This window comes from Drosophila virilis, chromosome 2, assembly GCF_030788295.1.
Source record: "Drosophila virilis strain 15010-1051.87 chromosome 2, Dvir_AGI_RSII-ME, whole genome shotgun sequence".
NCBI classification, from domain to species: Eukaryota; Metazoa; Arthropoda; class Insecta; order Diptera; family Drosophilidae; genus Drosophila; species Drosophila virilis.
The window spans coordinates 28,772,678-28,844,766 of NC_091544.1; the positions used below are offsets into that span (position 1 = coordinate 28,772,678).

Consider the following 72,089-nt stretch of genomic DNA (forward strand, 5'->3'; position numbering starts at 1 on the left):
AACAATTTTTAGCTATATTTTATATGAGAGAATCAAAAAAAAAAAAAGATGGTGTTTCAGAACAATGTGAAATCGGAATAGATAAAAACGAAATATTCTAAACGATTACTTTTCTTATTTTTATACCCTGAACCCATTAAAATGGGTATAGGGGAATAATGTACTTGTGCAAAATCCAAATGTATGTAACAGGCAGAAGGAAGCATCTCCGACCCCACAAAGTATACATATTCTTGATCAGCACCAATAGCCGAGCCGATCTAGCTATGTCCGTCTATCTGTCTGACTGTCTGTCCGTTCGTCCGTATGAACGCAAGGATCTCAGAACCTATAAGAGCTAGAGACTTGATTTTAGATGTAGATGCTCCTAGTGCCTGTGCAGATCGAGTTTGTTTCCGATAATCGATAACTTACTCCGTTTCCAAGCAATCGATATCGATATCCTGTTTTTTGGTCAATTTTGGTAAATAATAAGAGTTAGAGTCACCAAACTTCTAAAATAGAATATATATATATATGCATTTGATGTTGGGAAAAGAGGGTTCAGGGTATCCCCTAGTCGGGAGCTCCCGATTAGAACCTCTTACTTGTTAAATTAAATGTTTTATATAAAACAAAAACAAATTTACATATGCTAATCGTTATTTGTTTTTCATAAATAGAGGAATAATCGGTTCTTAAACCCTTAACCCATTGAAAATGGGTAAAAAGTGTATATAGTAAAGTAGTTATATTCTTGGCCACATAAAGTATATATGTTCTTGGACAGCATCAATTGCCAAGACGTTTTAGCCATGCCCGTCTGTCTGACTGTTTGTCCGTTTGTATGTGTATGCATGGACCTGTCTCAGAACGTATACTAGGGAAAGTCTAGGTTCGAAGCAGCTCGGGTGGATTCCTATATACTCAATTACTTAAATATCCCTGATCATTTTCTATATTTCGAGTTAGTTAACAAATATTTACACTACTCGTAAGCCTTAAACACGCCGCATTAAACACGTTTTGCTGAAAAACATTCTTCATTTTTGATAAACAGGAAAACCGCAAAACTGTGATGGCCCATTACAATTGTATAAGCCGAGTCGCTGTTGTTGCACTGCCAGGTACCGAGGGCCTGCAGCTAAATCCGCATTCCGCATGCCGCATTCGTAACCAAATCCGCCATTGTCACTGCCAAAGCAAATGTCAATGGTGTTGGCCTTTGGGGTTGAGTGCGGGTTGTGAGGATCAGGATGAGGACAACAAATTGCATGTCAACAGCTCGCGCAGGGTATTATCCCCGACGAGCAGAGTGCAAGAGCGACCCCATCCATTCCAGGCGGGATTATGGATGACAAAAACAAGGTAAGTAAAAATGTTTATTATATACATATATATAGAGTGAAATATAGGATCTTTTGTGTTCCTATTTGAATTGTAAAATAATGCACTGGCATTGCGAATCAATCGAGCTTGTAATTCCGAGCGGCCCAGTCAGGTTTTTTTTTTATATTTTTATTTGTTTGATAGGTCGCCCACGCAGCTGTTTCCCAGGTCGTAACTCTGCTTGATTCTTTGTACTCTAGTTATTATTTTTATGGACCTCTCGAATTGCTTTTTACGAGCTGTCCAAAACGGCATTGTCAACAAGGGGCATTCATAAATTAGCTGCAGTTTTGGCGCTCAAAACTAATTGTTATCTAGCCAAAGGGCTTTATCGCCTTGCAGCTTGCTCTTGAAACTAATTAAGTTTCCACAGTTCGCCCAAAAAAATAACAAAAAATAGTCAGAGAAGCAGGAAACCCGTCACTGGCTTTACATTTTTACGTTTTTATGGCATTATTTACGACTTTGGCTTTGAGCGCATTGTGTGAATTTTGTTGAGTTTCTTTTTAATGCTTCTTAATTCTAATTACCACACGCTCGACTGTTCATCTCTTGCCCGCTAGCTGCCCACTACACGGATAGTTACTTACTTGAAATACCTAGTTATAAAAAATGTAATTCCCTGTTCTGTAAGAAGTCGGCATACGGAAATGCCACATCTGCGCCATTCGGCTTATGGATGGAATCTTTGTTGCATGCTTGCTTTTATGCTTGCAATAAGACCTAAATGTCATTTTTTTTTTTGTTGAACAGCTTAAACTAGTCTTGAATTTGAAACAGGGTATTTGTCAACTAAACATGCTCAACTAGAACAAACGTACTGTTACTGTTTTTCTGTTAAAGATACGCCCTACCAATTTGTTGTTTACGACTTTTTTCATTTTAATGGCGTTGAAGAGCTCCGTTAGTCGGTGCCCGGCAAGCGTTTAAGATTCTCAGCACCCATCGGTAAGAAATGCAATTTGAGCATCATTAAATGTAAACTTGCCTGCACTAATTTCGTTTCTTAATATTTTTTCAAACACCTGAAAAGCAAGGCTTAAAAAAAATATAAACGAACTGACAATGAGTAAAACGTTAAGATAATAACGAGCATCTCGTAGTTGGACTCTCCAATGGTACGCAGATACAATTTTATGCTTAATTTTCTTATTATACAATTTGTTTGTTGATGTTCTTCGAATGGAGCGTAGCCGTAACTAAACTGAAAAGCTATCTCAATTTAGACTAAACATGAAGAGGTTTGGTTAATTGAGCAACATGTCTGAGAACTTTATTAAAACCGATTTGCGGCATTTGTTGGGTTAGGAATCTAGTAGTTTTGGACTTCTAATGTTGTCTGTTGTGAGTTAATTAAGATATTCTATAATTCATTAACGATAATTGTTATCGATAATTTAAGTAAAATAGGTTATCGAAGTATTCTGATCACACCATTAAACTCTATTATTATATTCTAAAACATTTTGTGTAGAACCTTATCCATTTACATGTTTGTGTGTTTTAAAATATGAAAATGATCATTTTTGGAAGTACTCATATCCGAGCGACAATTGCAATAAGTTCCTGTAATCAACTCATTATTCAGTTTGAGAATATTCGGTGTGTAATTTGTGTCATGTGAACTGATAAATTGCTTAACGAATTCAACTTCTAACGTTGAAAAATATGTTTAGATATTTACGCTTTTTAACTTTTTTGGCATTCATTATTTGGCGGCGCTTTAAAATAGCTCTGTTTATTTGAGCTAATTAAGACGAATAGCCGCCGAGCATTGCCACAAAATGTATGCACATAATACAAATAAATGCAGCTAACTCTGCTAATGCAACAACAACTGTAAATTACAGAAACAATTTATCAACATTTATTGCTGACATAATTTGCATTTTATGAGCCAAAATGCCACAAGCGAGTTTACAGTGTGTGAGTGCCAAAACTGTGCTAGGGGGACGACAAAAAAGGAGCCAAGGGAAAAGAGGCTAAGCTCATGTAGTTGCCATGTAGCTATGTATATGTGTAAGCATGTGTGTGTGTGTATCTGTGTGTGTGTGTCATTGTCATTTAGCTTAGAGCTGCCCTAATTGCTGGGCTGCCTTGACTAAAAGGATGCAACAGTTGTTGCTGAACGATGCATGCCGCATGCTTCCTGTTAGTTGCAGCTAGGGGGGCAAATGATTTGAGGCGGAAAATTGTGCAAACAACGTGAAGAGCTGCGTAAATAAATAAAAGCATATTTAGAATAACATTAAAAGCTAAACGCTGCACAGCATATGCAGATTCTTCGCCACTTGACACCCGGCGCAACGGGGAGTCCCAGCCAAAAAGTCAAAGCCAGTGACATGAATCAACTAGCCACAGGGTGTGCGCATCCCATTTATGCTATCTACTCGCATACATATAAATACATTTATATATATATGCATAATATATATAGAAATTTGTGCCGAGATGCGTTGCAAAATCTAGTGCAGTTTGTTTTTTTTTTTGATAAAAAAATAATGCAAAAAACTAAATTGCATTAGTGGCTCTGTTGATAAAGTGTCATAAATCAGTTCAAGTGTTGGAAAATGTGCGCACTAAGTGTTGACTAATGCCGAGTCACGAGTGAGAATTAGTCGAGTGCTACACAGCGCCATAAATATTTGCCCAAAGCTCTCGGATTAGCCGCACGCAGTTGCCACACAAAGTTCTGTGGCAACTAATTGCCTGTAATATGTAGGTTTTTCGGGTTAACCACAATTTCGAACGACTGCAAAGCTTTAAATCTAATTTAACACATTTTGCATGTGAACATGGTCAGGGATTATTCGCAGTGGTATATACATGTATATGTAGTAGAAATATAAGTTGGTAAATGATGTTGCACTACGATTACTTTCATTTATATTTAAGTGGCTCAGAGCTCTTGAAGGTCATTAGGTAAATTTAAATTTGATATGGAATGTTCTGTTTGTTTGACTTTTATACTATTAAAAGGCTTAGCTGCTGAAAGTAAAATTTTTCTAAATTTAATTATTTATGAAACTGATTGTAAGGTCGCTGTTGCCCTTTGCGTCATTTGTGCAGCGTTTGTTACATAACATTACATTTTATACTAAACAATATAATCAAACGAGAAACTAAAGATATATTCGGTATGCCGAAGATTACCCTTTTGTAGATATGTGAAAATTGTGAAGCTAGTAAAAAATATATTGGAAAACAGATCTTTTTTCCACATAAGAACCTACTTGGATGGATCGTGGGAGTCTTATTGGTAAACAAAAATGTTTTTCATACAAGAACCTACTTTTTAATCAGGTATATGATAAAGTGATATTTTTATTGTCTGCAACAGAAAAACGGATCCATGGAAAGTTTCAAGACTATAGGTTTAAAACTTAAAACTAATGGTGATATAGAGAATATATATTTGATGTGATCAAAGGTGTCTCCTTCTGGTCGAAAACAATGTCATACAGAAAAAGGGCTCCTTTTTGAAGTTTCGCAGTACTTTTGGCCTTTTCGTTTCCCTTAATTTGGAAGACTTAAGTTTATCTATGAAACTAGTTATATTTTATTAGAAGTTCAGCTTGTCTCTGTTTAACATAATCGAATAGACATATTTACATTCATCAGCAACATAATTCGCCAATAAATTTCAGTTTCTGGTGTCTGATTTTAGTATGTTCGATTTATCCTGACTGTGGATCACGCGCACAAATTATACAATTATTTTATTAATAGGGGCTTTCAAAAAGGAAATATGATTTTTATTATTTTTCTTATCCAGTTCCTTTTAAGAATTATGATACTTTTTTTAGCAACAAGCTGGCCATGCTGCATTTAGTTTTTATCGCCCAAGAACATATTTTTTTGCCCTCCAGTTTTTGGCAAAACCCTCTTCCTCCGGACAGATGGCAAGATAAGATTTAGAGTGCAGACCAAAAATTAAAATTGACTTTGGTCAAACGATTGAGGGTTTCTGCCTATCGCAGGCATCTCAGCACATGCCACCCCGCCCCTCACACCCGCGTACTGCATTTCAGATCAAGTCACATGTCGTGTCATTTGTAAGTTCCAATCGTGATTTTTACGCCCGGATCGCCTTGGAGTGCACATTAAAAATGTGCCTGTCGCTGATGTGTTTGCAATCGCACAGAAACACACCCACACACACACACCCACACCCACGCACACACACCCATCTGTATATTCGCACACACATCTCGCAGCAGCAAGGAGCAAACAAACAAACAAATATCCTGTCGCTGCACGCACTTATCCTGCATCTGACACTTAACACTTGAGCGCCTGTCCTGGCTGCCATTAATGTACCCGGGCTGGGAAAGCGTGAGAGATGTGGCGACAGAGTGAGAGAGGAATACAGAAGGGGGGTACTGTGGTGGTTATTTCTGTGTGAGATATGCTTATCGCCCCGACAACAACAACAATTATTGTTTATTATTGCTTGGGAAATGCATTTCCCAAACCCCTCCCATGCTCGTGTCCTTTCCATCCTAGAACTTCAATTTTTTTTTGATAGCTGCTTTGATTTGTGATTTTGTGCATTCGATTTCATTTGAGTGGACAATCGAATTATAACGCCTGACATTTTTGTGTTCGTGTACCCGGTTTTACGGGGTTTTCCTTTTGCCTTTGGAGCGCCGCTTTTTATGGACCGTCGCTGCTCATTTGTTGCGGACACGTTTTCAGCGCCGTGTGGGAAATCGTGAAAAGTCTTTCAAGTGTAAATTAAAGTGCGATTCCCGATGCACGCGCACACAGCACGTTCGTGGCAACAGGAGGCAAAGGGCAGCCGCAACGGCGAATAAAACTGCGGTAATTCAAATATATTAAAGAAAAGTATATATATGCATGCAGGAATAGAAGAAAAGAGGAGAAGTCGAGGCTGAAATACCCTTACATATTTATAAAACGATATATAAATACATCTTTCAGATTGATCAGTACGTACATATAATATTAGATAATAATACTATTTTATCGACTACAACATTCACCATTTGACCGAACCAATTTGATATATAATAATGATAAAAGAAGGTGAGAAAATTTGTTAAGTTGGGCAAATCTCAACTAAACGCTGGACTGATGGGGTTAAGTTATAAGAAGTATATCTGCGAGTAAGATATAATACCACGCTAAAAATTTGAAATCGCATCAACGCAAACAAAATGTTAAACTTAGTTAGTATACATTTAAAAAAAAAAGTTTAGCTAACCCTATATTATTTTTGAGAAAATTCAAATATTTTTATTTTATTAGATATTTGTCCAATAAATTAAAATTGGTTTTAAACGATCCACTGTATCTATGCTTACTATAGATATAACTATATATTTAGATTTGGTGTGTATTAATATATAAAAGACAAAAAGTAGAAAATAGCATGTTGCAGTAAGTTCTTTGTGGAAATTATGCCTTTTCCCAAGAGCTTTTTATCTAAACAATTATTTTAATTTTTTTAGTCATTTATGTGCAATTTTATGTATTCCAAAACTTATATCTACAAAGTAACATGGATTGGGCTCAAAACTAACAGACTGATGCATGCCATTAGTAAATCACAATACCTTCGGTAAGAGTATACCTAATATACATACAAAATACACAGGCCCTGGAATATTCGCTGTTGTATGTGCAAGGATAATCCAGTGACAACATATTTCTGCCTCTGACGCCGTTGAGTGGTAACTTCCTCAGAGTTTTTATTTGTGGCACATCGCCGTCGCCTTCTGTCTCATCATCTTTATCATCGTCAACGGCGTTGCCTGTCCTCGGCGCGTGTGCCCGTGGTATATTATTTTGATATTTCCTGTGATATTTCTATGCCCATTTCCACTTTTACGCCTTAAGGCAGTCGGAGAGTATGCAGTGAAAAGAGTTCATCACGGGTGAGAGTTTTTTTTATTGTGAGCGCAATAACTTGAATTTAATAGAGTCAAAGAAATCAACTGTTGGCATTCGCTGGTCGCTTATTGGGACTATAGAGGAAAATAATATATTAGGGTTTGAGAATAGAAACTGAACGGAAATGGGTGCTACAATGGAAGCTGAATTTTTTCCTTTGAATAGGAATTTTAATGGTAAATATTTTGAAGAATTTCTTTACTTATTCGTTTGAAATTTTAATATACCTTTTTATAAAAATCGATCAAATAATTCGACACTCTTATTTCAGAATTCAATTCAAACATTTGAATTCATTTAGCACTGATATTTATATTAAATCATTTTAGAAAGCAGAGCAGTAAGCATGAATGAGACATAAAAGAAGAATATTAATACATTCAAAATATTGGCTAATTTCTATTCGAATACAGATAATTAGATATTATATTGTAACCAAGGATTTCTGAATAATAGCTAACATTATAAATAAAACTATAAATAAAAATATAAATAAAAATAAAATTAAATTAAATTCATATAAAACCATACTGAACGGAAATTCTTGAAATTATATATTCCTATGCCATAGAGAAAAATTGGATAGCCAGTTGAATCGACACTTGCAGAACATAAATTAAAATTCTTAAGCTTATATTATAAAGATGGAAAAATTTAATATCGGACTTTTTCAGTTCGCTTGTGAGATGAGGTGAGCTAAGCGTAAGAATCCCGTGCATAAGGTCCAGAGTTCGATCCCCAGTGAAGTAATAACAAAATAATTTTTTAATACAGTTTTTCGAATCAGATAGCTAAAAATCTAAAAATTGAAAATACTTCTCTATTCATCTCATTTGAGTAACTACAATAAATATGAATTTCTTAACAAAATCTCTTAAACATATTTAGTTTACATAGTTTACAATAAAATGAACCCAAGCTAGATTTATCGTTGTCTTGTGGAGTTTACATCCTTTGACTTTTTAGCTGTTCTATATTCTAACTCCTGGCCTAGGTCAGTTTCTCTTATGGGTTCATCCGTCCAATATGCTCACATGTCATCGTTGTCGTTTCCCGGACATGTTGCCAGGCATTTAATGCTAATTTCTTGGACAATCCTAAGTCTCGGGACGTCGGCTTAGTGACGATTACACAATGACCTGACAATTCCCTACTTTGTCGGACCATTCAACTATTTACATGTGACTGTTGTTTGAACGAGTGTATGGCCCTTGGAATTTCTCAAATTCTACGTATGATTCTTGTTTGCAGAGCGTCGCGCGTCGCTTGGTTTTTTCTGTTTTTTTTTTTTTTTTTTTGTGTTTTCGAGAAAAGGTGCAACAGATTTGTGAATTTCGAGTTTTATTCTTCGGGGTTGTTTATTTGCTGGCAGCAGGTCATGCGGCGCATGCACCATACCAGCGATGAGTTCCCATTACAATCTTCAGAAAAGGAAACTAAAATAAACGAAATGAGGCAGCATCCAAGCTGAGGCTGTGTTTTGAGGCAGGGAGCGGCTGTCTTATGTGTGCTCAGTTCCTGGCTGGGTTTTTATCCGTTTGCTGTAATCAAACAAACAAATGATCATAAAAATCACTGCCTGGGCTGCTGTTGTTGTTGTTGTTGTTGTTGTTTTTATGCCTCAAGCGCGCCGCACTTCAAAGTCGAATCGCCGATCCTTTGGACTGACCAAGCAGCTCGTTAGTTTTTGGTTTTGGTTACGTTGCGATTCGTTTTGTTTTTCTGTTTTCTCAAGACTTCACTTCAGATTGTTACATTTTCTTGTTAACGCAGCGCCGTTCATTGCATTTAATGAACTAACATACACACAGGCACACACACAACTGAAGGGGTGTATAGTATTTGCCCTATTTCACATAATAAATCAATAAATAAATATTATCGACCCGCGGCCAACGTGTGAAAATCCTTTGGCTATGTCAACAACAAAATATTTTGCCTATTTCCCAATAAACGTTGGCACAAACAACAATCAACACAAACACAGAGCTCTTGTTGATTGTTGTTCAACTAGTTCCAGTTCGAAATTCGCTACGATTTTCTATTGTCTCCGTCTCTGGCTTAATGTGCTCATTAATGCGCAAGTCTCTGGCCAAACGTTGATTGCATTTTCATGACAGCATTTCCCCCATTGCACCCACCCCCACCTCCGGGCTGCTGCATTTTCCATTTACCATCTCCCATTTCTCATTTGGCAATTCGGAAATTTGCGATTTTGAATTTTGATTAGAGATTAAATTGTCTCTGGCGATTAGCATCAACGCAGCCTCCGTGGCATTGTGCAAACAAGCGTATGTTTGCATTAGTCACGAAAGTGCAACAACCATCCATCCACCCCCCATCCACCGAACGCCAGCCCCTGTTTCATGGGACAGATCCGTTGACCCACCACCAACATCGCCAATTGCCCTGCACAATGGCTGCTTCGAGCAGCCAACGGCGCACTTCATGCATCGTTTTATTTGCTTTCTGCTCATTAATTTTGCGGTTTACATTTTTTCCTACGCGCTGCGCTACTTTCTATGAGGAGTTTGTGGTTACTGCTTGAATGTATTCCGGTTCAGAAACCTTTAAAAATTTTTTCTTTTATGTAAATATAGTAAAAAAAATCTTTTCCATGAATTTCTTTAATATTATTAGAGTACCTTTCTACTACTTATTTATTGTAAATATATCATTTAAATGAATTTTATTACATTAATTTTTATGATATATCATATTTAGGTGGACATATATTTAACTAGGTTTTTTTTTTTGATAAAGTCAGCTTTCCGCATAAATTATATTCCCTATCCCCTCTCCCACTTTATCATTTATATTTTGTTACAATTCATCTATAGTTTTTTTTTCTGGTTATTCTTAACATTTTTTCAATTCTCGTACACTCTATGGTTAATCCAATTATTTTCCTTCTGCTACATTCTCTCTACATCTCTCTGATTCTTTCTCGAATTGGGAGCAGAACAATTTTATTTTTTCTTCTACACCCTATATGTATCTTGCTTGCTCTGTATTTATATACCCTATCAAATATTTAATCAATATAATAAATAGACATAATATTAAGCAAATACAATATATTTTCTTTGTATTAAGGTTCTTCCTATTTCTTTTATTTAAATTCTACAAACCATTTGACTTTATTAGCGCCCTTGAAAAGTCGCCCAGATCCAACAAAATTTTGATATATCTGGTCACCCTGTGGCATCAGTTATTCCGGTCAGTGCCTGAAGTTGCAGATAAACGTTGGTGCCGGACTTATGAATATAATCCTTAAATTGTTGCAATAACAACAACTATTGCGCAACGGTGCAAATAAAAACCCAACTATTATGTGGGAATAAGCCAGCACGCCTGGCAACCCTGACCATTATTGTGGTGTGGTGGCAACCTTTTGTCCGCCCGTCGCACCAACAATTATGTGGCGCAATTATGTGAGAGCAAGTCCTTTTGCCAGGATGATTAGCTTTTTGGATGCGGCGAAGGAGGGACATGCAGCTATTATTTTTGCTTGAACCGGAGCGTTATGTACACGTCAGATGCGTGTATTGTGCACCGTTATAGCTCGTGTTTTAATTGATGTGTTGCCACGCCCCCCTCTAACCCTCATCACCAAATGACAAAACTGTCGTTGTGTCTCTACGGCTGATAATAGAAGGGGGCAATTATGCCGCAATTAAATGAGCTTAGCCCAAAATGTTTTTCCCAGCTGCAATCACACAAAAAATTATGCAAATTTTCTCAGTGCCAGCGAAAGCGAAAAGCGTTGGAAAATCATGAAAAGTCCAGTTAGAAAGTGCACCGCAACAAGGCCAATTGTCAATCAATATGTGAGAGAGAGCCTTGCCCGACTTTTTCGACGGACTGTCAATCAGCATTAAAAATACACTGGCGCTGGCAATATTTTCGGAAAAGCGAAAAACAAAGAGAAATTTTCATGTTGTTGTTGTTGTAGCTGTTGTCGTTTCAGCTCGAAGGACACGTTATGTGACAGAATTGTGCAAGCAAATGTCGACGGCAGCAGCCAGTGGCATGAGCTGCCGCCGGGCAAGGATTATGAGCGTAAATTAACCCTTATTGCCAGAAATATGCGACAGCTGATTGACAGACAAATGACAGGGCACATAAAATACATCTTCGGAAATTTTCATGCCTATCATCCAGGCATAACTGTACTTATACGGCACAGAGAGCGGGTCCTGGCGGTATCAGAGGGTTCGCTGGATTTTGTATGGTATTTGATTTGATTGAATTTGATGTACATGTGTTCAACATGACACTTAGTAGCGGATTAGACTTTAGAGTGGTACCAGAAAGAATAACTCACACACAAACGTACACACGATACAATAGATTGAATGATGCTGGCTTAAATGGTTATATCAAAATTGAAGTTGACATTTGAAGGCAACGGTTAAGGTATACCTTCTTATGCTGTAAAGATTATTAGACTGAGTTATTTTGCTTTTATGCATAAGGCAGATAATTTATTTATGTACATAGATGCCTTGCAATGGTTATGATGTTGTGTAAAACATTTTTAACGAATCCCATTAAGATATTTTTTTACCCGGTTTATATTTTTCTATACATCATTTAGAGAATTCTTTCGCTTAAAACCTATAAAACAGATATGCTTCTGCCTCCCCTTTCCACAGACTATGTAAGAAAAGAAAACCGAATAAATTCGGTGTTTATAGATCCATCCGTTTATAAATGTGTAGACTATACCTAAAACTAGACAACCCTTATAAACTTAAACTGTACTACACAAATTTAAGGAATTGGCAAAGGAACAATAAATTCTTTTGGATTTGCCCATATCGAAATTCTAGTACACGATAAATTTCAAATACCATGTGATGGAATTATTGGTATGGATATCCTCACGCAATATAACTGCCTGCTAGATTTACTAGCGCCTTAAACCTGGTAAATAGTCATGTCCAAATATAATTCCAACACATACAAAATTAAGATAAAACTGACGAAAAGAAAAAACAAAGTCTCAAATTCGATTTGTGTCGATATTTTGATAATGTGGTAAGATATCATCAAAAATGTACATACTCGTTTTGCATACGGTATAGGAGAGCATCGGACATCGACTAAGCCGACTTAACTTTTACCCTGCTTTACAATGTATGTGTATATCTACTTCTGCCTGTTAAATACATGAGCACAAGTCCAATAAGCCCATTTTTTTTTTTGAAATTTTCAGTAGATGCAAGGTATCAAAACGACCAAATCTGCATATGTACGAAGAACATGGCTTGAATTAACTTAACTACTTACAATGTGTAGATAGTTGATAAACTATGATATACTCTGTCTTTAGAGTCATCAATAAATGTAAAACTCTTTAAGATGTTAGAATAATGTATGAATATATATGTTTGTTATGTATTTATTTTATCTGTGTAAGATAAATATCCCTTAATCTTCAATTCTCTTTTTTTCTTGATCTGCATACAAGATCAAGACCAAGCTTGAGAAACAATTTGGAAATGGACTTACAAATTTATTTAGCTAATGAAGTGTTTTAATTTCTACATAATAATATAAAAAATGACTAAAAAATGTATATAAAACTGCGATATCTTTATAGGGCAGCTAGGCAAGAGGTTTTTTACTTCCAACCAGTATACAAAAGAAATTTGTTTAACACCAACGAGAAAATGCATGATGATGAAGACATTAGAGCCGGTTACAGATTAGAGTAACTGGCAGATAAGAGTTGAGGTCCAAACATTGGTGTCACAGATGCTACACAATTGATGAGGCGTTGCAGCACATAGGATTAGTTTCAAGAATGGAAATCGAAATGGAAATGACAATGGGCTGGCTGTGAGAAATTGTGGAAAGCAATTTACATAACATTCTCATTGATTGCCGTGGACTGCTTGGCAGCCGCCCGAAACTTATCAGCAGCTAATCAGCAGCGTGCGGCCAGAGTCAATTTGAGATCTCAGCACCTAATTTCGGGTAGCAGCAGACATCGCTGCATGCAGCGATATAAGTTTTAACGGCCTTTTATTGTTCGCCTTCCAACCAGGTGATAAAGGCGTAGGGGCGGAGAGGCAAAGATATCACACTGTGAGCTATGTGAGCTGTTGTCTGTGTGTGTGTGAGATGAAAATCAGCTTTTAATTAAGATTTAACCCATTGTATCTAAATCTATTGTGCAGGTGTCCAGTCGCAGTCGTGAGGCTGCGGCGGAGGCGTTGGCTTTGTCTCTGTCGTGATTTGGGCCAACACCTACGGTTCACAGCTCATTTAGAGGGCTAGAACGTTACATAATTTTGTGCGGCCTTTTATAAATAGCTCAATTATGTAGCCAATAATATCGATAATTCTCACGTTAATTCTCTCTAAGCCCACGTCTTGGCTCCCTTTTAAGCCGATTTTAGAACTTGACATTCGTAGATGCAAATGAAGTGTCCGATTGGTACTTGCTGCCAGGCTTAGGCATTTCGGCTTAGGCAGCACAGCTCTCACAATTATGCGCTCAGACCTACACCTAAGTAGACTTTTTCATATGCATGTCAAACATCTTTCTTTTAGCCCACTGAGCCTCTGGGCTAGTTAAGCTACTAATTAGACCACAAATATTGCTTTTAAAATGGGCAAGCTACCTGCCACGCAGACCACAAGTAATTATTTTCATAATCCTCTTCTTTGCGCTGGCTTTGCAATTATTTTCGCTTAACATTTCTTTGAATTTTCCAAGTTGGTTTGCTTCGAGTGTTTATTAGATTTATGAACCAGCTCTATCCCTCTTTTTCTCACTCTCTTTCACTCCCTTTCTCTTTCATCATCTATCTCTGCATTTCCCTCGCTATTCATTCGCATTTCACGTCTATGTTAACAATGAAATGGCAAATTTTCATGACGTTTGCTTTGCTTCCGGCGCAAGCAATTGGTCCTGTGTTGAGTCTTAGCTGGGATTGAATATCAGCAATATAATTGAAGACGAACCGTGTTGCTTAAGCAGAAATATTCGAGGCGATTTTAAATTATGTGGCACTCCGTAAATTAAATAACTTAATTTTGATGTGAACATTCATCCTCCAAACTTAATAATAAACAGCCTTATAAATTACTATTATTCTTAACTTTCTATTTTACAAACGATCAATACAGATTATTATATTTAAGGTTAATTTTGAGCAACTTTAAGAGGATTGGAATAAGCTGTAAAATATACAATAAATCACAGAACTATTACATTGAGAATAAGCGTACATTGGGGAAATTATATCAATAATTCTCTTTAAAAATAATAAAATAAAATTTAGCAAGTGCTGATGAAACCCACAAGCAATATATAGTTATGCAATAGAAAACTTTCTATTAAATGTGGGGCATTAGTTTAGGTTACAAATTTTAGATATTTTCACACATAAAATATAAAAATCCCTTAGGCGTTAAAAAGCTGGGGAAATTCTTAAATCTCCATTAACCATTTTAGTGGTTGTTATAATTATGTCATAAAATGTTAAAGGCATGAAAGAGAGGCCGACTACCCCATGAAGTATATATATTCTAGAAGAGCATCAACAGCCGAGTTGATATAGCCATGTCTATGTTTGCGTTTGTATGTGAGAACTAGTCTTTCAACTCGGCTATCTTGAAATTTTGTATTGTTCCGCCTTTCTGTTGCAGGCAGAAAAAAATAGGAATCTGCCGGATCGGACCTTTATGGCATATACAGGCCAAAGTAAGGATGCCAAAACATTCTGTTTTATATTTAAAAAGCTGGCTAGAGTAGAAATTGAATATTAAACTATTTAAATGTTCCTAACAAGTAGGTACATGATACCGTCCAACTGTATTTGCACATATTTTCTCTATAATCAACTGGCAAACTGAACACAATTCTATTGTAATGCGATTTAACAAGGGCCAGTCGCGAATTATGTGCTTTCTAAGAATATGCCCGCCCCCACAGCGACCTAATTAAATGGCAATGGAATGGCTTTTACTCCACCCTATTAATTTCCCCGTGCGTAAATTGATATTCCTGTCATTGCCATTATGATTTCTGCTTCCGTGGCGTGCGACGCTCCATATCCTGTCTGTTGCGGTTTGCAATTGCCATATACACAGGATATTGCATTAAAGAATGCGACCATTTTTATAGGGACTACGGTGCTGGCTGTCATCGATAAGAAGGTTGCCGTTTAATTGAGTTATTAGACGCTACCGCCTGAATAAAGGACGAACATAAATTAAAAATTGTCAAGAGAAAGCGACCATATTGATGAGCAAGCGAACAATGACGTTACTGGCTTCAAAGAACATTTGTGAAACACATGTTATAGAGAAAGGAACAGGCAAGGAACAGAGGCTAGCAGGCAGCAAGATAAGCGGGACGAGGCGGCTGGACAACAAAGGACCTGAGTCCGGCAACAGCAACAGCAACAGCAGCAGCAGCAGGCGGTTAATACAGTCAGCGCAGCCTGTCAACAGGATATGCATGAGTTCTTTGAGCATTTCACACCTACAATGCACAACAAAGAGGCCCAACCGGGGTGTGCCGAGTGCCGGATCTGAGTATCAGCTGCTGAAATTGAGATGCCGGGTCCTGGAAAAAGTTGTAAGAAAAAAAATAAATAATATGAGATAAAAGAGAAACCACAGAGACCACAAAGCGCAGTCTGAGATGATAGTAGGAGTTGACGCACAAATGAAAATCGTCGCCTCCTCTACCGCAATGATTGATGCTCATGACTGAGCAGAAGCCAACAAGTCAAAGGTGCAGTTTTTCGCTTTAAAAAAGGATTCAAAAGTCAAAAATCTGGTAGTCAATTGCCATTATGATTGATACGTCCCAATGGCTGACTGACTGTGTACAGCTGCCACGCCCACAGCTGTGGCGGGAGAATCAACCGGCTGCTCGCCTCCCGGAGCTGCTGGAGCTGCTCATTTTGTACGTGATGCGACCACAACTGCTGTGCATTGAGCAGCATTTCTATGGAACACTTGCTGCTCTAACCCGGGCAGCAATTGGAGCGCAAGAAACTAATTAAATTGATAGAATTAGACAAGAGGCCGACGACGTCTGGCAACCCTGACCAGGCATCTCTCCTTATTTCTCTCACCCCAGAGAATTCGGAGCTTACTTGTCATTCTGAACGGATACAGACAAGTGCCGGCTGAGCTCGTTCCTAGTATGAGCTACACTTTTGGGTTAGCTATATGATGGATGAATGAGATCCTAAACAGTCAAAGGGATTAGTCTGGAGATGTGAAGACATACATGAATCGCTTTGCTGACAGATTATTCAGAAAATTTCTTTAAATATAATCAATTTGTATTTATTAATTGGCATAAGCCCGTCCCAAAACTAATTGTGTTTATTGGGCGACTTAGAGGTATTACCCTGATGTTATTATTTCTGTTGTTAAAAACAATATTTATAATGCTGATATCTTGTCTGCCATAATAATTAATTTCTTTGAGCTTGAAGTTTTACAATAACAATCCAATTATAATTAAAATAAATAGAATATTTGGAAGTTTTGCTTGACATTAAAGATCAAGGATCTAACAGTTATTAGTGCAAAAAAATACTCTTTATATGTGCACTTTAATTTTAATTTATAATTTAACTGTTTTCGTTTTAATTAAACAAATTAGACTCAGTAGTATTTCTCCCAAGTCGATATTATTGTAAAGATATTTATATATCCTTCTCCTTGTGATATAGAATAAAGAATATGATAAAATATTTTTAAAATTTTACCCTGATAATAATATGAAGAGCTACCTTTATTAGTAATCAAGAGCATTGGAGCATTAGCTAATGGCTTAGCAGCTATCACCTTCTTAAAGTCCTTAACATGACTACTTGAATATATTTAAATAATAAACAATAATCTATGTAAAGCTTGGCAGTTGATGAGCATTTTGAAATATACTTAGTTGCAACGGACTATATGCTTTGCGAATTATTTATCTAACAAGTCTATTATCAAACAAATATACCCAAATATATAAAAGCATGCAGCATCTTTGGTAGGACATGAAGAATACTTATGAGCAATGAATATGTATGTATTTGTATATGTATGTAGTATATATCTATTAAATTAATTACAATACGAATTTCGAATGGATAATGAAATTCTGTGGTCATTATCAGACATGCGGAGCATGTACAAAATGAGCCACAAATGTGGCCAATATAATACAAGGAAACAAAGTAGCCAGCGAGGCATATGATGAACAATGCGGCAACCAGGACCACGATGCTGCATTGGCAACGCATAAATCAATGGAGCATGTGGCGGCCAAAACTGGACAGGAAGGATACTCCAGCGACCAACAGATGTGAGCATGTGAGCTGAATTAAAAATGAGTGGCAAAAGGAATCAGAATCACTCGGCCACTGGGTGATTCGGGTGAATCTCGAGCGGCCCAAAAGTCTTCACTGGCGCGTAAAGACAAAAGGGACACGAGAGAGTCAACACCCTTCTGTCGGGCTATGGAGTAAAGGTAAACTCAATGGATTTACTTTCTGCCTTTGTGTCGCTGCAGGACATCTTAAGGACTTAACTTGCTTTGGCAACGTTACGAAAACGAAGCAATAGATTTTTCATGTTTGGGATTTGTGTGTGTCCCACAAGTCTTATGAGCGTGTGTCTAGTGCAGTTGACATTTAATATGGCATTATCCCTGCGCCGCTGAGTTATAAATAATGTTACAAATATCCCCACGCACCCCTCCCAACATCCTCCCATTATAAACATAAAAAATGAAACTACAAGAAAGGGCCGCCCGGGTAAGTTCTTTAGCCAGAGCCAAAGAAGTCCAGCACGAGGGGTTCGAGCCTTGCTCCCGTTATCGCCGCTGGTCAGTTGGGATATTGAGCTCTTCAATATTGCAAGGAATATAATAAAAAAATTGTTGTTGCAAGTATTACGAGTATCAATGCCAGTGGAAGTGGGCTTATACTTATGTATCTTTTCTTTTTTTGAAATTTACTCGCTTCAGCAGTGAAACATATTTTGAATGTTTCGCATGGCTGGATTTAATGAAATGGTTGTGGGTTGATTGGTTGGGGTAATATGTGGCTGGGATAAGCAATAAAGATCAGTTGAATATTTGTGGAACAACCACAAATGAGATATATCATAAATGGTATATAAATACTATATCGAATAAATTACATATTTGATTTTGGTTTTTGATGTGAATGATATTTACTTAACCAATATCTAATAGTTACGAGTTTAACCTTATGAACATTTTCTTTAATTTCTTTGAATTTGATTTTAAGAAAAGCACAGTAAAATTTCTCTGCATATGATGCAAATATCAATGTACAGAAGAAACCACATTTCGCTTCCATTAGACAATATTATATGTATGTATTATACACTCAACTTTATTTTAAATATTTATATATTTAGCTTGAGGTAATTAGCTTCTGTATATCTATGACAAGTCAAGGAGAATAATGGATAGATAAAAATAGAGGAATTATTTTAAAGCTTGACTTTTTGGTCAACTAAATTGTAATCGATATAAATTTAAATATATAATAGCATGACTATAAAGTTCTAAGCGTATTCTTTTACCAATTTAATTTTTTTTAATTTCTCTGAAGTAAATTTGAAAAATCTATAATTTTTCTATAGATTTCCTTTAAGGCAACATATTTATTTTCCAGTTTTGTTTTGCCCTTTTAGTGTTAACCTTTTGGGAAATTTAATACTTCAGACTTGTGTGTTTTCTTCTGACTCGTTAGTGTTGTGTAATGCTACACCCATAATGCAACGTTTACACGACGCCACTGTGGAAATCCATTTCATATGCTTTGATTTATATTTATGCGCTTGTTTGCTGGCGCTCTTTAAAATCACTGACCGGCAAAAGATTTATGATTGTCCAGAAGTGGAAGTAGGATAGGCAGAGGACTCTTGAGTAGCACTGGGACTACTCCAAACTAGTTACAATTACGAGTGTCGTGTGTGTGTGTATGGATAATGTGCATGATAATCAGCGTGTGATGGGCCACGAGAGCTGCCCACACAACGATGCTAATGAGCTGAGCGCGTTGATGACGACAATGATGAGCTAAGTTCAGGAGCTCAGTGCTACACTCAGGGAAAAGGAGACTGTCAAAATTTAGATGTGGAATTTACTGCTTTAATCCCAACAAATATATAAAGTTCCTAAATAACTTTAAATTATATTTGAGCCATCCGTAGTTTTAAAACAACTTTGATCACATACAAAATATGTCTTTCTTAAATAAACATAATTTAAATATTCTTTAAGGAAGTAAGACATTTTTTAGATAATATATAGTAAATTTGGTATTAAGAGGTTTTTGCTTTTCCTCCGTAGAAATGTTGTGTAGGCTTGATACCATTTCTAGTAGACGTTGGAGTAGCAAATTCTTTGAATACGTTTTTCCTCTGAGTGTAGCAGTTGAGTGCGACTGCCTGACAGGATGTATCCTATCCAATTGCCAGTTGTGCTGACACTTTAAATATAAACACGAGTCGTTGTCGCTGGAGTCCGATTTCTAGCTGACAGACAGACAATCGCCGTCTGTCCAGGCAGCAGACATGTCTGGGCCGTTCTGACGACCTTGCTCGGGGACGGGGCTGTTTGTTGAGTGTTGAAGCATCGCGACGCATTTGACAGTTGACACTTTGACGCCTGCGAAACGCGCGCATAAAATTATACGGCCTGGGAAATCAAGTGTCTGGCACTTGGTGACGCCAGGACAACAGAATACACATGAATCTGTTGCCTGAGTCTATGAGTTTCAGTTTTTCTTTTATTTGGTGCTATGTTGCACTCTCATTAGGAAGTGACAACAGCCACAACAGCGACAACGACTCGTGATTAGTAGCGTGTCCTCTGGGAGTCCTTAGAGTACCATGAGCACAACAACAACAACAGCGGCAGGGCAGCTGCATGCTGTCAACTCCAACAGCTGTCCATGTCCGGCGGAGATTACGTTGTTATATCACAAGAGTTGCCTCCTCTAACAGATAGTCAAATGCCCGGCAATAATCTAAAATCAAAGCAGCGTAACTAAAGCTCAGTATAAAGGGGAAGCATCTCACAGGGATGTCCGAGCCAACTGACAAAATGCATACGTTGAGCAGTTTTTGGACTACCTGGATAAGCCAAAGAACAAGGACAATGCCTTTTCTGCATTGTCAGCCACTGTCATGGCGAATGCTGAAGCGAATCAAAGCCAGGATGTGAGATATATGTGGGCACAGAGTACGGGGTACGCGTTACGGGAAACTGGATCCTGGCTGTCTTTCAGTTTTTTGTTGCCTTTACTAGCCTTGCGTCATTTATTTTAAAATTTAAATTTTGTAACAAATATCAAATTTCATTTAAATATGAATCAAATCGATCAGATATTTTTAAAGTAAATATTGCATATATATATATATGATTAAAATATAAAAAATGACGCAAAATAAACTTTGAGACAGTGCGCTGAATTCTGTTTAGGTATATATATATATTTTAGGCTTGTAATGCATTTAAAAAGAGTCAAATTCAAATCGAGAACATAGTTGGACTTATGACTTATTTAAATCCGATTTCTTGAGAGAAACTATTTTGCATTCTTCAAAAGCTTTTTATGTATTTTTTCAAATCTAAGTTTCCAACACACTAAAACTGGTTTGAAACTTACTTAATAAACTTACTTTACAGTCTTTATTTATTCTTCAAGCTACATAGACATTGTTAAATTTGTAGTTGCAATCAAGAAATTTAAAGCGTTTCACCATTTAAATCAGGAATTCGCCTAATAGCATTTTATGACAGCTTGAAATCTAAATCGATTTGATTTTATAATTTTCAAGGTGCTGCTCAACAAACCAACACACAATCATTTTAACCAGCTGCAGGCGTTGGTCAAAATGCTTCTTGTGGCTGGCTTAAACCAATTGTGGAGTGCCTGTGGCAAGACGCGTCCGAACGAACGGTAGCCCAATCCACTGACAACTTCATCAGAACGCGCACGCCCCACCAACTCAGCTCTCAGCTTAGCCCAGTGCGGAGCCGGGCTCGGGTTTGGGCTCTAATTGCAGCAGCCCAATCGCGTAATCAAAAGGCAAAATGTTGTTGTCCATTTCACGTTATTTGTCTTTGCATTTAACTGGTTCACAGCAGAAGCAGCAGCAAACGCAGCTCCTGTTTTAGTCTGTAGACTCAGAAGCAGCTTCAGCCACAGCCTCGTCCTCTTGCATTTTGCCCGCGAGCCAATTTTTGAGGTAAAATTCATTTGTTAACAATTTCATTTCATTTCGGAATTCGTAGGGTTTCAAGCCAGTTGGGTTTACTCATGCCGCGGCGCCTAATTACAGGGTGCCTCACGCTGTGCCCCTGTGCGGCTGTGTGTGCATGCGTGTCCTGCTGCTGCTGCTGCGGCTGCTGCTGCATGTAAAACTTTTCAAATTAAGACATCAATTTTAATGAGCAACACAACAACTAACACAATAATTGCGCTCGACTTTTGGAGTGGGCGTGTCAGCGCGGCCAGTTGGCCAGTTTGCTGCTTTGGTTTTTCTTTTAACCGATATTTTCGTCGTTGTCGTTGTTTTCTGGGCCAGGTTCCGGCAGGTGCGAGCCGCATTTCTGAATACCTTCACTTTTGGGCCAACTCTAATTTTTGTCCCAGGCAGCTGTTTTACCTTAAAAAAAAAAAAAAAAAACAAAAACAAAAGTAGCGCACCAACGCCTTTTGCATGCGCTGCCATCTAATTAAGTTAATTTGAGCATTTTACATATGTAAGTTTTATGGGCCTGACCCTGCCCAGCCCCAGCCAGTCCCTACCCTTCCATTTCTTTCCTTTTTCCCATAAAGTTTTGGGCTTGCGCGTTATTTTCTACTCAAATTTGATGTCTTTTTAATCGAAAGCAATAAAAATGTATATATTGAATACATAAGCCACATAATTAGTTAACGCTTCGGTAGTTGCACTGCAAAACCGGTTCGAGCTGTGGCAAGGACACACCTGCCTCATTCCAAGTCGTTTGAAATTGAATTATTTTATAATTTATAGAGTTCTGCATATCTTTAAATAATATTCTGCCCATCGACTAAGGCCATTTAACATATTCAACAAGCTACTAGTGCCTTTAAAGCAAGAGTTCTCTTCTTTATTTTGATATCCTTGTAAAGGGTATTATGATTATGTCAGGAAATATGTAACTCATAAAAGAAAACATGTCCGATCCTATAAACTACATATAAATTCCAACTCGGTCTGCCCGTCTGTATGTTTCTATGCGATCTATCCGTCCTTCTGTTGCAGACAGTACATGGTTGGGAGCGGCCGGATAGGACCACTATGTCATAAAGCTGTCATAGGGACAAATGGTCGAAAGTAAAAAAGGGTAAAATATTTTGTGTACCATTAAACCTTGACTAAACTAGGCAATTACTATTTCAATTCAATGTTGCTTATATATGTGACAGGTCTTATCAAAATCGAAAAACCATCTTATATAGCTCTATAGGAAGTATAGGAATCGAAAAATGAGTTCTTGTCTGTCAAAATATTCTATTAAAAAAAAAAAATCAGCACCTACAAAATTTACAACTTTAAATCCTTGGCTTGTCGATGATATTCTTAGTTTCTCGTCTTTTCTTTTTCAAGAAGTTCTTTGCACTTTTGCCGCGTATATTCATTTTCCTTAGGCGTTTTTTTCTTAGCTCATTAATCTATTCATATTCTGCCTGATCTTTAATCCTTTAACGAATCATAAGAATCTCTGAACACAAAGTTCCAATATGCATATTCATATATTTATGGTTGAGCTTCCACTAACCAAGCTCCTCCCTTAGCTCATTTATCAAGCTGCCTCCCGCCTGAGCCCTAACCCTTCTCTGTACAATCCATGAATTTTAAGTCGTTTCTCTTGCTACTTGTTCCGTGCAGCTTCTGGCCATGCCACATGCCACATACTATATTTTCACATCAATTACATTCATTTCCCACCTCTCAAGCTCAAGTTTTCTACCTCTCCCTCTCCTCTCACTCTCTTGGCTCGTTAATCAACCCGTTCCGTTCAGATACTTGCAAAAACATTCAAAATCCAATTGCAAATTATGCATTTATTATTAACAATTGTTGTCTGATTGCGCTCCACACACACGCTCCACTGCCTACCCCTTTAACTGCCCCTCCCCCTCTAGCTGTTAACTAGTTGTCCTTCATCTGGCGAGCTGCCCCCAAGGGCCACAAACTCTGTCCAGAGCTTGGGTCATTTGCGTGCATTTGTTTTCGGTCCTGGCTCTGGTCCTCTTGCCCTGGAGGGCTGTAGCCAAGCGTTTGCATATGGGCAACTGTTTTGAATATTGAAAACAGACAGCAACAACAACAACTTACAGCTAACACATGAGTTGCACAGGGTGGCTCGAAATGGAAATCGCAATCGCTGAAAAGTGCTATGCATTTATGCAATTTTCGCATTCAGAGAGCTGTTCGTTGACGCTACTTGGCACTTAAAGCCACTCAAATGCCATGGCAAGGCACTCAATCAAGTGCACAGACCATATGCACATACACCACACACCCACACACACACACACATACCTGCAAATGCCCCATACTAAGACGCCTCCTCTATTCCATCATAATCAAATTGTATTGAACATTTGCAGTTAGCTGAATTTGTGGCTGGCATTATTCAAGTGATTGAATCGTCAAAAGACCCGCAATGCATTCGTTTCGTCAGCCAGTCAGTCAGTCAGCTAGTCAGTTAGTTAGTCAGCTTCTCAGTGATTCACTTATTCATTCATTTATGCAACGCACACATAAGCGCCTTTCCTGTACTCTACATTCACCCTTTGCTCACCCCTTGGACTCCAGCTAGAACTCCAACCACTTGCATCTATGGCCTGACTCTGTCAAAGTCAAAGCCAAAGGTGTCCTAGCAGCGCCCCACATGTGCGCTTATAACTTTTTATCATTTCTCTTTAAAAAATAGAATAGAAATAGAACGAAAAAAAAAAACATATAACATACACACATGTACTACGTGTGCTCTACGGTTTAGGTTGCTTTATTGAATATTACATAAATAAAACGTATTTCAATTTTCACTCGAACACGAGGGCACAAGAACATGTTCATATATACATTTTTATATAGAATATATTTTAGAGCTTCTAATAAAATAGCTAATCCGATCACGTCTACCATTTCCCCTGGCAGGATAATGCAAGGCATATGCAAAGCAGCTGACAGACGCAATCGGGTTGCATATGACTAAAGTCCACATGAATTCAGTGGGTGAGACTTTGGTAGTGGTCGTGGATACTGGACGAGATTGTGCTGGTTAGCTGTAATACGTTGCAAGTGTGAATGGTTCATTAGCATATGCTATGGAATAATAAATAAGTTGGTATTATGTTCATCAAGAAGCGAGCGGATGGAAAAAGTGCTTGTTAATTACTGAATTTTAATGGAACACAAACAGCTGTATGGAATTTTGTTCGATGCCAAGTGTAAAAACACATGTACGTAGTTTTTACATTCATTTTTTATTAATATCATTTTACATCAAATTCAGAACAAATAACATAATTCTAAATCCAACACGCAGTTTTTCACAGCGTTTTATTTGAATATTGAAATCTTATTAACATTACATCATTTGTTCACATCTAAATATAAGTTATTAAGATTCCAGGTTCAATGGAAACATAACATACATCTGCCCCATACCAAAGACAATATAAACACATTATTTCTATTGTTTTTGGCTCATACGGTCCACGTATGTGTCCACGGCGCGAAAGATACGCAGCTGTTTAGCATAGAAAATGTTAATTAACATCAGGCCTTGAACATTTGCATTTGGACTTAATATTAAAATGTAAAATGCGGTATGCGACTAGCGGTATGGATTTTCAGTCATAAATTAGATGTCCATATGCTAAAAAGCATCTTTTATAAAAACAAGTTTTTTTCTATTTTTATTTTTAGCATTTCTGCAAGCTAAGCCAAGGTATAAGGTGTTAAACTGACTGTTGTTGCAATCTACAGATGCCAGTCCTGTTGACAATGGTAAATAACATGTCAGCGTTTTCGTGCAAGACAAATAAAGTTACTTTGCAACACTGGCAGCTGTCAAGAGGTAGAAAAAAAAAGAATATTAAGAAGTAAATGTAAGGCAGCTTCAATTAACGCAGTGCACACACACGTTTTTATTAAACGCATATGACACAACTGCCAGGGCATGTCAGGGAGTAGAACACCTACCCAGAGCAGACCCACTCCCGCCAACCACACCGCGCCTACCCACCGATATCGCTTCTGGTCTCTAGGCAAATGACAGTGGCTTCCATTAGCGTCATTTTTGGTGCTGGTTGTTGGGCTTCATCCTATTCTTCAGCTCCTGCTACTGCTCTGCCTTTGCCTCGGCGCCGTCTCAATGTCTGTGCAGCATTTTGGCAAACAAATTGCTAAGAAATATTTTTTAAAAGCATTCGTGCCGGGCAAGGGAGAGGGGGCTGTGTGTGGGGATTACACGTAGCAAGTGCAGAAGCATTTGACAACTGAGTGGCGGGAAGAGAGTCTACCGAAGTTGTTTCTTCTGCATTTAGCTGTCAAAAAAAAAAAAAAGAAACCAAAACAACCACGGGAAAAAAACTCGGCTAGCCTGAAAAACCACACGTTTGCAGCACTCACACACACACAGACATACGCACGCACACACCCTGGCAAGTCTTGACTGACAGCTCAAGTGAAAAACAAAGATGAGGAAGAAGATGCACAATTCGTGCCAAAATACACCCGGGATGTGGCCTCAAAATTCATACGGCACGAAAATATATTATGGGAAACAATCGTCTGTTCCAAGCTGAGGATAAAGATAGAGACAGTTTTGCGTTGTTCCAAGTGGGCACACATCTAAACGACAAGGGGGTGGCGACGTATCTGGAGTGAATGTAAAAAGGCTGTGGGTGAAAAGTAGTTGTGGAAAAGGGGGGAGGGGAGCACTGTCTTCATTGGTTAGCGTAAACTTTTTGCTGCAATTCAGTTGTCACTTTGACAGCTCACGCAAAGGTTGACGCGGGAGCTGCACGACTAATCAGCACTGGGAACAGGCAAAGGGAATACGCACGAGATGAGCTGCAGGATAGGGCCACACTGCTGGCGTGGTGGGGATGGGGAGGGAGTTTTGGGAAAATCCTAACTCAATTATTGGCAGGCACGATACGAAACCAATTGCATTGATGGCAGCTGGAAAAAAATGAATGAAAGACACCCAACACGTGGACACATTCATTTGGACTTTTAGGTCAAAAGCTGCCTGAACTGAATAATGCCTGAAATGAAAGATTGGAAAATGAACTTTGCAAATATATACTTAAATTCCATTTAAAGACTTTCGACTCTGACTAAAATTAGAAGCTGCCTGACAGCAGTTGGGATGAGAGACTAAAGCTATAAGATATGTGGGGAATTAACTATGAATGGATTGGTACACTTATATCTTTAATAAAAACTTATTTGTTTATAAATTATAAGCTTCATTAAAAGAAATGAAGCCTTGTCGCAAAGGCTTTATCTAATGCACTTACCCAAACTCTAATTTATATTCTCCATAAAGACAACCTTTGTGTCAAAATTGCAGCAAATGTTACCTAAAAATTAACCTATTTGAATCTAAGACTTAAATCAGAAACATATGCAAAGAATTTACACAAAAAAGCAACTGCATTTAGTTATTTATTCTAAATGAATGTCTAAATCTCTCAAATGTTAGCAAAAAGGCCACTGTCACAGCCTTTTTAACTGAAGTGTTAGCTATTTTTGCTATATATTCCTGCGCTTACCTTTAGTGTTTGTTATATGGCGTAACGCACGGTGGCAAAGCGGAAGTAGAAAGTTCGCTAAAGTGAAAGGAATAAAAAAACACGCTGGATATATTTCTAATAAATGCGAAAATAAAATTTAGTTTGCGCTGTAAACAAAGACATCAAACAGTATTTGAAAAGCGAAACGCGAATCGCACACGATGTTTATTTGTGAATAGTATACATAAATCCATTTGCCCGCCCCATTTATATGCAAATATGAGTGCGCATACAATACTGTGGGCGTGGCAGTCTTTCAATATGCAACGCAGTCAAAAATAATTCAATAATTCAATTTATGCGATATTTGCATTCTGGCCATGAAGCACCATCAAAAATAAAGGTTCTTTTTGTTTGATATATATTTGGCTACATTGTTTTTATCTATTTTTGGTGGAATTTTTTAGTGATTTTTTTGCGGTTCGCATAACAAAATTGAACCAAATTCAACTGAATTGAATATCAAATATGTGGGAGATATCACAAAGAAACAGCAAAATATTTGCATTTATGTCTAAAATTGATTCAAAATCGACTTAGTCGACTCTTCATTAGCTTTTACACGGCTGAAAAAGTTTAGTTCAAAAACTAAAAGCTTATCAATTTTATTCATGATGTGCGATACAACATTAAGACATATGCAAAGCGGATTTTTGATAAACGATTCCAGTGAAGTTTTAACATTTATATACTTTTTATGGGTACAAAACATCAGCTTACTGAATGAGTTTAAAAGGCTCAGCTTGATGGAATATTGTTTAAGGATTTTGGTGTACAAGAGTTTTACTGTATGGTGCTATTCAAAAACGTTGTACAGGGTATGTACGAGTCGAACTCTGTTAATCTAAGCCATCTTCTGCTTTTGGCTTCTTCCTTTTTTTTATATATTTTTTTTGAATTGGCCATAAATAAAATCTGTGCATGTGAAGTGGGGCGCAGCTTCTGTTGTAGTCGTGAATTAAGATTAATTAAACTAACGGTAAACTGAAAAATAAACCAGAGCAGAGTGTCATGGAGTGTTGGTAAAGAAGAGTGGAGGGGTGTGTGGAGGGGCGTAGTACGATATTTTTGCGGTAGTTGACATGTGTGGGAAATAGCACACAAAATAAATGTTTATTTATATGGCGCGGCAAACGGAAATTGCAACGCGCGTTGCCGCTGCGTAACTGTAACACGAACACAAAATGGCGACTATAACGGTGCATGGCCGAAAAGCAAAAAAAAAAAAAAAAAATAGAAGAAAAAAGGAAAAGCTAACAAACTATTCGCCCAGCAATGCAAATGGTTGAGTTGAGTTCATTCGCAGTTTGTTTCGCTGTTCGTTGCAAATTGCTAAGTGAATGGGATTTTAGTTGGGGACCATGGCTATATGATACATTAGTGAAGAGTTTGCCTCCCAAACGGATTTGTAGTATGCACTAACTGAGCCTCCTCTGCTTCTTTATTTTAATAAACACATATTGCTACTCCTGGTTTACCTACATATATCAAGCGAGCCTTTTGTTGTATTCGCTTATTTGTGAACCGGATATAGAAGCATGCAACGGAAATGCACAAAACAAAAGCGGGCTGAGAACGGAGGAAAGACGAAGAGAGATGGACAACAAGGAGATCGACACAAAGCGTGTTTCTGCCACACACAGAGTTTCAATCCTGTGAAATTTTCTCGGAATTTATCCACAGTTTAAGATCTGCAATGCTTTCAGTTTTATAAAAGGCTTAAAGTTGTTTTACTTGGGCGTATCATGAGCTTGTCGGACAGTGCAGTGTTGCAAAATGCGTCCTAAAGAGTGTTGCATATATTCATTTTACCCAGATTCGAAGTAAATATATTATTTTTTCGGTAAATATGAAGTTATATTAATCATGCTCGAGATTCAAAGCTTGAATCTTACTAAGGACTTTTAAATTAAACATATTGTTTAGTATTGCAAAATAATATCTAAACATATAAATCGCAATTTTTCAAATTCTTGATGGGCAATAATTAATTCATTCAGTACAAAATTGACTTTGGCATTATTTGCAGTTGCTTCATGATGAGTGTATCACTCGGTAACAATGGAACAGCTAATAAATAAATTAACTTTTAATCATTTCCATATGGGTAATACACTCAAGTACCCCCGCATATTCAAATTGTGTTCAAGCATTCTTATTCACCACCAAGTTATAGCCATGGAATCCACTTGGATGCAGCTGAAGCTCTTAAAGTACTCATATTATTTGCACATTGCAGAGAATGAAAGCCACAAAAAAATGGCAATATAAAAACGAAGAGAGGAACAAACGAACCAAGTCAAGTGCTGTTATTCATAGTGCACACACACATACACAAAAGCAAATTGCTAAAAGGTAACGGTAACGGCAGCCAAACAGGCCAACACACCTTCTCTCAACCTGCAACACATAGCTCTATACAGCTCAGAGTCAGGACCACGTTCACGTCCTTGACAATCAATTCCCCGTGCACTCAATTAAAAAATATGCATGGTGCTTGCATACGACACGCACACACACACACACACACACACACACACGAACACACACACACACACACACGCACATAAGTCAACTGCTGCTGGAACTGCAAGTTAACTAGTAGCAGGTGGACGGGTAAGAGGGGTGCATCAGAGGCATAGGGTATTGGTAGGGGCGCCGCTGTTGTCTGCATATGAATGAATATTCGAACATTCACTTTTTTTTTGTATTTGTAACCAACATAAAAGTTCATCAGCGGGAATATTGGCGAGAAAAAACTGAAAGTCCCTCAATGTAACGCTACTTACATGCAATTGTAGGGTATATTAAAAAGAGCATCCTGTTCGCTAGCCAATCATCGTGATAAGCTTGGTTATTAGCTTCAGATGGAACATCTGTTGAAAGGGACTGTTGTGCTGCTTCTCGCTTTGCTTCTCGGTTTGATTGTTTCCTTTATTCTCGATATGAATTTCACATTTTTTTCGCAATGCTTCTCACTTTGTTTTTCGCTTCTCCCTTTGGTTCACTTTTCCTCTCGATTTTCTTTTCTTCCCGCTGTGCTTTACAATATTTTGCTTGCTTTACTTATCGTACTTGTGCTTTTCTCTGCGATTCTTACTTTGCTTCTCGTTTGCTTTTCTCCTTTCTAAGCCGCGTTGCTCAAGTTTATCTCTAATATATTCTTTTGAAGGGTATCGGGGCTTCGAGTGAGTTCACGTCGTTAATCATTTGCTTCTGTTTGCATCTTTGTTGTTGCAATATTTTTGCAATATTCCGCCAAGCACGTAACCGTATTTGTATCGTTGCATCTGTGTGTGCTCGTGTGTGTATCTGTGTGTATGTATTTGGATTTGAGCATCCTTGGGGTAATAGTTTTCCACGGTTTATAATTCCGCGCTTTTCGCTGCTGCTCTTGTTGTTTTATTGTTGTTGTTGCTGCTGCTGCTGCTGTAGCGTGCAGAAATTTATTATTTACAGGAATTTTTTTGTTCGCATGGATCCTTTTCTTGGTCGTGTTGCTCTGCTGCCGTCGCCTGCTGATGATTTGTGTGCTTGTGTGGTTGCCATATAAATATTAAAAATATTGCACAAATTCTCCACTCCCAAGCGTCCATGTGTTGTGCGTCTTTCTTCTCACTGCTCTCGCTCTCTCTATCCTTTGCCCTCTCTCTCTCTCGTTCTCTTTTCTACACTATCTCCATTCCACTCCTGCTTAAGCGAAGAAATAATAAAAGAAAATCTCGTTTAATAAATTATTAAAAAGTGTGGCAACGCTGCCAAATGTAAAATAATAATTTTTGTGAAAATAAAAAAACTCGCATGCAGCAAAAACATATGAAATGATAATAACCAAACTGTGCCAGCAGTTCGCCAAGATAACCCAGTCAACTCCCGCTCTCCCCGGACCCTCGCGTTGGACAGGAAACATAAACATTTACATCTGTATGGCTCTGCCCGCACAATCGCATGTTTATATGTATGAGATCTGGCAGGTTTAGCTTTCAGTTACGGGCTTCGGTTGCGTTTGCTCAGCTTTAGCTCCGGTCTGGTGGCATAATCTGTATGGGTCTGTAGTTTGTAAGTACATATAAAATACTTGTGTTTAGATTTGCTTTAGCCATACGTACATCAAGGTAAACATTGTGGGTTATGCTCCGTTCGCTACCATTATGCCAATCGGAGAAGACGTTGCATGTATTATTAAAAAATAAATGTTTTCCTTTTTTGTGACTCAAACATGACAAATATGTAGTTCCTGATTGTTTGAGTACATTTTTATGATTCATACCTGATTGCGTATCGAATTTATAGTACTAGGTAAAAGATACTTTAATCGAGAGTCCAACACAAGTCTAATACAAATATTAATATTAGTAATAATAATTCTTTGAAAAAATAACCACTGAGATAAGTTAGTAAATTGATATATAATATTTCGATTATTTCTTGACAAACGATAATTATTGATTAATAACGTCCCATTTTTACTATGTTAAAAATCTTGTAGAAATAAACTGGTAGTTAATGCACAGTTGTTTTATAAACTTTTATCGATTACTCTTGACTTAAATTCCCATTGCTGACCGTGTTAGCGATATCTTCTTAATCAGACCAGCTTTCTCCAAATGGGTTTATGGATTTTTTCCATTTATTCTTTTCTTCCTATTTGTTTTTTATTCACATTTTTTGCTGTCTGCAACTTGATTATTTCACGAGCGCATTTTTTATTTCATTTGGCATACGATTTTTCTCATTTGCATCTTTAATAACCTCCTTAAAAGTCAAACTCCTCTCACCTAGCTGGCTGGCTAATTTAGCTGCTGCGTTTGTTTTAACGACCCATCCACAGATTCAGAGAATAAAGAGAGAGAGAGGGAGAGAGACAGAGAGAGATGGAGAGACATAAAGACAGACAGAGAGAGTGAAAGAGAACTTACCCTTAGCGTCAGACGAATTCAATTTCTTGGCTAAAAGTTAAGCAACTGCTAAGGAACTTGAAAAAATCAACTCCTCATAACGCCGTTTGGTATTTTTATTGCGCTCACTAATTAAAATAAACAAAATGTGCATTTTGCTGTCATGAATCAGGGGGAAAAGCGTTGAAGGAGGCATTACGAATGCTGCTGCTGCATGTCTGATGAGTTAAGATGCGTTGAGTGTTTGTCAACAGGGATAACATCAAGTGCTGAGCGTGCCGTAGCGGACGAGGGGTGTGGGTGGGTGAAAAGCGCTTTTCACTTTGATTGACGACGCTTCGAATGATTTTACACGCACGAGCGGCGGCGCACACAAAAAAAAGAATAAATAGAAAATACCGAAGACCTGCCAGGATAATGCGTAGACTTTTATTGACACAGGGCGCGCCAATCCTTCCGCTCGCGCTCTAAGTGTGTGTGTGTGTGTGTGTGTGTGTGTGTGTGTGTGTGTTGGTCCTTGTTTGCGCAGCGAGACGTGCGTGCAGCGAGTCGCGTGTCGTGGCGATTGGCTGTCGTCCTGGCGCCGTCTGGCAACCACAGCTGGTGAGAAGTTAATCCTTGCCTGTGGAAATCACTGCATTTAGAAGCAGCTCAAATGTTTGCACTACAAAAAACAACAACAACAATAAAAAAACATCAAGGATGTGCCGCTTATCCGTGGCACTTGATCAACAGCTGCCGTTGTTCAGGTCCCAGTTGACAATCCCAGCAATAGTCAAGATTATGCGAGTCCATTAACTACCACCCGCACTCACCCATACGCCCCACCCACTCAGCCAAACAAGGCAATTTCATGCGCATTCGCAACTAATGCCCATAATTCACAACACTTTCACTTCATCATCAGCATAAAAGGATATGCGAATATGTGAGCACTTGCCCGTTGGCCAAAAGGATGTGCCGCAGCTGGACTTCACGGCCACACGTTGCCGTTCCCCGCCGCCGCCGCCGCCCGCTAACTGGCATAAGGCCACATTTCAAAATATTATTATGCAAATTTTATGTTTTTTATATGATAAGCTCGCAAAATTTCAACGCTTTGCAACGCTCGCAGCAGAAAAAAAAATGTAGATACATAATACATATACATAAACAAGCGAGCGTGTTGCTCAAGGATACACCAAGCCGAAGGACCCTTCCTGTGGTTGCCGCCCAACAAACTACTCAGCTGGGCGCACATTTTTGGCATTTTTATGAGTCATTGACTCGATTTCTGAAGTGCCCGAGCTCGGTTATATTTACGACTATAATAGTGGACTCTAGTGGACTCTATATATGCGGTTCTCTTACGCAAATGAACCGTATATACCCCCCATTCGTAAAGTGTTCTGTATGTGTGTGTGTGAGTGCTTGTGTGTCCTTTAAGCGCCTTCATAAATAGCAATCGAGTGGGGATTTTCATGCCGTTAGCAGTTGGATCAACAAATAGTAATGAGCCTCTTGCGGAAAGTCTATTTTTGGTATTACAAAGAAGATTTTCAATTCAATTCAATTGTCGAATTGTCGATTGTCGAATTGAATAACCAAACTCAAAGAATATTCACAGTTCACAATTTCAAATCGAAAACTTTAACATATTTTTTAAGCTTTATAATTCTCCTTATTTACGTTTGATCTTTTTCTGTTTTCCATAATTTTATTTTGCTTCTTTATACCCTTGTAGAAGGCCTAGATGGAGAAATATAACTATGTCCGTCTGTCCTTTTTTTATTCTTTTTATTTATTAAGATATTTTGACCAACTTCAGCATTTGTTAGTCCAACAACGATCATCATATATCTGCAAAATCTTATTAATATCAGACTACTACTTTATAATGCTGCCAAACAAGGGAATTCAAGATTTTTTTCATTAAAGTTTCGGGCTTCAAAACGGAATTGTCTACAAGGGTATTAATACCTCGGTGTGCCTAACATATCCTCACTTGCTCGTAATACAAATGTACATATTCTTTTTTAAGAAATACAAACAACAAATTTATTGCAACCGATAATTTACCAACAAGTATCCATAATCAATATTTAAACCTGCAATTTTATTTGTTATACACATCAAATCGAACCCGAAAAGCAGAAATATTTTTGCATTCTTGAGCTATGATTCAAGTACATCTGGACGACTGAACGTTGTAGAAGTCGTGTAACGAAAATCATTTAAGATGTCTACATTTTAGAGCTTCGGAAAGCATGTAATATACAAATGGGTAAAATACATTTTTCTTTGCTTGTAGATTCCTATTACGAAAAATAAAACCTTACAATTATCACGCTTATCCAACTTAAGCCTTAGCCTCTCATTTATAAGCAGAATCTATGGGTATACTCTGCCACAAATCAAGCGCGCACAACAATTTTATAATGCAATTATATTTCGTATTATATGAAAATTATAGCTGGGGGAAATGTGGAGCAAGCAGGAGGGGCAGCAGGAAAAGGAAATCATAAACACGCAAAGCCCAAGCAATCTGCAGTGATATATGATATATGTATGAGGAGGTCATGTATTTTTATTCAGCTACTTTTCTTTTTACAACTTTCGGTTGAGACAACGGATTTTCTTCATGTTCCTTCCTTTTTTTTTTTTGCATTTTGCCTTGGCCAGCGCAGGTCCAAGTTTTATGATTAGGCGTGGCAAGGGGGCGGTTAGCATCGAGGGGCACAAATGCAAAATGCCAAATAATCGTGGGCCAGAAATAAATTCAGAGTGGTAAAATAAAAAAGGAAAAAGCAAAGCGAAAAGTAAAATAAATACGAAATATGTGTAGGCAAAAAGTAATATAAAAGAGGAATAAAATTTCGAGGCAAAGACTCGCTGCTGCCCACGTACGCTCCTCCCCCTCCCTCCCCCCCCCCTCGCATGGTACCACCACTGTTTTATTTTAGAAAATTTATTTAAATTTTGATTTAAGGACATCATCAAAAATTTTTTACGTTACATAAATTTTCTCATGCTTGTTGCTGCTCTTAACTTTTCATTTTGTAAAATGGACCACAAAAATTTGTAGTACAACTTGTTGGCCACGTTTATATATTCCTCTAACTTCTTTCACAAATATATGTATATATATATATATATATTTCCTTCTGTTTTTTTTTTTTATTATTTTTTTATTGTTGCTGTCATAATAAAAATTGCTGCGGCTTAGGCGAGCGATTGCCTGCTGCTCGAGGAGCATGTCTGCCTTGGGCTAAGACAAATTAAAGACATCAGAAATTATAAGGCGTAAAACTGGTCAAGTTGCTTTTTTGGCGAGGGAGGCATATTATGAAGCTTAAGAGACGCCAACAAGTATGCAACGATTTTCGCAGAGCTCAATCCCCCCATACCGAGAAAAAAATAAACTACTTGCGAAAGAAATTCCCAAATTGAAAATGGAATTTTTTGCGACCCCTCAGAATGCGACAAACTTTTCGGTGAGCTTCCAACGGCAGGAGAGTCGCTGATAGGATTTGAAAATCGGATTTGCGGGCTGGGCTGGGCACTACGGGAACCGGGGCATATGTGCTACAGTGCGATATATATGTATTTAGACGTCACACAAGGTGTGCGCAACTGGGCAACTTTGATTGGGTCCTTTACATAAGCGTTTAATCCTATTTCGCGGTGAAATGCATAAATAGACAAAAGGCGCAAGGCGAAAGGGGCGACAAATGCTGAGGAAAAAAAAGAAGCAGAATACCCAAGCATATGGTCACCCTAAAAACGCCAGACAGTGGATTGGGATAGAGAGAGCTAGAGAGAGAGAGAGAGAGAGAGAGAGAGACGGAGAGTGCAAAAACCGTAGACAGACAAATGCAATTTTCATGTCACGTCGCATTTCGCTGAATACGATATAAGGCTTGGTTTTTGGTTAAAGGGGGTGGGTGTGCCTGTTGCGGGGGTGAGGTGTTGGCTACTAAGCGGTCATAGCCATATAAAAATGTATTTAAAGTAAAGCCGAGAGACAATCATTTAATGCAACATGACATTAAGTGAGCTGTTGCGCGACGAACTCTGTTAATGACAACCCTGAGGATAGAACCTCCTCCCTCCCCAGAACTCAGAACCCTTAACCTGAACGCGTCCGTCCGTTTGCATATGCATCCGCGTTTCAGGGGCGTTTAAGGATTAACTACGCTTAATGCGCAAAATTAAAAGCATGTCTGAGCATTTCAAAGGAGCAGGAGGATATGAGCATATAAGCATATTCCGGGGCTCTGCTTAGCCCTCGAGCCGTGGGTACCCATTCACATACCCAGCTCAGTTTGTATTCGGCTGAGCGCTTCAAAGGCACATGCTTTAGGCCATTTTAGTGAAACTCCTCGCCTCTGCCTTGTCACAGAGCCGGGGATTCGGTCTTGTCTGATCTGGTCTCTGGTCTGTGGGCAATTTATTGTGCATAAAACCCCAAAAAGTGGGCATAATTTGCTTGAATGCAGAGCGGGTGGAAGAGGCAGACTTAAGCAAATATTAAATACATTAAAACTGACAGCGTAAACGAACATTCGAGTAAACAACAAGTTAGGCAGCACAGGTTCGGATATCGTGCCGTAAAACACCCTGTATTTTGAGGCTTGGTGTAGAAAAAAAGGAACTTTTAGAATAGTATGAACTCTCGATACCTGAAAAAAGGTTTGCAACAAGCTTGGTTAATAATGCTGACAAATTATTTAACTTTATTAATCCGAAGATGACTTTATCTGCTAGTAACACACATAATCTCTACAATAGTATGCCCGCTTTATGCTTTCTAATTTGTACAGGGTGTATAAATGTTTTACACATAAATACAACATGTGAGTATTTAAATTGGCTTGTGGTTTCAAATGCAATATACTTTGATGTGGCCAGTTCATAAGAGAAACCCAGAAATATCCTTAGGATATTTGAGCTCAGGAGAAACAAACAAAGCATTAAATATATACGCTGCTCACCTTTTTATAGATCTCACATTAGTCATATGTAATGCATTTTAAGCAGTTCGTGTGAGTCACGCACTTTAGTATGTGCATAGTTTAAAAATGATTTACATATTAAAATACCTGCGTGAAACATGCAATTGTATTTTTCCTAAAGGTAGCTACTCTTTTATCTTTTACATTTGTTTTATAGTGAATCACTTGAACGACAGGGTTGATTCGTGAATCATGAGTATGTGTAAATGCTTTAGACAAAAAAATGTTAACTTTTCTGAAGTTATAGCTTATCAGGGTTTATATTTAATATAGGATTAAATATACGATTTTATTTGTTTCTTAATTAAAGAAGCTAGCCCAAAGCTTTAATAGTAAAGAGTACACAAGCAGATAGTCCTAGATAAAATATCTCCTTAATCTGATTCGGAACTGCTTTTTCTACATTTTAAATATGGCTTTTCAGGAGTTTAGGGAAACATTAAACATCTTTGCAAACTAAGCAATACAAAAAAGTTTGTTTACTTTATTTTGATCAAGAATAATCATTTTTTATAGCGCTAGAATGCATTCAATTTACACATTTATGTATTTATATTCGAACAAAGTAACTTTCTTAAGTAGAAAATATGAAAACATTAACTATAATTATATATATACAGATTGTTTTATCCTCAGAAGGAATTGACTTGCCCTTTAGTTACCGCATATGGAATATGCACTAAAGGAATATATACTCAAGGAATATACAAAATATCTAAATATTTGTAGGGCTAGAAACAGCTCACGCAAAGAAATCTTTTTATTGGTATTTTCCAATTGATTAGTTTCCATAATAAACCCAAGTAACCAAACCACCCTCGTTCCGCACGTAACCCACAATATCATTATGATTGTGCAAGGGATTATTCAGTTTCAGCTTTGACATTTGCTGTGGACTTTTTTGATAAGCAAACACAATTGAAATGTGCACTTAAAATGCTAGAAATGCTTACAATGTGTCGATAACGCGAGAAATACCCCGAACCACTGAGGCAGTAAACCACCATATGGTGGCGATTCATGTCCTGCGATTGTTGTGCTTCCTTTCGCCCAGGCTATTAACATTCGCAGTTGCAGTCACTGTTTTGGTTCGGGTGCGGGGTATAACGAGCGTTTATCGTCTGGCGTAATTGTAATTAATTTCCTGTGATTTTCATTTCTACGCGGAGGAACCACCCTAGGAGCCCATTTTGTATGCGACTGTCGCCTGGCAACGTTCTTTTTAATCGTCAATCGATAAATTTGCGTTAACTGTCCTAGATCTTGTTGTTGTTGTTCTGATTATTTCTACTGAGTTCATGTTGCTTTTTTGCTTTTTTTCGGAGCCCAGAGTTTGGATTTCTGGTGGTTGCTGTGGACTTTGATAGAGCTGCTCATGTAATGCGATTAAATTTAATGGCCAGTCTCTCTGACTTCTATAGCCCTGTGAATGCCAGCAACAGCAGGACATCAGCAGGACTTAAAACTATCCGACAACCTGCCCCAGCCTGGTTCCTACCATAAAAATCGCCTTAGCCTAATTGGCTGTGATTGATTTTGGCTTAGTCATGGGGCTGCTAACCAACCGCTAGCCCCCACTTCTCCACGTCAATACTAATTTAGTTTGTGCTTGGTGTTGTCAAAATATGTTTTTAATATGCAAAAACTTTTAGCCAAATGGCTTTTAACTGTCATTAACCAACTGTTACCACTCCGCGCACACGGCAAGCAGCTTCACTAAAAGTGGCCAATGAAATTTTTATGACCATTCTGGCAATCCTTACCGCATCCTTCTGCTATTCCCAGTCCGTAGGTGCTGCCAGCTGTCACAGCGTTCACACACAAACAAATGCACCCAGCCCCAAAAAAGTTTTACCCTATAGTTAGCATCCTTAGTTGGTAAACATGTGCAGGTCCTGTCCTGTAGTTTGTCGTGTGTCTTCTTCTGTTTTTTGCTGTGGCTCTAAAATGGTTTTTAATTTTATCAGCGACACGGCGCACAGTTTACATGCTAAATGAGTCAAGCACTGAGCGAAAAGATGCGTTTAATTAAAGTTGGAAAAGTTTGGCAACTCTCTGAATTGTTTATACTGTAAGCTAATCGGTTAGGTGTGTTCCATGAATAAACAGAAGTAACGTTTTATATATTTTACATTTTTCTTGTGCGGAATTTGTTTACTTTTTAATGGCTTCGGACTGCTAATCAGTTATACGGGCATGTACTCTCTTTCGATAAACATATATCTATCCATTTGCATTCGTAAGCCATCGAATTGCCTTTAATAATTTATCGCTACTGCATTTGTTTTATTTTCATACATATATTCTCTGTTGAGAGAGCGCGTAAACTTTTCAGTTTCTCTTTATGCGATATTAGTAAAATATTTAATAATCTTATCTTCCTAACACTTACTCTCCTTTATTAAGTCTCTCGCTCTTGAGAGGGCCTAATATCTATTATTTCCTCTTTGTGCGACATTCGCTAATGTTTCTTTTGCATCTGCTCTCTTGTCTCCAGTGTGAGAATGTTATCCAAAGTACCTTTTGCGGCATTCGCAAACGTTTTATTTGGGACTAAGATATAAGATTTATCGAAGTAAATACATATATTTATCATCTTTATATTTGTTTGACAAACAAATAAACGTCAACGTTTCCCACTGTGTATCGAACGTGCCATTTAAACTGAACTCATATTTTGTCATCAGCTGTAAGCCCGCATCCTGCCCGTCGCCCGCCGCAAGCCACTTAGCTAGCTACGGCGCACCGCTGGCTATTGGAAAACTTGCGAACTAATGAACGAATATTACCCGAATTCCATTTACGAAACGCCGTCGCTTTACGTGGAATCTAAATTCAAATCCACTTTTCCAGTTCTTAACTGATGCGTGTTCTTGCGGCTGAACCCAGTGGGTCATTGTGTGCGGAGGAGCTGGGACCATTTTGTGTTGCATTCGGAATTTTAATTTGGTGCCATTTCACGTTTGCAGCTGTTGCATTGCACCACAGCAGAGGCAAACCACACGCCACTTTGGGCCAACAAGTTGACCAAGATTTAATTGCATTTTGAGTGCTCGGTTATTAATAATTTATGAAAAAAGTCGACGCTTTGCGCAAAGTTGGCAAAGTTTTTAATTATTTGCGCTTGAATTCGTTGTTGGTAAAGGCAATGGCGGAACGAGAGGGTTTTCTGTGAGTCAGTCTGGGGGGAGGTGGGGCAACCGCAGCGAATTGCTAAAAACGCGCAACTAACACGTGGCAACAGCAAAGCGCGCCCCTAAATGCGGCAATGAAAAATTGTAAATTGAACTTGAAGGACAGACAGCACTACGTTTAGTGTTATGCGACGTAGATAGGGCATGGGAGAATTACGAGTGCCAGGGGGTTGGCAGAAGGGTGTGTGGGCACAGGCAGCACGTGCAAAAATGTGCGGACGCAAACACAAACGCAATTAAGCACGGCGCCAATGAGAGCTTCCAGTAGCAGCAGCAGCAGCAGCAACAGCAGCAACAGCGGGCTGTTAGAGGTAGGGGAGTAAGTGGTAGGGGTTGCAGTCCCTTCAAACCTCAGCGAAGCGTCTCTTAGGCGGAAATAACGCAACAGCCTACGACGTTCGCTGGTCAGCTGTAAAGGTCATGTGAATTGCATTGGAGTTTTAGGGCTGATCCAGGCATTGGACTTGGCTTGGACCTGGCTGGGTTGGCTTTGGTGGTTGGAGTCTTTGTTTAGCTAACATTGGTTCAACGCCAGGGTGCGGGGGCTGCTTGGCTTCTCAGGCGAACGGTCAGCGCGGTTTTGTAAAACGTTTAATTGCAATTTTAAAAGCAACCGCCAGGGCGGAGTGGCAATTGCAAGGGTTGCTGCTTCTGCTGTACCAGGATTTATTGCTTTTGGGTCTATCGCAACAGTCAGCCACCCCCGCTATAACCCCCCTGGCAGCTATAACCGTGTCGGACGGCGTCTGAGCGTGGCGACTGCAATTGAGGAATTTCATTTTGAAACATTTAATTTCCAACGTGCAATGCTAAACTGCCGCCCAGGCCAGTTAGTGGGGCTGGGGTGTGTGGAGAAAGGGGGTGGCTATTGCTGATAGCCGGAAACGGATATGAAAGCTTGCATATGTGCCTGTGTTTGTGTGTGTGAGTTGAAGTTGGGTAGTCGTCTCTTGCCCGCTTGTTAAACATATGTTTTCATTTGCAATGCAAAGTTTAATAATTGACAATTCTCTGGTCTGGCCTGCCCTGCTTTGGGGTTGGCTCTTGGCCCTCTTGGTTATGGTGGTGGGAGGGAGTGTACCTCTCATGGACCCGGCTTATGCGTGAGGTGTGTAATTGCCAGATTGTTGAAGCATTTTTCGAAATGAGCCGGGTCCATGACAAATGGAAGGCTGTCGTTGTTGTACAAAAATCGTACGTGTTAGCAGTAACCTTTCACCTCGTGGGGGTGTTAGCAAAGTTGGGCACAGTAAAAAGCGGAATTAATTTAAAATCTGCAAAATCCCTTCTTATTTCTCTGTACAGAACTCGTAATACACATGGCTTTTGACGCATGACTAACAGTTTCTGCCTTCCTATAATGTGATGAATACTGAAACTAGGCATTTTAGTTTTAAGCTTCAAGCCTCTAGATTAATTATGTAATTATTAATTAATTATGTTTTTTTTTAATTATTGGTTGGTTAACAATTAATTTACCATCCGATTTTTCTTTTGGACATTTTCGATAATTTGTTTAAGTATGAAAATTAATTGAAAGTTATAAATTAAGCTTTTTGACTTATACATAAAACTCACATACCTTCACTCTGACATTAAACATTTTATTATTTACACTTTGTGTGTGTGATTTTTAAGATTTACAAAATAAGAATTTTAAACAATTTGGGGTGGTCGAGAAAAGTAGAATTTATTCAGGGTCAAGACTTAAGCAATTTATATAAAAGACAATATTTTGAAAATTTGTATGTTGTCTAGACATTTATTGTTTTCAAGTCCATATCTTATTTCGAAATCTCAAGATAAATCTTTTATTCCAATTAAAATTAGAACAATGGATGAAAGACAATAGAAAATGTTCTCGATTAAATTTGATTACAAAATGTTGCAAGCGTTAATTTTTTATTTATTTTTTTTATATTTTCCCATCTGATTGCGTTGTTCTTTTGGCTATTTTGGGACCGTTATTATTTGCGCTGTTGTCGTTTTAAACCTGATTATGCATTAGGGTAACACTTGCCGAAAAAATGTCCTCTGGCTGTTGTCCTTGTCCTCAGTTCTTTTATGCCATCTTTGTTGTCCCTTTTTCAATTTGTGCCAAAAAATATATAAAGGCGAAAACCAAAACTCATTCAGCTGTGCACATTTTTCGTGCCTTTTTCTTTTCTTTTTTCTATAATTAATATATGTATATATCCTTGATGAAACATATTTGAAACCAGAACGGGTAATGCAAATAATTGTCGAAGCATAAAACAAAGTGGACAGAGCAAATGCTCGGCTTGACGGACAATAGAGATGCGCTGTAAAGTTAAGTCGACGTGAATAAAAAAATATCAATTAATTTCTCCGGATTGAGGTATTATTAACATAAATTGGAGCTTGCTTCATGAACCCGAATTTTCAATTTGAGATCTACACATATTTTACAAAGGAAAATCTTTTCCATTAAGTCTCAATAATTTATTATATAATTAAATGTATATTTATAATATTTAATTGTAAATATTTCCAAAAAATATCACACTCGCTTAAGAAATAAATATAAAGCTTTACTTCAAATTGTATTAATTGCCTTTTGGTTGGTTGGTTTCTTCTGTTCCCGGACAGAATTTACATGTTTTCTAAACCAATCCAACCTTCATTCTGTCTGTTAGTATGTTAGCGTATTTAATGTTCTTTAAGCCTTTCGATTACTCTTGCCCTGCACTCTTCGCTGCTTTGTCATCTGCTGCATAAACCGAACTAATGACACTGTCATATAAATTGCTATAAGTTCAGCAGGAGGAGCACGATCCTTGTTGTCGTTGTCCTTGTTGTCATTATAAATGTGCGCTCATTTGCTTTAAATATCCTCGACATTGTGCGCCACTAAATTAGGCAACGTTCCGCCGACCCCTTGGCCGCTTGGCCCCTGCCACGCTGACCTTTTGGGCATCAAGTGGAACCGCGCCGAGTGCGCGGTCCATGAAAAGGGTTGGCAGCCGTGTGTCACTGGAGTTGGTCGGGAAGTGTAACGCAAACTGATGGACAATGTTGACAGCTGCTTTTTTTCTACGTTTGGCAGGGGCAGGGAGTGTGGGGCTGAGTAGGGGCCAGGGAATTAGTCAGCGATGTCAAAAATGACGACGCATTGAAATATCAACGGCATTATTTGGCCATGTTAACAATAAAAAGGGTTCTGTTGCCAGTGAACGGCTAGAAGATACCCTGTTGATAAAAAGAATAAATCTTGTATAACTGTGAGGTATCTAAAGTATGAGATATTTTAAGTCTAAATATATTATGTGGGAATCAAGTTACTTAGTATTGGGCCTAAAGCTCTCATAATTTACGATAATCGATCGAAAATGATATATACGATAACTTTTTATAATGCGACAGTTTGACTTGGCTGATGACAAATCTATGTGCAGTGAAAGCTCCCATAGCCGGAGAAAAAAACGTATGAAAAACGTAAGAACCTTGTCCGGCTATGAGAGCTATCCTGTTAAGAGAGCTTTTTGGTATGGTATCATTCAGTGGGCAGATGTGTGCCCGTCACATTTATTTCCTCAAAATCTGTATACCCTTTTTAAGACATTTTCAATGGTTTCAGTTGCTAACAAGGACTCTTTTAACCCCTTTTGAAAGACTTTAACCCCTATGTGATAGGTTTCTTGTCAGTTGGTCAACTGAGCACTTCATTAACTTGACCGTTTGTTAGGCTTTCCTTGCTGATATGCTGCCTAAACTGCACAAATTCATTAACGCTTTTATTGCAATTTAATTTGGTATGTCCTTGCCAGTGAGGCATGCACAAACATGCAAAGGATATGCGGCCTGGTTGGGACAACATGCCGCCGCCATCGTCGTCGCTGCGAGGCGCCCTTGCATGTTGTCAGCTTGTCAAACGCCAGCGCAGGCGGAGAAATGTGAGGTCAAACATGACAACGCTGTCAGGATGTTGATGGCCACAAGGATGCGTCGCACGCCTGCTGCCAGGCAAGCAGCTAGCAACAGGATGCAATGCCATATTGCAATTAGTTTTGGAGCTGTGGTGAGACTTGCGTAGGGCTTAGCTAATAGACGAGACAAGGGGTTGTGGGCGTGCTGGTGGACGAGAATTGGTCTGCTATGCGCTGCTGTTATCCTTTGGCTGTGCAAACAAACAATAATTGCTATGGGCTAACTGCAGGACTCATATGTTTGGACAGCCTTGTCTGCGTCTGGTCAGCCGTCTGGCAGCTTAAAGTAATTAGAACGCCATTTTCATATAGGTCCTGCATCGACTACTATCCCGCCCAAAAGAAGCCCTGCCACCTCGTTCTGGGCCCCCCATAAATTATGAACCGCAACTTAAGCCATCGCCTGCGTGGCCTCTCAATATGAGAATGTTGGGTACGCATATACTTATGTGTATGCACAAATGCGCTGCTTTAAATAAACAGGACATAAAGCCTGCGTATCCTTGGCCTGGACTCAGCTGCATTATTGCAGCCAAAGTAAATTTATGTGCGCCGTTAATTGAATGCGCTGCGGGTCAGGACATAGGTCCAGGAGCCAGCCGGGAGACCTTTACTTTTTATTTTTTTTATTTTTCACTCTGCATAAATCCGAAATTTATTAAAAAGCAGCGAAATGACGCATATCGATAAATGCATGCAAATATTCTGGCAAAAAGCTCAAACTTTCCCCTTCGACTGCACCTCTCTACCCTCTACCCTCTCTTTAATCTGAAGCCGAGTTTACTTTTACTCGACGCTTTCTCCTCGTTGGCCATTTTTCATGCACCATAATCAGCTGGATAATGTTAACAGTGGCTGACAGCAGCGCTCGCACACACACACACACACACACACGATACCCGAAAGATGTGCCATTTTGTATGCAGATCCTTCGGACGTGTTGATAAATAAATGCATCGGGTTCTGGTACTCTTCACAATATGCCGTTATTAAAAAAAAATGTTTTAAAAAATATATATGAATATTGCGTAAAATTATATTTAAGCTTGGCTTAAAGCTCTGCAAATGTCAAAAGCAATATGAACATTAAAAAATAATATAAAAAAAATATGAGCACATAACGGGAAATGGTTAAACAGAATAATGTGAACATTGAGGACACTTTACATTAAGTTTAAGAAATAAAGTTAAGAAATAATCTAAAATATATCCCGATATATAAAATAGTTTCTGAAAACTTGATTGGTTGGAGTAGAATAATATAAACATGGAGGACAGATAGCTACTAAGAAGATAATTGAGTCAATGGAAAAGCAACTGCAACTAAAGTAAAACAAATAAATGGCGCTTTGGGCTTAAAATGTTAGTGGGAATTAGAAAAGAATAAGATTCGTATTATAGAATATAATAATTTTGCTGTCTAACTCCTTTTAACTCATTCGATTGCTCCGTCTCTCCTCCTCCTCAATCTAGTTGCAATTAACTTTATTACCCTGATTCATTCAAATAAAATATGTATAATCAATTTACAACTCTTATAGATAGAATTTTCATTTTCACTTTTTCGTTTGCTCAGTCTCTCACCCGCCGCATTCTGGTTGCAATTAACTTTATTTCCCTGTTTAATTCAACTAAAATATGAATAATCAATTAATAACTTTTCTAGATGGAAATTAATGGTGTTAAATTGAAAATTGAGGCATGCTGAACATAAGATTAATTTGTATCTAGCGCATTCAAATATTAAATTTCTCAGTTAAATTATCTCTAAATTTACAAAATACACTTTAATCTCTACTCTTGATTCAATTAAAGTATTCTTTGCTATATGTAAAGACACTATGTGATTTAGTTAGTGCAATCCCTTTTGCTTGTGTTGTCGCATATGGTTTGCTTCTATTTGACAGCTACTTTTACCATAAGCCACTGGAAACATTTCGAGCGTGAGCTATAAACCAATTTTATATGGCCAGCCCCAACAGGCGAGAGCCCCAAACGAGAGTAAATCTGGGCATGAAAATAATTCCCAAAACATTCCCCGAATGCCACACTATTTGATAATTAAGTAGACGCGCGACCTCAAGGCGCATAAATCACTTAATTAACTTGACGACATTTCGCCCAGACGACGACGACGACGACGACAGCCACAGCCACAGGCACCGCCACAGCCTCATCCACAGCTCTCATCCATGCAATGCATCCTTGAAAATATTTCGAAAATCTCGAATATAAAAAGAGCAAAGAAAATGCCGAATGAAAAATCAATGCGAAACATTTTCAAAAACTATCAAAACTAAAACGAGCGCAACGAGGCCCCAGACGCTGGGCACAGCCCACAGCCCACAGCCCATATATCGCCCCATCCAATGCTCGGTCCACTGGGGAGCCATCAATTCATCAAAATGATGCGCCTATTAATAGCTTGAACTTCAATAAAATGCCAAAAGTTCTTTTCATTTTCATTTCATTCTCATTTCAACCGCCACTTCAAACGAGACGCAACCAAATCGAGTCTGACAATTGAGATCGGTCACGGATCGTCGTGTTTGTGCTCTATGGGCTTCACTGTAGTCACTTCAATGTGTCAACGACTCTGTTGTGCTTGTATTGTGCCACGCCCATTTTGTGTTGCCAGCCAATGCGGTAGCCAAAAAAGTTACTCATCCATCGCATCGCCGCGCCATGTTCAACTCTTCCTGGGCAACAGGCACGCCCACTTTACAAGCGATCGACACTCGGGGTATGTGGCCATGTGTTTTTCATGTATATATATGCATATGTGTATATGTGTCAAGTGGGCGTGGCAGCGGCACATAAATTAACAAAGCCGTCGACAGTCGGCGGTGGGAAAAATATCATTAAAAATATAAAATATAATAAATGACAGCATTGATTTAGTGCGCACTCATTTGATTTTATTATGAAATAATTGGATTTCTCACATGCAAATCGAGAAGATGTTTTCTAAGTAATAAACTCCTGAATTTCGCCCAAACAGGGCAGAGCGTACTGAGCCACTTGTAACTTAATTCACATTTTCCTTTATACGTAACTACGTAATATAAATATACGTGTTACTTAAGTATTACGCATTTTGCAAATATCATATTGAAAGACAAAAAGCGCTAAGAAAGGCCTGTTTCTGAATATAAATTGGTTGAGGATTGCCTTCTATTTAGTTTATAACATTTAAGTTTAGTTTGTTACGTTTGGTTACGTTATTTCAAAATAAATTTTGTTCAAAATGTATTTACGTTAGCCGCAAATAACACGTAAAACTTCTTTTGTAAATGTCATACAATCAAAGACAATCTAAAGTCTGTGTTTATTTTGTCTTTGGTACAACTCTAGGAAAACTTCTTACATATGCCGCTTTAGTTAGTATTGGCGAAATAGTCACGAAATCGATTTTAGGAACTTGGCAAAATATATAAGCCTCTCACCCCCTCTGCCACACACACACACATGCACGCATACAATCAAACACCTAGACGTCTGAGGCTGGCAGCTGCTCTCTGGGCGCGTGATATGCTAATCTCACCTGGCAATTGACAATTTCGCCCGTCTTCAGACAATGAAATTTCGGAAAATTGAAATTGAAATGAAAATGAAAATTCAACTTATAAATAACACATGTGCGTGCGTCCTCGGCGTTGGCCTTGGTTCTGGCCTCGGCCGGTTCTGTAAGCTGGGTGAGGGGGCGTTTGCTGCCTCTGTGGCTGACACCTTCTTAAAGATAATAATGTAAACACCCTGCCTAACTGGGGGCCAGAGTCACCAACCCCCAATTCACCACCCATCAAAAAAATAAAATATTGACTGAAACTCTATTCGTAAATATATCTACATATAAACAAATATTTTTCTTAAATATGAGAAAATGTTGGCTGGTGCTGCTGCTGGAAAAGTGGGCGTTACTTTTGGGCTGTCAGAAATGAAAATTGAGTTTGTAAAGTTTTTTCTCAGCTCTTTTGTTGTTGTTTTTGATTTGCCTATCTCCGTTGTCGTTGTTGTTGCTGTTCTCCTTCTTCTGCTGCTTTGCTGAAGTGTGTCTGCCTGCTGCTGTGTGGGCGTTTTTTATTTTCTTCAGGGCGCTGGGGGTTGTGGGGCGTGGTCGTGTTGCCCCGTTGTCATTGCTTGTTTTGCCGCTGACATTGAGTGCTCGTCAATGATATGCAGGCTGAGTTATTGTTGTCGTTGTTGTTGTTCATAATTGTTGTGCACAGCGCCATTATGAGTGCCTGTTTACATGCTGCTTAAACATGGATGCCTGTGTGTGTGAGTGGGTGTGTATGCAGGCGAGACCATACAATATTGAATGAAATACCGGTTGAATTTAATTAGATTTTAATTGAGTTTTGCCAAGGACTCTGCGAATGGGTGTGTGCAAAAAGCTTGGCAATTGGATGGAGTGGACACTTTTTATTTTTAATAATATGGGTTCAGGAGAATGTTGGAAATTCTTAAAGCTTGAAGCCTAATTATTATTTAAATGAGCGTACTTGGAAAATAAAAAATTATGTATTTGATTAATCTCAGAGTTCTTACTTTTATTACCAAAAAACTATATATTTCATCAATTTCAAAATTCTTTGTTTTTTTTTCGAACAACTTTTTAAAAATTTTACTCTAATTTGAGAACTCTTTAATAGGTAAAATCGATATTTGGTTTAGGTAGAGTAAGGGTTTGGGTAAGGTAAGTGTGCAGGGACCAGTCAGAGCACCGGACCTATCAGAATTCCCTTCACAAGGCTTTCCTTGAAACGTCTGCGTCTCTGCGTACTCTACGTATAAAAGAAGTTTATATTTCATGGGGCTGCTATTTTAAAGCATTTTATCCAACCGCTTTTTACCATTTGGTAAAGCACACTTTTTAACTGCCTGTTAATCTAATTGAACATAAGAAAACCTCTATATAAGTTATTGTGTTTAATTTTTTTAAGCACATTCTCGTAAGGTATTCGTGTACAAATAACAAGCCCAATTAGCGCTGTTTTTATATTGCATCTCGTTACTAAATCGGAAGTGATATAGTTGTAAGCGAAGCTTGCAACGCGCATGTACAAAGTGCCTCATTAGGCTCCCCACAGGTAAGCAGTTGGGTGCAACTCGTGAGCTGCAGTCGCCTTTGATTATGGCCAGTCATCAAAAAGGTGCCTGAAATGACACCTTGGCTCAACATTTTCGGGCCACAAATTGTTGCCGCTAATGGAAACGAAACGAGTGGAAATAGAAATGAGAATTGGTTAATTTAACACAATGATATAACACGCTCCAGAAAAGCCGAACCAATAAAAAAATAAACTGAACTGAGAGGTTATTATGTCGTTATCAGGGGCGCCGCTTTAATAAGAACAGGATGTCTTCGGGCCGGGCTACATATGCGGCCACTGTGTCAGTCATCAAGGGGGCTTGGCTTACAAATTTCTTTTTAATTACGAACTTGCCACAGACTTGTTTTGAGCCGTGTGCAAACTGAACGCTATCTGCAATTGCTCATCGGGCAATTTGGCCATGCTTGTGTGTGCGCAGGCCACGAAAAGGCTCAGTTCCAGTTGGCATCAGCTTTGGGCTCTCAGATGTCAGTCCGTTGTCAACTTTCGTCTTTATAAATATGCTGAAATTAGTTGTGTACAAATCTTGTGCAAGTTTTTGGCATTAACACCTTTCAATCCCCCAGCGAGTAGCAACAACATTGTGAATATTGCTGCCTGGAACGATGGGGGCTCTTAACGGACTACAGTGAGATGTGGGCTATGACGGAAAATAAGACAGGGCACTATGAACTTTGTACAGAATGGATATCATTCTTAAGTTTTGTAAGAGTTTTTAAGCATAATAAATATACTATTAGTTTACTTAGCGAGTATTTACTGTGAGGAAGGCTGGAAATTGGGAGCTAAAACTTAGTTCTTCGAATTTTAAAGTTACTTCTTTTCCCTTATTTATTTAACTATCTGGTTATATTTTAGCATGCAGTTTTACTTTCTTGTAGGTACATATTTTCTTTTCTTTTTTTTCTCATAGACTGAGCTAGCGTCTTTATTCTAGCGACTATTCACTGTAGTTGCCGCACGCACGCACAGGAAATGTCACGGCTGCAGTGACTACAACTTTTTCACTTTGCTGCGCGTTTGTGTTTGGCGTTTTATTCATTTTGGAATATGCATAAAAAATTGGTATTAAAACGTCGCATGTAAGACATTAATCAGCTGGCAAAGTGGCAGCCGACAGTAGCGAAACGGTCTGCAAAGGGGTAAGCTAAGAGGCAGGGGGCAGGGGGATCTACAAAATCAGAAACAGCGGCTAGGTAAACTCAGTGAGCAGTTGATTAATCTGCATTTGGCCCAACTTTTCAGCCCAGTCCCCCACCCTTCTGCCACTCGCTCTCTTAGCCATAAGCAGCTTGGCCTGAAAGATTGGAAGTTGGAAAACGGAGCTACTGCGACCAGTTGAACTGGCTGCCCAGCCCACTGTGTACACTTCACGATACAGCACTTCACTGCACCTCACTTCAACTCTCTCGAGGTTTATTTTTGAGTGGCCACACAACATGCGACAGAGCCGTCGAGAAATCACAATTTTAGACCAAAAAAAAAATAAAAACAATAAATTCACGTTGTTGGGAATTAAAAATTTCATTAAAGTCATTAGAATAAAGCGACGGCCCTCACCGAACCGACAGCAGACAACAGACGGTGCGACAGACTGACAGACACATAATCAGAGAGAATGAGAGACAATTTAGGATTTGTACTCCTCACCCCGCACTCTCTTACAATTCGTATAGTAATTTTGCATAGTTCTTGTGGAGTGTAGAACTTGGAATATGTTGCGCCTGTTGATTGTTTTTAGCGGCTGTAGCATTGAGTGATGAGTTTCAGAATTGCTCTGGGCCAACAATTCTCGAGTGGCACACATGGCCCTCCCAAGAATGGTAATGGGCAGCTCTTTCCATCTGATATCTTCCACACATTACACATTTCATTTGCTTACAGTAGAAGATTTTCCAAAACATTTACAAACTCAAAATGTTGCAATGTTTATCGAAAATAGTGAAAGAAAAATTATAGAAAAAAACAGAAGGTAAATGTATAATTCCTAAAAACGAACACCATAATACACTTTTTTGTTTATTGAGGAGTATTATTCTGGAGATTTCAGCATCTCAGGAAAAAATATGAATAAATGATAAAATATATTTCGATTCGTCAGTAGTCTGGTTCCAAATTCTTTCACTATTATAATTTAGGATATTAGTGAAATATTAGCCTAAAAGTCATTGTTGAATTTAAATAAATTGAAGACTTTAGTTAAAAAATAAAACCCTGTAATACAAAATGTCATATCTCAGGATACACTTCAACTAAATTGCTGAAAGTCCTTGTGTGAAATCTTGCTTAAATAAATAAAAAACTGAAAATGTACTCTTAGGAATCTGTTCGAATGTCGTTCGATTTAATTGAAAAATAAAATAATTAGTTAACCACAAACAGAATATTAAAACTATATATCTTATTTATATATGTGTTATATCCATAAGCAATATTTGATGTCTATAAATTAATACAGCAATTATCCGCAAGTAGTTCGTAAAAGCACTTAATGTTTTCTGTACAAATTTAGTATCTGAAGCAGCTAAATGCCCCGCTGTAAGAGCATCGGAAAGCTTACGACACTGCAGACATTCCTTTGCCCATTTGGCCAGATCTGAGAGCAGCGACTACTCTACTCGGCAGCTAAATGCGCCGCATAATTCACAATGAGTGATTCTTAAATTGTCCATTAAGATAATTTTTACGCCAGAGCGAACAGGGGAGCACCCAGACCCAGAGAGAATCAGGGAGCAACTCGGCGCTAGACAAGCGCAGACGGCGGCACAGACTGGGCAAAACTGTGACTGGCTAGAGGGCGTGGGCACTGGGAATGGGACTGGCAACTGGGAGCCGAGAAACGAGTATTGAGAACTGGGTACTCTAGATGCTGCCTGGCACGTTTATCAATTAGGGCGCAAAGTCCTCACTCTGCGAGTCCGCTAATTATCAGCAAAATGCCTACACATGGCAGCGAGGCATCGAGCGGTGCTTCGTGGTTCTTGGTGCTGCGGTGCTGCCCTGTATGTGGTTTCTGGGCCAAATTTAGCAATGCTCAAATGCATTTCTTCTTCTTCTTTAGCTGTTGTTTTCTGACTGGGGATGCGTTGCTCGAACTGCGTCATGCCCGACAATTTTTCACGCTTTTCTTGTGGTTGCTTTTTCTTCTTTTTGGCCCCAGACAAAGCAGCCATCAGCCGAGACTCCCAACTTCTTGCGGCCTATGATTGATGTACACTTGATGACTATATAACTTTGTATGATTTTTCGAATTGCTCTGGCAGAGATCTTGCGAGGAGTCGACATGCAGGCCCCCTTCCCTATCCTCTCGCGCCCTCAGTCGCTCTCTTTCTGTCTGTTGGCTTTTGTAGGTGGACGCTTCTTTAATTAGTTTGCCGTCGCGTTTTTGCTTTGGTTTCTTCGGTTTTTACCCATTTGCCTGGCGTTAAAAATGTTGAATAATTAAAATTTCTTGGAAATTTCATTGGCTGCTTTGTCGACGCTGTCTTCTTATATATTTATTATTTTTAATTTTTGTTTAGACAAACATTAAATTTCTGTGGTCGCGTGCCTCTGTCTTTGATTTTTCAGCAGTTTTGAGCACAATTTTTGAAATTTTCAAACGTCTTATTTTGTTTTCTTTATTGGAAATTAAATGGAATTTATAAATGTTTGTGACTAATTATGTTGTTGGTTTGGAAATTCTATGAATTGTTAAGGAATTACAAAAAAAAAGTTGGGAAAATTTTAAAATTACTTAAAATTGAATGAAAATCGAACAAGATCAAATCCTATCTCAAACAAGAGAATCGATTATTTATAGTTTTTTTTTTTTTAGTTTTAGCTTCTAAAATATATTTACCATTTTATGTATTAGGAAAAACAGTGAGGACGGACACTACTCTTGAGGGGACAACAATTAAACGACCCTAGATGTTCGCTCGCGAGAGTTTTCACTGTAAGCCGATTTATGCAAACAAGCTTAGGACACTAGCCATACAATGTTAAAGTGCCATTTGGTATGTCTATACATTGTATGGTTAGTGCTTAGGATCTAAAGCTATCAAAGGATGCATTTGCAATCGATGGGGACAACCTAAGAGTGCGTTATCAATATCTTTAATATTGTCATCCATAGTTTTCATAATTCACATTAGAACAGTCTAGTCTATTGTAGTGATAATATTTAGTGATAATAATATTGTAACATTTCCAGGCAGCCGATTAAACACTTGTGCTTATAATTTTATGGATAATATATGATATTCAAATTACATTAGCAATCATTCTCAATGTCTTGTCTCGGCAAACCTGACAAGTTGTACGAGACTGATAAATGATGTGCCACCTGGCAGCTAAAAGTTTGATCAAAGCTTGACAAGCGCTTGCTGCACTTGCCTCTCCCTCTCTTTTACTGTCCCTTCCACCTCTTCTCGACCCTATCTCTTTCGCAGTGGGCATTTGACCAACAGGTCACGTACAACGTGTCACTGCTGAGCGGCTGCCAGAGCCAAATTGGCTAAAGTAAAGCATCCACCGCATTATCAACAACTTCATCAGGGACTCCAATTGTGCCCCGCGCTCTGTGAGTATGCACTTCCGAACACCGAGACACCCCCCTCTCCAAGCTTTTCCGCTATCCCGTCGCACACAATTACAATAAACGATGAGCGCTGCAAACTGCTGTTTGGCAACTGCAACTGCAACTGCAACTGCAACTATAGAAATGTTGCAGCAAGTCTTTGCAACGTTTCTGCAATTTTTCTATTGAATTTTTTCCCTTTGAGCAGCGGCACTTGGCCGGCAGCATGGCACGTGCTGCGACTGCCAAAATAAAGCTGACAGCGTCCAACAATGTAGCCACAGTTACAAAGCACTAGCTGCTGGCAGGATGACAGGCAAGGGACTGTGGGGCTGGTAGTATTATGATTGATAAGTTCGTTTTGTGAATTTTTCATAAATTAGGCGCACAGCTGCTCGAACGATGCCCAGGGCAGGGGTAAAAGGAACCATCAACGAGCCACCGAGTGCTCAATCGTGCGCCATTTGTCTATTTTAATTAAAGCAGCTACAAAAGCTTCTATCTCTCGCACTCTTTTACACTCTCTCTCTCTCTCTCTCTCCCTCTCTCTCCAACTCTCTTTCTTTCCCTAACAGGCACACTTTCTCTCTCGTCACGCACGCTTTGCTCCTGCTGCGGCTGTTAATCAGCTCAAGATTTTGTCTTTGTGGAGGCTTTACTACGGCTCCAGCTTGTCCAAAAATTTTAATAAAAGCCTTAACATAAATCACACCAGTTTACTGACCGCCAGCTGTCCTTGACTTGGCCCATTTGATTGGCAACCCATTTGCAAACGCTCAACCAATGATGCCACTTAATTATTGCTGTGGATGTTGTTGGGGTTGGGGGATTGGTTGGGTCTGCGCGATGCTCAAATAACCCTTTGTTGCAGCTGAAAGTGCGCCCTGTTGGAGTTTGATATTTTCGAGTGCTGAGCAACTTATCAAAATTAATTCAAATAGCATTCATATTAATTAATACAAATATTTGTAATTAGCTTAATTTGATTAAATCTGTTAATGTGGGTACTTGGTTATCCACTTTGCGTGCATATCTCTTAAATTGCAACCTGCAGAAATAGGAGCTGACATGCATTACACATTACTGGAAACACTTTTTCATAAAGACGTAGGATTAATGAATAGAAATTATAAAACAATTAGGCTTTAATTTCAGCGCTCGCTGAATTTCATATCATTGTAAATTATATTAGGGTCTGGAATCGAAGGGTTTGTTCCTTTGTGGTTCAACTAAATATTTTACTGGGCTGTAAAGCACATATTCCATACGTATACAGATATATATTGGGATATGAAGGATATTTATTTTTTTTGTTTTGTAGATATAAGGGAGTTAATTTTGCCTCTTCCAAATCATTCAACTCATGCCACATACTCAACCAAATCCGGCCAGCATTTCCCTTTGAACTGTCGGCCAGCAATTGCCCTCTTTTAAGTTTTGACCCCGCTTTTAAATGCCGCCTGCAACGGTTCATCTTTTTCACATTTGCAAATAATTAAGTGCCAAATGTCCAAATGCATTAAGAAACATCAGAGTGCAGTCAGAGTGGCAGCCCCACAGCCCCGCACATGCCCTACACTTTTAACCACAGCCGCAGCCGCAACAACTGTCGTTTATCAGCTTCATATAATCAAGATCTGAAATCAAGTCGCTTGTAAAGATATAATATATATATATATATATAAATGTATATATATATCCGTATAATGCAATAAGAGTTGACAACTGTCGACGCTTGGGCGCACATGTAAAACGCTTGTCAAAATTGCATCAACTGCTGTCAGTTGCTTAAAGTACAGTAGGGTGTAGTTCCTTCAGTAGGGTGCATGCTTTTCACTGGCAATTAATGCGTATTTCGACATCATAATTAAAACGCAGTGTGGTTGACAACTCTGTCTGCCGTCTTCTGTCTGGCCATTATATTTAATGAGTGAAGTAACCCTTACCCAAGCACCCCACTAGCCCCTCGGTGCCCCAACACATACGCACAGACCCGTAGCAACAATTCAGACCAGACTCAACTCATTCACTTTTGATATTTTGCATTTGCATATTTTCACATGTCATTCGGCCCGTCGCTTTTTGGCTTTTTGGTGTTTTCCGCCTTTGTGTAATGCAATTGCCGTAGACAGCATGCGGGAAGACTATACTGTGGCGCTGCACAGAGCAGAGCGAAGAGGGAGGGGTGGAGGTGGAGACTGCCTTTCGCATAATTAGCGACAGACTTTGCCGCTAGACAAACTCTTTGATGCTGCCTGCTGCCGTCTTCTGCATTTATTATTAACAAATAAAAAAAATGTACAAACCACAAACACGTGCACTTTTGTATGCCCTGTAATAGTCGATAAAGGGAATTTTACGTGCCAAGCACGTGATGGGTTTCATCTGATAATAAGCACAGTATTTAGACTTAACTGGACAAGTGCGCTACAGGGTATAAGCAAGTCGAGCGCTCCCGTAAGCGCACATTTTGCTTACCCTTCACATTTCTAGGTCAATTCATAATACATTCGTAAAGCAAGCACAGACGTTAATTCCTCAAAGTCCGCTACTGGGTATCTCTCAGACAAGCGCACTCTTTCAGTTTTTTAATTTTTCATATACTTGTTGTATACTAGCAACATCGATGTTGGGGTATTTCAAACTGGACTACAGGGTATCCACGAGCTCAGCACTTTCTCAGTATTCTTCTCGTTACTACGAGCATTCATACTTGTTGTTGCATTGTGTTTGGTGTTGTTTATTTGTTTATTGTTGAATGTCTTAATTTATGAATCTGTCAAGGGGAACCTGGCGGACGCCAAATGCGAATGCGACCGGGCCCTGCGGTTCGTTTGAGTTTTGTTTAGTTTTCATGTGTGTGTATATGTGCGAGTGTGTGTAGTGTGTGTACATTTCTTTTTAGCAGCAGACCAGCAGACAAGCAATTCATTCATTCATTCATATTGCTAATGATTCACTCTGGACCAGGCGTGATTCATGGGAGCGCCCTCTGGCGGCAAGAAGAAGTGCGTAAAATCTTGCATCTTGATAATACTTTCAGAATTATCTGAGCGAATTTATGACTGTGTGCACAAAAACTTTACGCCCAAAGTCTGTGTGAGAGAGAGGGAAAGCAATCAAATAATTGTAATCTCTTTTGAATTGCAGTTCAACAGCAGCTCTCTTTGGCCCTCCCGCCCTTCATTCTCCTCCAACTGTAAGCACTGATTATATGCTGATGAGCACGTAGCTGATTTTAATAAAATTTCTTGTGCAAACGATAAATGCATTTCTGGCCCCAAAGTGTTTGGCAAACTGAAATTGGCCCTCTTAATTATACTTGGATAATAATCGTTGCTCTAGGGTCTATTCGAAAATGTATGAAATTGACTTTATTTCGACTTTTTGATTACCTTAAAAAAGAGTTTTTTAATAACCTTTGAAAGCAACGCAAAGTTTTGCTGCAGCTTTTCTTTTTGTCGCTGTCTATTTCTTGATTTCCTTCTCTTCACACCTTCTTTTTCCTATCACTTACTCTTTATTTCACTATCTTCCAAAATCGTTGCATTCTCTCTCTTTCATTTTCTATTCTTATGTGATTTGCGTTTCCTAAGGTTTTATCGACTGTTTTAGAAGCAAGGCTCATTATACCCTGAACCTATTAAAAATGGGTAAAAGGATATATTGTATTTGTGCAAAAGCCAAATGTATGTAACAGGCAGAAGGAAGCATCTCCGACCACATAAAGTATATATATTCTTGATCAGCATCACTAGCCGAGCCAATCTAGTCATGTCCGTCTGTCCATCCGTCCGTCCGTATGTATGAACGGAAGGATCTCAGAACCTATAAGAGCTAGAGACTTGATTTTAGATGTGCCTGCGCAGATCGAGTTTGTTTCCGATAATCGATAACTTACTCCGTTTCCAAGCAATCGATAAAAAGTGATATCTTGTTTTTTGAGCAAATTGCGTAAATAACAAGAGCTAGAGCCACTAAACATGATATATAGCTTCTAAAATAGAATATATATATGCAGTTGATGTTGGAAGAAGAGGGTTCCGGGTATCCCCTAGTCGGGAGCTCCCGAACCTCTTACATGTTTTTATTATTTCCTTATGTCGTATACGTAAACGTTTTACTGGCTGCGCTGCTGCTTTACTGTAATATACTTATAAGTACACTTTTGTTGTAATAATTAAAAGTGCTTAAAAATATTGTAGACTTTTGAACAAATGTTTTATAAGCAGCCATTTTCTTTTATGGCTTTACATATATTTTCATCTAAGAAATCATTTTCCACAAAATCAAATGTGGCCAAAGTGCTTTGGGGGTATTCACTTCACGCTCAAGTTGCACTCGCTGCACTTGAAATGAACATGCTGACTCCCGAGGGCGCGCTTTGTGGCGCTTGCCAACACTGGCGATTGGCGCTGCCCACTTGAAGCGCTTTCCGTTCGCTGTCAGTTGTCCGTCGGATCTTCAACTCATCGCTGGTTGGTTAGTTGGTTGACTGGTTGTTCGTTGGTTGGTCGAGCAAGCACTTGATAAATTGTTTACTTTGAAATTAATTACTCCGTCATTGTTTTCTTGGGCGGGTGGTTCGAGCGCCGTCCGCCAGGGGGCGGCATTGTTGCATAAATCAAGTTAGCAGCGCCGCAATTCAACACTTGGTTCCGCTATCGCTCAGCCTGTTTTATGGCCCACCTAGCTGTGCCATTTTGCGCTTGCTGCCCTTTTGCTTTTGATCGTGGCAATAAAATTGCATTTAATTACACTGAATGCAGTTGCCGCCAACTGGATACCGGGGGGGCAGTGCGGGGCAGACAACTCTGCTCTGCGTTCTGGAACTTCATTGTTCTGCGCATTTTTGAGCTCATTAAACCAACTGAAATTGTTGCATGTTGCTGCCTTTTGCGGCTGATGTTGCTATAGATGCTGCTTCTGCTGCTGCAATCAATTTCCAGTTTTAAGCTGAAAGATGCAAAAATTGAAATTATATTGCGGCTGGTCCGGCACATCATTAAAATGCATCGAGCTGCACGTAATGGGTGGGAACACCTTTTAGGTTAAAACCCTTTTGCGTGCCAATCATTTTCACTTGGAATTTCAAAACACATTTGCCAACACTGGCAACAGCCTCCTCTGCTGAATTGTGTGTTTAAGGTGGATTGGTAGTGAGGCCGTTGAAGAGGGGAGCTAAGATTTATGTTATGGTTTTGCCTATGCAGCAATTGTGTCCCGTCGTAGCTGCTGATAAAAAGCGTTGCCAGACCGTGCAAGAAATTAACATAAACAGGAAGTGGGTGTTGCCCAACTCCAGCTACTACAAGCACAACAACATCAACAATGCCTGTCAGTGCAAAACAAACAATTAACAACAACACAGACACAAACTGCAAAATATTTTGCACAAAGGGATAAATGCGAATAAAGACTCTGAACATGGGAAACAGATGTGTGGAGGCGAGCAGAGAGTGCAGGTGCTGCGGGGCAACCAGAGTTTCGAATACAAAAAAGCGGCCACAGTTCGTAGCATGAGCTAAGGGCAAGTTAGCATGACTACAACGTGATCAGTGAGAAAGTTGTCTGCGAATTACAGCGAAATATTGAATGAAATCATCTGCATGAGTAACAGTTGTGAAAATCAGAGGCAGATAATCGCTTATGCATTAGAAAACTAATCGAATAATAGCAGCTGTTCGGACAGATAAGCGAGGAAGTCTTTCCAGTGTTGAGTTACAGCGATATGCAAATGAATCATCTGGTAGCAGGTTGCTTACAGAGAACTGACTAAAGTTTTTGGTATGCATTATATGGCTATTTCTGGGCAAAATATAAATATTTACAAATTTGCTTAACGCTTAGAAACCATCAGGAAAACGAAAATTTGCTCTTTGTTTTCTGATTCAGTTCCGTTTAATGATCCTGCAAAACTGATTAAAAAATGGGTAACAGCATTTTTGTTGTACATAATATTTTTCCATATTATGAGGAACACAAAAATAAAACAATTGTATTATCTACTTAAAATTATACATATGCTAATATTAGAGACTTGTTTTCTGATTTTTGGATATATTCATTTCGCGTTCTTTAATATTTTTGTTTACCCTAAGCTTAAAGTGTCAATATCTATTGCCCTTTTGGCTTATAGCCCCTCATCAGATTGGTTTCTTCGGGTTGGTTCGTTTCTTGAGATGGCGTGTGTCGGGGCCATAAAACGGCTGCCTACTTGAACCATGCAATAACAATAACAAAAGGGTTGGTTTTTGTTTGTTGCTTTAGAGCGCGCTAAATGAATGCAATAAACAAACAGCTAACAGCAACAACAATAAAGTCCAGGGGCGGTTCCGTGAGTACTCACACTCACGAATGCGAATAGTTTTATGGCTGCAAAAAAAAAGCAGAAAATGGCTGAGAAGTTGGCAAAAACTAAGCGCCTAACCCCGCAGCCGCAACGCTTGGCTGACTATGAAGCTAACAATTGACTGTGCCACACACCCTTTTGCGAACTGGCAACATGGCGTGCGCGACTGCGACTCGCGAGGATCGTCAACAAATGGCAACAATCAGTGAAAGACGATGATGGTGCGCTGCACGAACCGTGGCCACAGGGTTGAGTGTGGCATGCAGCGGGTGCAATCAACCCGTTGACGCGACGACAGGTGAAAACTTTGTGCCGCCAATGAATGTGGCTGTCCGTGTTTCAATGTTGCTGTTGTTGTTGTTCTTGGCCTAAAGCTGCAATTTAGTTGTTGTTGTTGTTGTTGCCACAGACTGACAACAAAAGTTTTTGCTTTTGACGTTGCGCATCGCCGCTTGTTGTTTTTGTTGCTTTTGCTGTTGTTGATGCTTGTTGGTTGGCTGCTTGTTTGACTGTTGGCCAACAAACATATATGCACGCACGCACACACACTTAGCAACACTCACACACACTCACACACACACACACACACACACACACTCTCTCTCACACACACACACACAGTGAGCAATTTGTGCATTAAAATTTCACACTGCGCGCTGTTGTTGGTTGAACGCTTTTGGCTTTTCGGTTTTCGGGTTTCTCTTCCGCTTGCAATTCCCTACATATTTGTTGTTGCTCACCTTGGCAGCGCTGCTGTTGTCGCCTGCCACATGCAGCAGCTGGCTACAAAATGGCGATGCGCCCTGAGCGTCAGGCCTGCCCCACGCTCCGCTTACCTGGTCGCCTGTCAGCGACAAGTTGTTGGGATGGGTGAAGTGCGGGTCTGTCTGGAGCATCCCATTCTCGAAAAAGCTGCTTTTAATTTTGGTGCAAATGTAATTAATGCACTGCGAATGTACAACTGTTCAAATGTCCAAAAGTGGAAAAGTGACTGCTGATGAATTTAAATTACAAAGCACTGCGCAAAGCTCATGCCTCAAGCGGGTTAAAAAGTGACGGATAGCCAGCTAAATAGTAGTACGAGTAATTGACCAACAGCAGCTATAGCTTATGTGCGTAATTGATTAGAAAAACATATATATTTTACTTTTACTTTAAAATAATATTATAACTAGTATCTACTCCGCGACTCGAACATACACACGTGTCAAGTACAACACTAAGCAAACTTTACCAATTATTAATTAATTATTGTTCACTTTACCAGTTCTTTATTATTTATACAAGATTATGCCATCACGTTTTTTAATATTTAGTAGTCGGACACCAGACGTTTTTTTTTTTTTTTTGTATTTTAAATGTTTCAGATTACTTAACATAGCAATAATAATGTCCAATTCAATTAATGCTTAATTTTTATCGACCTCATTAGCAAAACGCTTTAGCTCAGCTTTTCTCCCTTTATACACTTTAAATGCATTCAATTTAGAACTCAAAACTGTTGCATCCACATCATCATGTAAATAGTCCCCACGCATATTTGAAGTTCCTAAATAAGCCGCCCAGCCCGTCCCATGCTCCTCCACACGCCCAAAAAAGGCAAGTGGAAGCCCAACAAACAATTTTCACGATCAGTTGGCCTAGACTCGGCGGGCAGTTAGCAGTTTCCATTGGTTGTGGCATGCAACAAAAAAGCTAAAAAAATAAATTGGCTGTTTCTGTATTGCCATCCCGCTCTGACTGCATTACGCTAATTAATTCTTGATGTATGGAAACTGTGGCCAGAATGGGCGACCATAAAAACATTGCATTCAGTGGCAGCAATAAACAAAGAAGCATTTGCAACACACCGTGGAAGCCACAGTTGCTCCACTTTCTTCTTTTTTTATACCCTGAACCCATTAAAAATGGGTATAAGGGTATATTGTATTTGTGCAAAATCCAAATCCAAATAAAAATCCGATAATCTATAACTTACTCCGTTTCCAAGCAATCGATAAAAATCGATATCGATATCCTGTTTTTTGGGCAATTTTGGTAAATAATAAGAGCTAGAGTCACCAAATTTAACGTATAGCTTCTAAAATAGAATATATGTATGCATTTGATGTTGGAAGAAGAGGATTCAGGGTATTCCCTAATCGGGAGCTCCCGACTAGAACCTCTTACTTGCTTTTTTTGTTTTTGCAGAGAGCGCCGTAAATTCATGCGGGCAATTAAAATTTAGCAGGCTTTAAGGCAGCTCCTGTCGACTGTCTCCGCGTGTCGAGGACTGCGCCAGTGACAGATGCCGCGGTTAAAGTTTAATGACAATGCAACAACAACAGCAACAAAAACAACTGCGCAGCAACTTGGCAGAAGGAATAGACAACAAAATGTGGCAGCGAAAGTGAAACAGTTGCCAGCATGTATCCTGCAGGCTGCGCATGTAGCTCCTGTTGCCTTTTTTTCCAGACACAGCTACGTAGGGGGCTGTAAAAGGCGAGAGTGTGTCTGTGTGTGTGTGCATGTGTGTGTTTGTGTGTGTGTTTGTGTCCTGGATTATGGCAACGCATGTGACAGGAAACCATTCGCAGCAACCGCCAAAATGTGGCAACAGCGCTGAGACAAGCAGAACCACTACAACAACAACTCATGCTGCAACCAGGCTGACATAGCTGGCGCTTAAGCGGATGCTGCGCCTCCGCGTCCCCACCAATCCCATCCTTCAGCATCCGCACCCGCATCCGCATCTGCAGAGTTACGTCAAGTGCTAAACGCACTGGCAACTTTCTCGCATATGCAACTGCAACAAGCTCCTAGTCTTAGTCTCTTTGGCGTGGGCTAGGGCGTGGCGGGCAGCGAAAGTGCGCGGAAGCAATAAAACATAGATGAGCATATGAAGACTAGACAGCCGCGGGCGGGGGCTGGTGCGGCAGGGGCGGTATCTGCAACTTTTGCGACGCTTGTTGCACTTGCCGCGTGGTTGCAATTGCCTGGAAAGTGTTTTTTGGTTACCTCAAGAAAAAAGGAGAAGTTGGTTGCAAAAAAAAAATGGAACGAAACATGCGTAGGGGATGGGGAGGGGGATGGGCTTAGCGCAGCAGCAGTGGGCGCTGCAGGAGTTGAAGCAGCAGTTGAAGCAATTGCAACAGCAGATGCACATTAGATGCAGCATTTATGTTTAAGTGCCGCAATATTTGTAAAGCACAGGATGGCAAATATATATACAATTTTTTTTTTTAAATTTATGGGCGCATATGTGGAACAGAGACAGCCTGGACTTATTAATGGCCACAGCTGAAAGGGCACCTACGCGTTGGTTAAAATATGAAAGTTATGCCTTGGAACAGCTTAAAGACTGATGTCTCAAAACAGAACAGAAAACCATGGCTGTCTTTGGGCCAACGAAGATAATATATCCTGTCCTATAGCGTACGGCTTTTTAGATATGTGAGGTAACTTACGAACGAACTTTAAGATCTCTTTGAAAAATTGAAAGGCTTTTTATACAAAACATAACATTTATGATAAAGTAATCCAATGTTGATAAGTTTTAGCTCGAATGTAAGTAACATGGTAGAACTCGTAAGACTTGCTCAATCTATCTTGAAAAGAAAAGAAAAGTTTTCTAAACAAGAGCTCCGACTGATTATTCCAATTACAGATATATGAAATAAATAATCTGGCCTCTTCCGATATGTGCTAGCTAGCTAAATAGCTGAGAGACTGGTTTGGCTAGAAACATAAAAAATATATTGCCATCTGCAAAATTACATATATGCTTACATTTCCGTACTTTTACTAGACAATCCTTCATACTATACCATAACATGATGTACATAGCTACAGTTACTTGAGACTGTTTGGTTATTCCTCTAAACTTTTTTCATATGTAGCAAATCTTCTTATAGAACCTTCCGGCACCTCAAGCAATTCTCGCACATTCATATTATTCCCACGTTATGGGATTGCTGCGGATTATGCTGTCTGGTATAAGATGAACTAAAATTGCCAATTTCTGAATTTCTGGCCTTCTAATTGCTTAATGACCAACTGCATCAGGTGCTATCATGATTTTGAAGTTTGCCAAATAACAATGCGAACACAAAAGGGCCAACACACACAATTTTGATGAAGATATCGAAAGAGCCAAACGAATTTCAAGAGTGAAGTTAATGGGCGAGAGTCAGAAGTGAGGAGTGAGGAGCAAGGAGGGCAACAGGGTGCGTTTGGTTTACCGAATCCGCTTGGTGCTCAGTTCGGCGGAAGAACAGCTGCCACAACTATTATGGCCCCGGGACGATCTTGATCTAATTTGGGTGTATTAGTTGCCCAAAACTGTGGCAAACAAAACAGGCAGGCAGCGCGGAATAAAAAAGAAAACTAAGAACATTTGTAGACCTTTTTGAAGGCTCAGCGTTTGGTGCTGTCAAGGATGCCTCTTCGGTATCCTGGCCGATGCGATAAGGCGCTGCTAATGGCTTCATTAGGCTGTCTCTGTTCGACTCGCAATCACATGCTTGCCACATGCCGCGAACGATTCCGATGCGATCTACAAAATTCAAACTCTTGAGCTCAAGTGGCGCTGCCTTTGAAGTGCGCAGAGATGTCTGCCACGTTTATCGATTGTCGACTGTCGATTGGCATGCGTTCGCTGCAATTCGCTCAAGTGTACGCTGAATATACTGACGGCTTTTGTACGTTCTGTACGTCAGCTGTCTGATTAATGTTGCGGCATAAAAAAGTTTAGCATTTTTCATTTTCATTTCCATTGGTTCATCTAATGCAACCGTAAAGGACACGCACATAAAAGTTTCTCAAAGAAACTTGAAGATTGTCATAAAATTCAACAAGAAGGAATAGTTATTCAGGGGGGCACGAAGTTTAAATACCCTTGCAAACATCTGGAAAATGCAACAAACGATTGTTATCATACATTATAATAAATTGTTTATGTAGCCTGACGCCAAATGGCGAATTAGCTATAGATATGTTCAAATGAAAAAAGTCAAATTTATACAAGAATTCAACTTCCTAACAAAAGTTGCTTAAAGAAAGCATCTAGATGACTCTCAGCTCTTTGCCCCGTTCAAATATATCTACTTAACGGCCTCGCAGTTTGCTGATTGGGAGCGTCGCACATTTCCTGAACATTTTATTAATACCCTGTGTAAGGGTATAAAAAGACAAACGAAAAGTGTCCATAGCTGTTAAAATGGCAGCGAGTAGAAAGTGCCCAGATACAAATCAGCCCCGGACAGGAACAACAACAACAATAAGACAGCATACCATACTCCCCATATAATAAAGATGGAACAAACATTTCATTTTATAATTTTATTATCCATTTTCTTTAGCTTCTCATTTTCATTTTCATTTTCATTGCCTTGTCGTCTGTTGCTTCTGAGTCATATTAATCATAGAATCCAGAGAATTGTACAAGAAATTCACACCTTTTGGCCACAACAGAACACAACACCCAGAGCCAGAAAAGCGCATGGAAGACAGAGATAGCAGCATATGGAGGGGTGTAGGTTATGGAGGCCAACGAGGGATTGGTCGACTTTATGACCGCTCCTTGACTTTTATGGCCACTTTTCTTACGAAAAGAAATTAAAAATATATATTCCACAATATCCATATACGTACACTTATTAGATTTAGATATGAGCCAAAAAAAAATCATTTAACAAAAATGCACAAATTGTTGTTGTTCTTGTTGTTGTTGTTGTGCTGTTGTGTATAGCAAGTGTCGTTAAAAGATATGAGAGCTCCCTTCCATGCCTGGTCTTATTCGTATTTGTATGCAAAGAAGTGCCCTGGGCCTCATAAACATTGAAAAGTGCACATAAAATGTGTAATCGTTAGAAGTACTTGCCTGCATAGAGAATGCATTTCAAGCGCTTTCTAACTTACCCAATCTCTTCATCTAGCTCTCTCTCTCTCTCTCTCTCTCTCTCTCTATCTCTCTCTCACTATATGTTATGATGTATCTCCCGATTGTTTGATTACAGCCATTGAAATGGCCATTAAAATTGCTCATGAACTTGAAGCGTTGCGGGAATCATAAAGATATTTGAGATGTGCAGCAATTTCTTAAAAACTTTACAGCGCACTTGATTCTTATGTTTGGCCATGTCGCATGAAGAGCCTATCAAAACTTTGTTAAATTTCAAATTGACTGCTTTATATTTGAATTTTACAAAAATTATCTAATTGCACAGCACAGCTAATCTTAAATAATAATAAAAATAATAATAATATTTACAAATCATATTTATATAAATAACACTGGCATAGGGCTAAGATAATCCAAAGTTCGGAGCGTAGTCAGAACTATCAACTAAAAATGTCACAACTGCCGAGAGACATTAACTCGAATAAAAACGCTTTGAACAAACTGTAAACTAAGTTCCTCCTACTATAATAATATGCTTATATATTATTTACTATATTATTTATAGTCATATGTATTGAAGATAAGACAACTAAATTGTATCACTGAGCAAAATATTCCTTTCTCTTATCAATTGTGTTATTAATCTCAAAAATTTATTTTCATACTTCAATTTAGATTATTTAGTTCAATTTGTTATTGTTTCGATGAAATTCGATTCTGCAGCATAGTGTGGTTTATAAATTAGTAAATACTAGTACAATATGGTTTGTACTTTAAGTAGACAACTGCGGACTCGTTGCTTCAACTGACTCCGTGGCGCAACGGTAGCGCGTCTGACTCCAGATCAGAAGGTTGCGTGTTCAAATCACGTCGGGGTCATATCGAATAATTTTTTTTATTTTTTTTCTTTGCAATTATATGAGTTTGCTTTTTATAACAGCTAACAACTTATATGCGCACTCTGCAATATTTATTTAATGCGGAAAACTTGAAACACTGAATTTTTGTAAAGCAAAAAAGTAATTTTAAGCCAATTTATTTGTCAGCTGTTTGAAAGGTTTCTCAGTCAACTTAATTGCGTTTAGTCCTGCAGCTATTGTTTACAATTGCATTTCAATGCTTTACAAGTTCACACCAAATGTTCACACATCTTTTGAGTCCCGCTACCCACAGAAAGGGTCGGGTCAAGGTGTTAAAAATCAAAGACCTTTAGCGCCGTCTTCGCCGCATCAACATGTTTTTTTCTGTTTTTATTTTTCACATTTCTTCTTTTTTATGGCTTTTAATTGCATTTCGATGGCCAATAAAATGTTTTGAAACAGAATTAACGACAGGAAGCGCAAACAAAGCGCATGTTAAACATGAGGTAATTAGCGTCTTCCGAGACGTAAACGCGGCCACTTTGATGCTGCTGCCGCCAGAGGGCGCCACATGGCAAAATTCTAGTGTTTGGAGCTAGTGGGTGCCCAGAGTGGAACGAACTCAGCTCTTTGAATATTTGCTCGAATTTTGAGTTTAATTTATTATTGAATATCGCATTTAGATTAATTATTAATTTCATGGGCTATGCTTCATATTACACGCTGGTTTACTTCCGCAAATATATTCTACAAGCTGAAATCGATTGAAAATGGGTAGTAATAAGTTGTAGGCACATGTATTTGCTCTTAATCAGCAGCAAGAAATATTTCCCACTCAATTAAATATTTAAGTACAATCGATCCTGATATGCTTATATATTCTATGTACCAACTTATCTGAGGAACTTTATGAGCTCTAAATCATAACCGAATATTTAATTTTTCATGTACAATCAATGCAATACAATACAATAAAATCAAACACAGCTTTTCAAAATTTAGCTTAGCAGCATTACCCAACAAATACCCTGAAAACAAATCAGAAGTATATATGTACATAATATAGAGCATCTCATTTCGTGCATATCTGAAACGTGACTAATTATGCATTACACGTTTTGTAATTTTCCCTGATTTTGCATAATTATCTATGCTAGAAATAATATATACACAGAATATGTACACATTTTTGGGTTACGGTGAACTGCATCTAATTGAATATTTATCAAATGGATTTCGAGCTAATCCAAATAATATGCCCAAAATAGAGGCCGATTTTTTGGCGCCTAACAAATGAATGTAGACTTTAGGGCGGGAGCTTATTATATAGAATTCGCTATTGCAATAACAGCAATTCGATGACTATTTGATGTTTATGATGTTAGTCTTATGGGAGAGGGAGAGAGTGAGAGAGAGGAAGTAGCTAATGCGGGCGTCGTTTGACATTAATTGATTGCATCGATATAAATGATGTTCACATATGTCGCGGGTGCATACATTCATATTTGACATAATCCACTTACACAAGTCATCCACTTACTGCCTTCATTATCGCTAAACTGTTAGATAATCGTCGCAATTAGTCGTGTAATGATAATTATCATTCAAAAAATAAGATAAGCAAAAGTATTTTACTATCAAGTGCTCGATTTGTCTGCAGAACTTGAAGAATGCGCCGCCAGGTGCAGTGGAATGTGGCCACGAATGTTGAGTGCCGCCGCGACAATCATGAGTTCATTAGGCTATTTGACTTCAAGTGGCTGTTGGTAACTCTGGTTGGACATAATGGTTGGCAGCTCCCTCTCTCTCTCTCTGTAAGCATTGTCAACACAAGCCTTACAACTTAATGCAAGTATTTCTAAAGTGTGTTTCGTTAAGTGAGTGGATCGTTCGGCCACTTGAAAGCAATTAAAAATCCTTTAAAATATTTTCTTATCGTGTCAAATGGCTCTGCTGCTAGACAAGCAGTGGTGTAGCCGAAAGGAGCACAGATAGTACATGCCTTAGAGATAAGATTAAAGGGTATTTTATTTTTATTAAAAGAGAATTTTTGGCAGTAAGAAGTAATCAAGAAGTGCAATCAGAAAGGTCAACGTGCATTATCATATCATCGAAGGTTAATTATTGTGTTCTTAAGTTTATATACTTTCTGAATTGTAGATACCCTAACTCATTTTGTTTAAGCCATTCGTGACATGTGCTGAATTAAGGCATCATTTGCCAGTGGAGTCTTTCCATACGTCTTTCTATTTTAACTTTTATAGAAGTAAGAATCTCCCTTCGAAAACCCCCGAAAGTCTTTTGACACATTTTCTATATACATCCAAGCTATATCGCTTAACAGATTTTTCGAATGATTTTCCCTTTATCTTGATATGGGATGAGGATGAGGAGCATGGCCAATCGGGTCAACAGAAAGTCGAGCCTATGCAATGTTTCATTACGTTAGCCCTCAACTGAGGGATTAGTTTGCATAAAAAGAGACTGACAGACAGACTGGGCTGTTCGAGAATATATATAATTCTCGGGGTTATACAAATGGTGGTATGTCTCCCCAGTAAAAAGAGACCCCTTGTCAGACTACGCCTGTCTTATTTTGCAGTAGGCGCCTTCGGATATGTTGTTGGCCAAGTGCGTTACACGCAACCATTTATGTGTGCAATTGTTTAAGCTTCTTGGCATGGCTCGAGCTGAGGACGGCTGGCGGACTGTGCCTCTGACCAGTCCCTCGGGCTGTATGCGAGTGCCTCTGCAGCTCCTGTGCTCAAGCATTTTGCGCAGGCGCAGGCGCAGTCCAATGAAACGTTTGTCGTTTGTCGCTTGTGGTCTGTCGCGCTTATCGCCACGCACTTATCTCAAAGACCTGGCAGCAGCCGGAGGAACTGTAGGCACTGTAGGAGCTCTGGCGGTGCAGAAGGCGAAACGTAGGCGGGGGCTGGCCTGAACGCTTGAGCGATTGCGGGCTCACACACAAGTGTCGCCAGGCAGTTGAGCTGGGACTTCTCTGCCTCTCTCTCACTCTTTCTCTCTTTCGCTCTCTCTCTCTCTCTTTCCCTCTCTTGGTGCTGCCTGCATCGCCTGCCTTGAAACAATCATCTATGTGTGTTTGGGTTCTGCGATGCGATCTTCCTTTTGCCTGCTGCTGCTGCTGCTCCTTGGGCATGTTTGTATCTTAATTTTCAAGCGCGCATACGTGGAATTCACGTTGGGAATGCTTGAGTCCGGCGCGTCTGAGTTACGAGTTGATGGTGCTGAAAGTGACACAAGTCATAAATTCCTTTTGTGTCCGCCAACTGACTGGAGAGATCCTCTGCTCTCTCCCCGGTGCCCCTTCCTCTTCCTCCAAACGTTTCTACTTAACGTTGACAATTTAAACTGAATGAAATTGACTCAGTCTTGGGCTGGTCTGGGTTTCAGTTTCTGTTTGGGCTCTTATCTGACCGATCAGCATTATGTTTGCTACGTTTTCGATTGGTCACATCGATCGGTAGCCCTGTCACTTGGTCACATCCTTTGTTTATTTAATTTAGACAGTGTTTGTTTTATTTTTTTTTTTTTTTTGTTGCATTCCCTTTTCATATTTGAAACATATATATTATTTGGCGCCGTGTTTACAGGAAGTGCGCGGTTATAAAGTTGTCAGTGCATTGAGGATTTTTGGAAATTATACAAAAATTGTTAAGCGTGTTGGGTTAGTCATGCTGTCCCTTTAACTAGAACTTGGTTTATGGAGCATATGCTTACTGAATAACCAAATATCTCCGCCCAATTTCCGTTGATTACTTTTCTTCATTTCACGTTTTTTATTGCATTTGATTATTTGGTAAGTTATTTGTTTTTCCGCTTGTTTTTCATATCAAATCCCTGAACCTATTAATATATTTTTTCGGCTTCATCTCTGCAGCTTCCCACGAGTGCAGGCGTCATAAACAGAACATGGTTTTTTCGACATTTCTCTAGATGTGCGCACAAAAATAACATATACATATATATATATATATATATATATATATATATATATGTATATAAAAGGAAATAAATACAGAATTTGTTTTGCGGCATAAATTTATGCATATTTATAAGCGAATTCATTTCGTGTCCATTTCAAATGCAAACAAATAACAAGCAGAAGGAACTGCGTGGGAAGGGGAGTTGGGTGTCATGAGGCTGGGTGGCGGCGCTCAAAGCTATCAGCTAATTCCCCAAATCCCCGAATTAATAAAGCAGAGTACTACGAGAAACATTCCAAACAACACGAATAACAACACGCGATTGGGCAATGAGTAAAAAGCTGACAGTTGTGTGGTTGCTCGTCATGAGCGGGGGGTCGGGAGGTAGCCATTATTAGCTGTGGATACATTCAGGAATAAGACAAATATACAGATGCAGATGGATCTATATACATATATATGCGGACCCGAAATTAGCGCGTGTAAACAAACATGTCAACACGAATAAGAAAGCAAATGAGATCGGTCGAGGGATTGTTATTGGGATTGGGATTGGGCTTCGAATAGGGAGTAGAGTGGAGTACATAAATTATGGCTGACATGTTGACCACCCTTTAAGGAGTGGGAGCACCTGCCAAGTAGCTTGCCATAGCAGGCATTCCCAGAAACCCTAAACTCGCAGTCTTGGCCAGGTTTTATGGCAAGTGTCAACACTGAATTTTTCAGATCGCTTTTCGATCTCGTTCAGCCCCCGTCCCCCGCCCCGATGCCCTGACATCTGGCTAAACAAAGACATTATTGATGCCCAGATGTGCGCTGATAAAACCGAGAGCTCTTAAAAGACGGCCCAATTCAGTTTGGCTTCAGTTCCAGTTCATATGATCAGATAAGTGAGATCGCCGGTACAAAAACAAAACCCAATACACAGACAGGCAGCAAGAGAAAAGAGAGGGAGACACGCGATGCGAGAGTTGCCACCGATGGCTCCACATGAAACGTAACTCACTTTCAATAATTTATAGAAGGTAGTCAGGTGAAGTCTTGTCTCAACTCCTGGCAATTACCTTGAAATGCAGTCAAGAGACTTGTTGACATGTCGTTACAGTTGTCTTCTCTCCGTGCTTATACACACATGCATATCATACACATATATGCATGTGTACAGTGCGCTCTCGCTTCGGGGGGCCTC

General features: G+C 39.0%; 2 long non-coding RNA genes and 1 other non-coding gene across 6 annotated transcripts; 2 read left to right on the plus strand and 1 right to left on the minus strand.

The window, feature by feature from the left end:
• Positions 1-1,046: 1,046 nt before the first annotated feature.
• Positions 1,047-26,741, plus strand: LOC116650333 (uncharacterized). The gene is made up of 3 exons (XR_004303307.2): positions 1,047-1,347; positions 24,496-25,183; positions 25,270-26,741. It is a non-coding gene; the product is annotated as an uncharacterized lncRNA (long non-coding RNA).
• Positions 15,042-31,408, minus strand: LOC26530666 (uncharacterized). 4 transcript variants are annotated; one of them, XR_011416198.1, is made up of 4 exons: positions 31,256-31,408; positions 30,979-31,196; positions 29,936-30,836; positions 15,042-15,871 (listed from the first exon to the last, which is right to left on the minus strand). It is a non-coding gene; the product is annotated as an uncharacterized lncRNA (long non-coding RNA). The 4 variants fall into 4 exon arrangements; XR_004303306.2 differs by lacking the exon at positions 15,042-15,871 and adding an exon at positions 24,491-24,623; XR_004303305.2 differs by lacking the exon at positions 15,042-15,871 and having other exon boundaries at positions 29,840-30,836.
• Positions 31,409-66,897: 35,489 nt separating this feature from the next.
• TRNAW-CCA (transfer RNA tryptophan (anticodon CCA)) lies at positions 66,898-66,969 on the plus strand. The gene has a single exon. It is a non-coding gene; the product is annotated as a tRNA-Trp (tRNA).
• Positions 66,970-72,089: the final 5,120 nt, after the last annotated feature.